Source organism: Tursiops truncatus, chromosome 16 (genome assembly GCF_011762595.2).
Source record: "Tursiops truncatus isolate mTurTru1 chromosome 16, mTurTru1.mat.Y, whole genome shotgun sequence".
NCBI lineage: Eukaryota > Metazoa > Chordata > Mammalia > Artiodactyla > Delphinidae > Tursiops > Tursiops truncatus.
This window is the reverse complement of record NC_047049.1, coordinates 19246870-19318665: the sequence shown is the minus strand read 5'-3', so window position 1 is coordinate 19318665 and position 71796 is coordinate 19246870. Positions and strand designations below refer to the sequence as shown.

At 48.5% G+C, this 71796-nt stretch overlaps 1 long non-coding RNA gene across 1 annotated transcript; it reads left to right on the top strand.

Annotated features, from left to right (window-relative positions):
• The first annotated feature begins 23570 nt into the window (after nt 1-23570).
• Nucleotides 23571-47400, top strand: LOC109550686 (uncharacterized). Its single transcript, XR_004522572.2, has 8 exons — nt 23571-23879; nt 26560-26643; nt 27316-28707; nt 30506-30670; nt 31139-31255; nt 31636-31711; nt 31866-32641; nt 46215-47400. It is a non-coding gene; the product is annotated as an uncharacterized lncRNA (long non-coding RNA).
• The last annotated feature ends 24396 nt before the right edge of the window (nt 47401-71796 follow it).

Sequence of the window (71796 nt, the reverse complement as noted above, 5' to 3'; positions counted from 1 at the left end):
CCCACCCCATCCTCACTGTGTGGTGAGGGGCTGAACGGTCTGAGGCTAAGTCCATGGTTCAGGAATGGGTGTGTGACCCAATTCTGGCCATTGAGAAGCAAGAGGAATGCTGAAGACTTTGGGAAGGGTCTTCCTCTTTACTCTTTCTTCCGCTATTACCTTAGTTGTTACTGGCAGCCACCCTATGGTCTTTCTCTCTCCCTCCCCTCTCTCTTTTCCAGAGGGGAGAAAAAAGTTTAGGATGAAACTGTGAAAAATCCTGGATCCTTAATGGTGGGACAAGAAACCTGAGTTGATCGAAATTTGTACTTCCACTTACGTGAAACAATAGATACCTAATCGTTTAAAATGGTTCTGTTACTTGTAGCTGAGATATCCTCCCAGGTATACTTGTTTTCATTCCTTCGATCCCAAGTATCACCTGGAGCAATGCCCTCTTTAGTAAATGCTCAATAAGCATTTGTTGAATGAATGAATGAATAAGCACATACGAGTGCCTATATATGCCAAATACTGGAGATATAGTAACTAAACAAAGTCCCTGTCATCATGGATCATTTTGTATTCTGGTGGGAATAAAACTGCATTTGTGGGTCAGGTTAGCAGCTTCTCTACAGAAACAAGCTGTATGTTTCCACTTTGTAAGGAGATGGGTTCAACCATCTTAGTTAGAAGAGGAACACTTGTGCCAAAGGGTCACTGCTCAGGAATTCACCTGACCACAAGAGTGACTTTCTTTTCTTTTTTAATTAATTAATTTATTATTTATTTTTGGTTGCATTGGGTCTTTGTTGCTGTGTGCAGGCTTTCTCTAGTTGCGGCGAGCGGGGGCTATTCTTTATTGTGGTGCACGGGCTTCTCATTGCGGTGTCTTCTCTTGTTGTGGAGCACGGGCTCTAGGTGCGCAGGCTCAGTAGTTGTGGCTCACAGACTCCAGAGCGCAGGCTCAGTAGTTGTGGTACATGGGCTTAGTTGCTCTGCGGCATGTAGGATCTTCCTGGACCAGGGCTCGAACCCGTGTCCTCTGAATTGGCAGGTGGGTTCTTAACCACTGCGCCACCAGGGAAGCCCCAGAGTGACTTTCTGAAGTTAAAGAAAAAGGAAATGACAAGTGACATCATGAAGAATACTTTGTTCCCAAGTTTATGATTTAGAGGAAAAACTACAGTGCTCTTATCACTATACCTCAGCCTCAGAGCAAAAGACAGGTAATTGCGGAGGACCAAATGGGGAGTAACAATCTGAAAGGGTTAGGAAAATGTAATTTTAATAAATGAATGGAATTTGGAGAAGGGAAACCAATGACCTACCTCAGTAGGTAGGTCATGAGCGATCAGCTCATCTCCGAATCTTCCCTCTGTGTGAATGCAAGCCAAGGGAGGATGTCTTCCCCTTAGAGATTGTCCAGCCAGTTTAAACCGGGGATTGGCCTTCCTTAGAGATATTTTGGTATAGGATAGACTCTCGTTTAAGACCACCTTAGATGTATTCTTTGTGTATGTTACAGGATGACCTCATTCATTTTCTGGGGTAGTGAACGCTGGTGGGGGTGAAGGCAGCCATCACTGAAGATTAAGGAAGGAACCACCTGGTGAGGGAAATGACTGATGTGAAAGCAGACTTTGGGCAGCAACAGGCCTAATGATTCAGCTAGCTGGTCAGAAAACAAATTCAGAGGGATCACGTAGGAAGGAGCAGTCCGGCAAAATGAGTTAAGGGGCAAAATCAGAAATATTAATAATGATGCAAAGCAAAGGTAAACACTCTAGACCTATGGAGATGAGGGCTTCAGGGAGCAGGTGTCGTTGAAGCCTGACACCAGGGAGATAAGTGTCAAGGACATTGACGCTAACGTTCTGAGGTCAGGTCTTAGTAATTAAACTCAGCACCAGCTCACAGACAGGAGACTGACAAAGCATAACCCCTGCCGGGATAGAAAGTGTCACATAGACCTTGTGAGATAAGCTGTGGTCAGTGCTGTGTAAACGTTCAGTGGGTGAATGAGCTCACCAGGCTGTCATGTAAGATGGTGGCGATCAGACAGTTCTTCATCCTTACGCTCTAAAATTGTAGGTTCTTCTGGAACTGGCAAAAATTTCAGTTCTCTGAAACAAGAAGACCATTGTAATGGACATCTTTTTTCACCCCCCCAGCTTGCATCTCTTCCCCTGGTGATAGCATTGCAGTTTCCTTTGGGAGACCACTCCTCCTTGGCTCTCAGGTGATGTCAACTCCCAATCACACTCTCCCATCTAGGAATGGGTGAGTGACTTGGTTTGACTAATTAGCATATTCCATCCCTCTAGACACAGTGATTGGTTCAGGGAAGGCACGTGACCCAAGTTGGTTCAATGAAAGTCAATTCTGAGATTTTTGCTGGGACTCCTGGGGAGAGGCAGTTCTCTTTCTGCTGGGGCTCCTGAGCTGTACAATGTAGAATGTAAGCACAGAGCTGGCAGGAGCCACTTCATGGAGAGGACTTGCCTGCAAATGGAACCAACCCAGAGGCAAAGAGAGCTAAGAGGGGAAGAGGGAGGGAGAGATTGAAAGACAATTATTCGGACGATATAATTTGAGTCTCTGAAACCAGCTGTGCCTGAAGACAGACCTAGCCTTTTCTGTTACAATTAAGACATCCTGAATTGGGTTTCTGTTACTTGTGACTTATTATTTATCATTGAAATGATAAATAATGGAGACCATATTATGATAAATAACTTTGCTTCCCCATCTTTTCAGATGAGTTGATGAGATCCAGCCAGTCAACTTATGTTGTGCTTTCTATTGCCAAATACTGTTCTGAGCACTAGGGATACAGCCTTGAATAAAATAGAGTCCTTGCCCTCAAGAAATTTGCCTTCTAGCAGGAGGAGACGGCCATTAAACAAGTCAACAATAAATAAGAAAAGTTTAGGTATAGATAAGAGCTGTCAAGAAGATTAGATAGGATCGTGAGTAGGAGAGGCCATTTTTAGTGAGGGTAACCAGGGAAGGTCTCTTGGAGGAGAAGGTGACATTTGAGCTAAAGTCATAATGTTAAGAAGAGACAGCTGTTCAAAGATTGGGGAATAATGCTCCCAGCAGAAAGAAGAGCAAATATAAAGGCCCTCAGACAGGAGCAAGACTGACCTGTTCAGGGGATGGAAAGAAGGTGAAGGTGGCTGGAGTGTCCCGAGTGATGGGACAAGTGGAGGGAAGTGAGACTAAAAAGGGACTAGTTTGGGACAGACTCCTTGACCTTGTGAGAGTTTGGGTTTTATTCTGGATGCAATGGGCATTCACTGGAGTGCTATCAGGACCTGACTTACCTTTTAAAAACATTATTCTTATTGTCGGGTGAAGTTTGGACTAAAGGAAGACAAAAGGGAAGTAAGAAAGACCCATTAGGAGATAATGCAATGGTCCAGGCAAAAGATGATGGAGGGGCTGTGAACTAGGGTTGGAGCAGCAGAGATGGAAATGGAGAAAGGTAATTGTATTTAGGATACATTTTGGAGGCAAAGCCAATAGGGTGTATGAATGGATTAGAAGTGAGTTATGAGGGAAGGAGATGATTCAATATGATGACTAAGTTTTAGCCTGAGTAGCTAGGTGGATTATGGTGCCATGTACAAAACTGAGAAAGCCACGTTGGGGAGATTTGGGGTAGGAAAGGAACCATAGTTCTGTCTCAGCTGTGTGAGACATCCAAGTAGAGATGCCAAGTGAGCAGTTGGCTAGCCATATCTGGAGTTCAGGGGAGATGTTTAGTCTGGAGATGTTTATGTGCAAGTCATAGACATATAGATAGACTAGATGAGTTCACCCAACTAAAGAAGAGAAGAGAGATGGTCAAAAACAGAGCCCTGGGCTCTGCACCATTCAGAGGAGGAGATAAGGAACAAAGGAGAATGAAGAAAGGCCAGTGAGGTAAGAAGAAAACCAGACAAACACGATGTTACAGAAGCCTAGATAAATGTTTCAAGAACAAGACAGATGTCATCTAAGTTGAATGCTGCCCAGAGGTTGACTAAAATGAGGACAGAGCACCGACTGTTGGCTTTGGCAAGATGACCCTGTTAAGGGACCTTTCAGTGGAGGGATAAGGGTGAAAGCAAAGAGAAGAAAGCCAGAGGAAAACACCCAGGTGGTGCTTTAAGCCTTGCTGGCCAGTTCTAGACATGTGGAATGTACTGACAAGCCTTTGTTAGGGATAGACTGTCTTCTTTTTTTTTCCAAGAGTCAAATATTTTTAAAGTTTATTTTTAGTTTACATACAATGAAATGCACATAGCTTAAGTGATGACTTTCTTTTATTGAGGTAAAATTCACGTAACATAAAGTTAACCATTTTAGAGTGAACAATTCAGTAGCATTTAGTACACCACCATGTTGTGCAACCATCACCTCTATCTGGTTCCCTAACATTTCCCTCACTCCCAAGGGAGACCCCATACTCCTTAACGGGTATGGGGGTGTCCTTTGGGGATATGCTCTTTTTTTGGCTAACCCACATGTGGAATCTTAGTTCCCTAACCAGGGGTCAAACCCGTGCCCCCTGCAGTGGAAGCGCAGAGTCTTAACCACTGGACTGCTGGGGAAGTCCCGGGATATGCACCATTTAATGCACTCCAAGAAAGCAGATTTGTTTTTTAGCTCTGAATAGCTAAAATCCACATAAAACAGTTCTTTATTGAAAGGACATTGGCCAAGCCAAAGTAAACTATTGTGTAAGAAGTCAGGATTGTGGTTACCCTTGAGAAGGAGAGAGTTTGTAGTGAATGGAGGGAGAGCATCAGGGGGGTTTCTGGGGTGCTAGAGATAGTCTGTTTCTTGACCTGGGTGCTGGTTGTGGAACCAAGCATGACCCTGTGGGACTCCTGGGCCTGGAAGCCTTTCTGTTTCCCCCGTTCCTTGTTTGTAGGGAACAGACCCCAGCCTCCCTGACCTTCCCTGAGTTCCAAAAGGAAGATTCCAACAGTTGCTAATCAGGGAAGGGACGGGATGCAGAGACAAGGGAGGAACAGCCCAGAAACAATAGTGCAGTCTTGGGGCAGGGTCCTGGTTCCTCCTCAAGTGATACACATATCTTTAAGCTCTTTATAGAATGAAACCCGAACAAATGGAATATGTCAGCATTCTTCAGAAGACCACCAGAGACCAGATTAAAGGAACCAGAGAAACTCATCAAAATATTACCTGAGACCAGATTAGAGTGCAAGCCCTGCACACACCCTAACCTTATCAGCAACCCCACCCTTGAACTATTGCTATAAAACTCCTCACCAAATCCTCCCGGGTTGGGACACACAGTTTTCGAGGGCACCAGTGCACAAAGGCCAAGTTTTCGGCATCAGCTGCGTGGATATATTCACTTAACAATAATTATTCAAGCTGTACAGTTATAATATGTACACTTTTCTGTATGTATGCTTCAAGTTAATTTTTAAAAATAGATAAGGAATCAGGATGACTGGGCTTTAGCTCCAGCCTGGAGGTGACTAGCTGTGTGATACTAGGCAAGCCACTTAACCTCTTTGGAACTCAGGTCCCCTCACCTGTAAATGAAGAGGATTGAGCCAGATGCCCTCCAAGGTGCCTTCTACCCAACATGGTTCCACATGTGGTTTCCTCTGTTTGAAGTAGGGCACTTGTGCTGCTGAAGTCAGCCTGGAACCTTGCTGAACTTGGCAGAGAGGGAGCTGGGCCTTTTTTACGTTCCTCCTTAGTAATTAGGCGGCCGGATGTTCAAGCATTATTGTTATTTTAAAAAATCAATTAGCTGAATAAGAAAATGCCATTGAGACAAACGTTGATTTTTCTCCCTAGCATGATTCCAGCTGGGTAGGAAGATAATGTGGTCAAATCCAGAAGGGGAAAATATGTTTCTGATATATTGGAACTAATCCATATATTTAAAACTGCATATGGGACTTCCCTGGCGGTCCAGCAGTTAAAACTTCACCTTCCAATGCAGGGGGTGCAGGTTCGATCCCTGGTCAGGGAGCTAAGATCCCACATGCCTCACGGCCAGAAAACCAAAACATAAAACAGAAGCAATATTGTACCAAATTCAATAAAGACTTTAAAAATGGTCCACATCAAAAAAAATCTTTAAAAAAAAAAAAGCTGCATAGGAGAAGATGGAGGCTTTTAATTTTTTTTTTTTTAAGTTTTTTAGGGGAAGAAGCTTCACACACTTACTTGTGATTTGTACCCACTGCTGCATTATTAGCAAGCCACTGGCTCTGGCAATGACCACATCTCTATTTCCTCCTTTTAGAAAAAGTTTAGTTTAAAAAAAAATGCTTCTAGGACATCTGGAATGTTGTCAATCAGTATTCCTATCTCTGGGATTAAACCTGGAGAGTCTACGAAACAAATTAAATGAAACAAACATTTTTTCCTATACTCCTCTTGTTCATTATTCCAATAACTGCATTTAGCTAGCCAAGCAGAAAATATAATATTGTTGTGTTTGTTTAAAGCTTTTTTCTGAAGATTACCTGGTCTGTGTCCTGCATTAACCAGGTAACTCTGGGCCAGTTTTTGCTTGTTTGTTTGTTTTGGCTGTGTTGGGTCTTCGTTGCTGCATGCGGGCTTTCTGTAGTTGCGACGAGCGGGGGCTACTCTTCGTCGCGGTGCATAGGCTTCTCATTGTGGTGACTTCTCTTGTTGTGGAGCACAGGCTCTAGGCGCACAGGCTTCAGTAGTTGTGGCATGTGGGCTCAGTAGTTGTGGCACATGGACTTAGTTGCTCCTTGGCATGTGGGATCTTCCCAGACCAGGGCTCAAACCCGTGACTCCTGCATTGGCAGGCGGATTCTTAACCACTGTGCCACCAGGGAAGTCCTGGGCCAGTTACTGAAATTTCCTGAGCCTTAGTTTTCCTTTCTGTGAAAGAAGATACTGTTAGTACCCACCTCAGCGTGTGTGTGTGTGTACATGTGTGTGTATGTATACGTGTGTGTGCATATGCACACAGGCAAATTCGTTTACATAACCCATGGAAAATGCTTTGCTCAGTGCCCGACATATAACAGGCACTCATTAAATATTAGGTGTTTCTACTCTGGGGAAGAAGAGGCGTTCTTATGTCTGTGGGGAAGGAGCAGGGCAGGGTCAGGCAGCAGAAAGTGGATCTGACCATTTTCCTTTTGTGTGGCCTTGGGGACTCCTGCCCCCAAGGGCTCTTGGCCACTGTGGCTCTCACAAGACCTCAGCAAGGCCTTTAGACTTCTCTGTGCTTGTCAGTTTTTAGTCCCTGCTTGTTGCACTTTAGAACCACAAATAGCCCTGGAGAGAGGGAGTCAGAAGTTCTGGAAGTAATGTATGGTGACCACACCCATGCCACCACAGCTGGTGACAACAGGCCTTTAGCATAATGGAAGGCATTTGGGGATCTATTTTTCTCTCACTGCGCAGAGCATTACTCACCTCACTCCTCTGTGTCACAAGGAAGGAGGAAGGAGGGGGACACGATAAATTGTCAAGGATGAGTCAAGTTTCGACAGAGCATCTTTGCTCAGGAGGCAGTGACTGCTGTTTCTTTTGCATTCCTGAGATTCAAATTGCAAAGCAAGTCCCAAACTCCTGTTTCTTTCTTCTTCTTCTTCTTTTTTCGTCCCCAGGGAAGGACAGCAACTGGAACTGTATTTTGATTGTGTTCTTTCTAGGTTAGAGATTGAAGGAAAATGATACTTTCAGAGCAGGCTTCTTTAGGGCCTCTGTGATTGTGTGGTTTTTTTAAAAATATATTTCTATTATACTTTGTTTTCTTCGTTTTTCGGCCGTGCCACACAGCATATAGGATCTTAGTCCCCTGACCAGGGGTTGAACCCATGCCCCCTGCAGTGGAAGAGCAGAGTCCTAACCACTGGACCACTGGGGAAGTCCAGGGCCTCTGTGATTCTTGATCACAAACGCAGGCTGGTTCTTTGCCGCCTCAGCCTCTCACCTTCTGTTAAGACATCAACTCCCATCTTAGCTCTTCTGCCCTTCCTTCCCTTCTAGCAGTGGCCACGATCATGCAATGGTTTCTCAACTGGCTCTAGATTAGAGATGAGCCTGGAGAACTTTCTCTTTCCCGCAGGTGTACCACCTAATCGCTGCTGTGTTCATTTCGGGTAAGAGGCTGGTTGATTCCTACATAGGCATAAGTGCCTCTTCCTATGGCTCTGATGTCCCTATAAAGCGCTCTCTTCTCAGGGTAGCATGAGGTCTTTCCCCAGAAGGTATCAAGAGAGAGGAATACTAAAGGGAAGGAAGAGATGTGATCAGTTTTATGATCATTTGGTGTTTAAGCTAAAGGATTTTTCTTATAACACGTTGTATTTGCATATATTTTCTTATTTCCATGGTACAAAGCAATGGAAAGATCGGAAGGAAGATAAGGGATAGGGTCAAGTTCAGGGTGTAGGGCAGGAAAGGGAGCATATGACATTGTTGAATTAACCAGCCTTCTGTCTGGCATGAGACATATTTTGAGCATCTCCAAAGACCACAGGAAACAACATTGCAGAAAACATTGATTTTAACTGAACTGGTGTACTTGAGGCCTGCGGTTCCCAATTGGCTGAGCGTTAAGAGGTATGGGGAGCTTGCTGATGATGTAAGCTCTGGGCCCTGGGCCAGGGAATTCTGAGTCCCTGGTGTTGGGTGGGAATCTTTATTTTAGAAGTTCCCCCAGGTGGTTCTGATGACAGGTCAGGTTTGGGAACTAACTGAGGCCACATTTTCAGGAGAGATGGTCACATATCATGTACCATCAATAAGGCAGTTCTGTTTTATTCCTAAACCTTTTGTTGTGACGTGTAACACACATTCAGAAAAACACACAGATCAGAAACGTTGTTCAGAACAAACACCCGAGTGTTTACCTCTCAGTTGAGAAACAGAACATTGCTAACAGATGCATTTTGGGGCAACTACACAAAATCTAGAACATTTTTCTATTTATAAATCATTGGAGCTCTTCCATTCTGTAGCACCTGAATGTGAGCCTTGGGTTTTAGGTGTATCTCTGCTACTCTCAGGCCTTTCTCTGATTTAAGGAGCTGACTTTTCATCCTTCAGAATCTTGCACTTGGATCCTGTAATTAATCAGGAGTCGGAATTTTGCTTCAAACCCCAACTCCTCTGCTTGCCGGCAGTGTGGTCTTGGGCAAGTTACTTTCCACTTCTGGCCCTTAGATTCCTCCTCTATAAAATAAGAAGAATAACAATATCTACCTCATAGGATTTTGCGAGCCTTAAATTTACTGAGCAAACTCAATATTGCCCAGCAATCAACAATTTTTCTTTCACTTTGCTCCTCTCCAAAACGTCTCTTCCCAGAAATTATCCTCTCTCTCCCCTGTATCTGGGCCCTGTGCCAGAGACCTGTGTCATGTCCATCCGTATAGAGACATGCTCTCTTCTATCTTGACTTAAAAGGAAACAGGCAGGGCTTCCCTGGTGGCGGAGTGGTTGAGAGTCCGCCTGCCAATGCAGGGGAGACGGGTTCGTGCCCCGGTCCAGGAAGATCCCACATGCCGTGGAGCGGCTGGGCCCGTGAGCCATGGCCACTGAGCCTGCGCGTCCGGAGCCTGTGCTCCACAACGGGAGAGGCCACAACGGTGAGAGGCCCACGTACCGCAAAAAAAAAAAAAAAAAAAGGAAACAAGCAAACAAACAAAAACCCCTCCTTGACCCCATATCTCTCTCCTGACATCACCTTATTTTTCTGCTTCCCTTCATGGCAAAGTTTTTGTAATTACCGTCTCTGCTTATTCAGTCTATGCTTGAATCTGGGCTTCTGTAAGCCACCCCTAAGCCACAGAGAGCCACACCTGTCAAGATGACCAGTGTTGTCTGCATTGCCCCAGTCCAGTGATAACTGCTCTCTTCTGAACTTACTTAGCCTTTCAGCAGCATCTGACAGAGTTGACCCTGCTGAGAGTTAGAGGCAAAGGCTTTTAGGTGTGGGAAACTGCAAGTGCAAAGGCCCTGAGACGGGGACAAGCTTAATGGGTTCAAGAAACAGAAAAAAAGGCTGGTATGGCTGGAGCACAGAGAGGGTAGGCTGGGAGCTGAGAAGGCAGAGGTCCAATCACGTGTCAACTGGAGTGAAGCTTCAGCAGTGGGCCTTGTGCAGAGCAGGTGCCCCGTGTTTATCACTGTTATAATTAAGAGCTTAATAGTTCCAAGTGGGAGAGGTAGGAAGGGAGCTGGGCAGGGAAATGAAGAGAAAATTCCAGGTTTTGAAGAGCTTTCCCCCTAGTTGAGGGTCTAGATTATACCTGTCACATAGGTAACAGGACAAGCAAGCCCGTGAGGTGATTTCTTGATGGTCAATCTGTTGTCATCACCTTCCCTCCAACACTAACCCTGCACACACTCTCTTGGTGAATTGTGTCCCATCCAGTGATTCTCTCTGGATAATTAAGGTTTAGTTTTTCACTTGAAAGGGAAGAAAAGTGGGCTATGAGTCTCAGTGAAGAAAGAGATGACTAAGAAGATACCAACCATGAGATCACAGTGTGGGCTGGGGACAGAGACCAACCTCTGCTTTTCCAGACTACCCAAAGTCATCTCCTCCAAATAAATAGTAGCTGGTCTCTGCTGTTGTTTCATTTGGGCCAAGCTGCAAATCACACAAAAGAAATGAGGCTCTGGAAGCAGCCCTTTGGATTCCTGATGCAACACATGTGACCTAAGGCGAGTGTGTTTTTATCCTCCTGGTGTCCTTGCCACGCACATCCCTATCACAGGCACACCTGCAGACACACACACGCAATCACACATACACACACTTACACACACAATCTATGCACATATACCCTCAACACCCAGATATTTAATGCACATAGACACTCAACACACACCCTCAACACACACAACATACAAGCACAACACACATACTCAATATATACAAGTACATACACTTGATACACATACATACTCAACTGATACACAGAGCAATACACACACACACACACACACACTCAGCACCGACACATTCAAACACTCATGCAAACGTTCATGCACAATCTGAACATGCATGATCCTAGTGGACTATGAAATTCTTCCCATCTCTATACCTTTATTGCCCAGCAACTGAACGTGGGCCAGTGTGGAAAACTGAAGTGAGTCAGGAAAGACTCACCACCTTCAATTATAATTTGATGCCGCTTATCTGCCAGTTGAGAGTCTGGTGGAAAGGAGATGGGGAAAAATGAGCAAGTGATTCTTGTACATGAAGGCACAACCGACAGAGTGCACTCTCTTTTTCTATCTCTGTCTCTCTGGCTGTCTTTTTCTCTATCTCTGATCATGGAAAAGTTGGCCCGGAAGGGTGACCCATTTAGAAATTATCTCAACAAAAAGTTAATGGGTACGATGATGTTTAAAGGGATGTGTTTGAAATAGGCCACCCTGAGTTTACTCCCACAAAGCTTGAAAGTTTAGAGAATATTCCAGATACCATCTAGGCAAATTAATTGACGTTGGATGATGTGAAACCAAAACTTTAGTGAAGAATTCTGTGAACAAGTGGAATAGAAGATTTCGCCTTATCTAAAATTAATTTACTTTCATTTCCAAACTTGGACACTAGCAGACTTCTTCCGCAAAATGATAACCCCATAGAGCCTCCTGGGTGATGGCATGTAAACAAGTAAGATCACTGTGTTCCCTGTTTTTGATTCTGGTAGACCACTCATGTGGCAAGAAATATGCTAGGGAAGAACAGACTCTGTTCTTAATCCGGTTGTTTGCAGACTTTTCTGCCTGAGGACATTTTGTCTTTACACTAGTTTTCTAGTGTTCCTCTTTTTCATGTCTGGTAGCTCAATTTTTTTTTTTCTGTCATGCTCGGTTTTCAGCACTCCAGGACAGTGTGATATATTTACCCTCTCCATTTTAGACTCTAAGGCGTCTGTCAAGTGTCTCAATGTGTCTGGCTCAGGACAGGTGCTTCGTTGAAGAAAATCTAGCAGAGTATTAAAAGTCAAAGTGACAGAGAAGGACAATTGTTTTAGTACTTTTAATGTTTCTAAAACATTTTAAAATTTATATCAATCTTATTTTATTTTAGAGCATACCTATTTGCCACTGACAGAAAACAAAACAAAACTGGTTCATCACCATTAGATAGTCTGAGAAGCAATGAAATAGACAATGTTGAAACCGAGGCATTCAGTTCATGAAAAGACACACATGGAGAAACTAGCCCCAGAATGGAGAAAAAAAATGTTTGCAGCACAGTAATTGTTAAAGGAGTTATAAGACTCAATTCAAATAAAAATGGGCCCAAGGGCTTCCCTGGTGGCGCAGTGGTTGAGAGTCTGCCTGCCGATGCAGGGGACGCGGGTTCGTGCCCCAGTCTGGGAAGATCCCACATGCCGCGGAGCGGCTGGGCCCGCGAGCCAAGGCCGCTGAGCCTGCGTGTCCGGAGCCTGTGCTCCGCCACGGGAAAGGCCACAGCAGTGAGAGGCCCGCATACCGCAAAAAAAAAAAAAAAAAAAAAAAGGGCCCAAAACGTGAACAGATATTTACATGAGAAATCCTTATGCCTGGTGAGCACGTGCGGAGTGGTCAACCTCACTATCACCAGGGGAAAGAATATTAAAGCCACAATGAAAGCCACAGAGCCACCAGATCAACAGAAACAAAGCCTCATAATTCCAAATGTTGATGAGGGCGCTCAGCAGTGGGAGCTCTCTGGCGGGAGCGTAAACCAGCCAAAGCCTTTGGAACAGTCTTTGGCAGCATTCACTAAAGCTGAGCCTAAAAAGCTGGATTCGTGAGCCACAATTCCACTCCAAGTCCTAGTCCTAGGAAGTAACGACAACTTGTGCACAAACCCGATGACGAAAGCAGCATGATTTGTGATGGTTGCAAAGTGGAAACAAGCCATATGACGACCAACAGTGGACTGGAAAAGTAGATGCTGTGCTCGTTACACTATGAAACAGTAAACAGCAGCAGAGCCCATCAAGCCACAGCTTTAGACAATGACGTCGGATGCACCCTCTGTCGGGACATCTCAGGACATTTGTGCAGGACCTCTCAGGACATTTCAGGGTCAGACTCTCCTACAAATTCAGTAACATTTCGTGCTGCAGTCATTTCTGTCTTCAGAGCCCCTGCTTGGCGCCCAGATGCTGTGGGAGTGAGAGAGGGTCCTTGAAAGGGTCTTGGGCCAGGGGAGTCCAATGCTGTGGTGTTGTGTCACTCTTGTTGAGAGCATTCGACCCGCTGGTTCTTGAACCACAGGGGCTGGTTCAGATTGAGTTGTTAGGCCTCCTGTTGCTTGTAGGCTGTCTGCCCTTGTCAGTGTTTCCCCAGCTGCTGTTGCTGTTCCCTGGTGTGGACCCTGCATTCCTGATGCCACCTCCTCTGGGGCCTGGTGATGGTATGGGGCCCATGAGATTCTTAAGTTCTTACATCCTTCATTCCTCTGTTCACTCCCCTTGAGCTTGGTACATTTTTTAATGGTTTTTCTCTCAATTGTATTTCAAGCCATATACTCGTCCAGAATAGGGTCCCCCAGAAGCATTAGAGAATGAAGCAGTCATGGTTCTAACCCCTGTGGACATAGCCCAGATTGACTGGGTAGAGACACACAAGGAAATGTTAAGACATTGAATGAGGACCGAGGACCTAGCTTTTCCTCCAGGGAATAACCAGCCTCCTCTTTTCCTTCCCAGCTGCAGGCCCCCCTAGTTCTACTCCTTAACCATGTCTTTCAATCCCACCCCAAAGATCTCATTTTAATTTTGCCTAATTGCTCTAACAGGTCTTGTGGTTTTTTTCCTTCTGAGATCTCTCAAAATTGACTCCCAATCTGCCCACCATCCCTAATCAGCATCCTAGTAGAACAAGCCCCAGCCTCAGCTTTTGGAAGAAGCCAAGTTACAAATCAGCTCAGAACTCTGTGGTGGCTTCACACTGAAATGGGTATGTGTTTATAGCTTTTAATTGTTATATTGCTTTTTTTTTCAAGTTAGTCTAATTAAAAAATATAAAATAGGTAAAACATGTGCATTATACAAAATTCAAAAGGTAAAAAGGGGGGTAAAGGGAAAAAAAGTCTCATGCTCTCATTCCTGTCTCCAGCCTCCCCAGCCCACTCTCCAGAGGCAACAATGTCACTAGTTTCTGCCAAAGACAGTCTGCACATGCAACATTACATGTATAGATAGCCTTGGTCTTTTTAAAAACCTAAACAATGGCATACTGCATACAATGTTTGCCTTTTTACTTGAGAGTTCTTGGCTATTGGACATTTAGCTCTGCCTTGTTAAAGGCGTCATACTACTCCACTGTATAGAGATTCCAACTGGGGGACACCTGGGATTTTTCCTGATTTTTGTCTGTTACAAGGCTGCAGTGAAATAAGGACCTCTCCGTTTCAACTGACCTTCTCCGGACTGAGTTTCCCTGGATAGTTATTAAAATGCTTAACTTTCCTTTCAAGAAAAGAGGATGTGGGAAGGGAGGGGTCTTCTGCAGGCCTGCTGGGAAAACAGGGCTCTTCTGTCTACTACCCCGCCCCCTTGAGAGAGCTGCTTGTCATGTGGAGGTGATGTGGGAAAACTCCCAGAAGAATGGTTTGCACGCAATGCAGTAACACATTGGTCAAGGTACTTTAAGAAGCTAAAAACATTTTTTAAATTTAAAAACAAAGTTTTAATTTAAATTTTTCTAAAAATAAATTTTAGGGACTTCCCTGGTGGTCCGGTGGTAAAGAATCCACCTTCCAATGCAGGGGGCGCAAGTTCGATCCCTGGTGGGGAGACTAATATCCCACGTGCCGCAGGGCAACTAAGCTCGTGGGCCACACTTACTGAGCTCGTGCCTCAACTAGAGACCGCATGCCTCAAACTACAGAGCCCACGCGCCCTGGAGCCCTTGCACTGCAACTAGAGAGAGAAAACCCTCATGCCACAACTAGAGAGAAACCCACGTGCCACAACGAGAAGCCCGGGCCACAGTGAAAGATGCCATGTGCTGCAACTAAGACCTGATAGAGCCAAATAAATAAAATAAAATAAAATAAATATTTTAAAAAATTTTTTAAAAGAAGAAGTCAAAAACATTATACAGGTATAAGGTGTGACTATAAAGTAATGGGGCAGATTCTACTGGAATCATATCCTGGAACCAGCCACTTTGCTTTATGCTTGGATAGGTGATACCCAGAAGATTGAGAACACCTAATTCAGAATAACTCAGGGGAAAACTGGAAATATATTGTCTCGCGTACAAGTCCATAGTGTAGGGCTGGCTTTAGGAACCACTGGATTCGAATGCTCAGATGATGTCACAGGACTCAGTTCCTCGATCTTGGCTTCACCTTCTGGTGTATTAGCTCTGTTCTCAGAGGTCTACCCCTTGCGGGGACAAGATGCCATAGCAGCCCAAGCTTCAGCTCCCCTTCAGCTTTCACACAACAAGAAAGAATCCTCTTTCCTAGTAGCTGTAATTGAGTCTCCTTGACCCTGATTGGCCAGTCAGGTGGCTGTCCCTGAACCAGCCAGAGAATGCGATTCCCTGGTTGCCCCAGTCCTGATGTCCCAGTCCTGAGACTCAGGTCAACATCAACTCCACTGGAACCCCTTGGACTGAGAGGAAAAGAGTGGATATCTGAACATAAACCCCATGCTATTCTGGCATTAAGTGACACGCACACTGGGCCAGCAAGAAACTACACATTCTCATCACACTCAGGACTTACTGTTCACGAGCCTGTCATTTCAAACTTCTGGCTCAGAGAGCTGAGTTCCCTTTAAGGGATTTCTCCGCGTTCTGTTTTACGGGGTGGTAGAAACAAGCAATGAGATGCATGTGTGTGGCAAGAAGCGTGTTTATGTATTGAAATGAACTTTTAAAATGTTTCTTCCCTTATGAGACCCAAGAAAATGCTTCTCCCTGTCAAGTAAAGAGGTTTGCCCTATGAAGAATGAATGTAGTTCTTAATCAGAGTTACAGGGAAAGCAGACACAAAAAGGCTGAACGTCTTTCCTCTGCACGACTGAGATCAGGTGTAGAAAACCCTGCAATAAGTGGAAGGACATTTAACTCAAAGAGGGAAAAAAAGCAATTTTTGTTTTCTGATCAAACATGATTGCATTTAAGAAAAGCTCAGCCATGCCTTTACTGTCACAAAGGGAAAGTGAAGGAGGGCCCCAATAAACTCCCCTACCCTCAAGCTTTGAAAGAGCCATAACGGGCTGCAGACGATCCAAAATCGTGCCAGGTAGTTCACGCTGAAATAATCAATGAGTGTGTCAGTTCTGCAATCTTATTTTCTCAGCTTACACACCTATTTTAACTCCTTTCTACATCTTCCTTCTGTTTATTTTCCCAGCTCCATCCTATCCTCACATCTTGACTTGCCAGCCTCACTGAGCACGGGGGAACCCAGCAGTGTTTGCAACCCCTGGACAGGCCCTCCTGAGCTAAGACTGGCTGCTCAGGGTCCTTTTTCCATCTCACCTTTCATGCAAATCAGCAGTCACCATCCTGCCCTCCATTCTGCTTTTAGGGAGAGTGGGGTAACTCTGGGGGCAGGTGAGCCCCACTAGGCAAGCTGGCGGGGGCCACAAGGGGCGTGGGTGTAGAGCAGACAATCTGACAGCCACAGGGAGGAACCAGGGCCCGGGGGCGCCCTTGGCTCTTTTTCTGGCTCTGCGGCCAAGCAGTTCCCAGCTCCCTCCTGCACATTCATTGTTCCCCCACAATAGTGCCCAAAACTGTGTTGACTCTCAGATTTTGCTTTGTCTGGTCAGTAACAGGCTTTAACATTTTAAATGTAAATGCCTTTGGGTAGAATATATATCTCCTTTAGTTCTCCGAGCTCCGCGCCCCCTTACTCCCTATGCCTTTCATGGTCCTTCTCCATTACACCTTATCTGACTCTGACCTTCAGCTCCTGTGTGACATATTAACTTTTCATTTTTAGCACCTTAATTCTCTCCTTCCTTTCTCTCTCTCTGAAGTAAACAGCCTCAAGAAATGACTCTCAATCTTGAGTGGATACCCACTCGCATGCCTCCACTGCTTCACTGGGCCCCAGTGGGCCCCGCTCTCCACATCTTCCTTTCATGTCCTCAAACAAGCCATGCCCCTCAGATCTGCACACATTCTGGCCCCTCTTCCTGCCATGACGTCTGCCTCCTCTTAATTAATTCACACTCAGCCTCCAGAGCTCCACCCAAATGTCACTTCCCCAAGAAAGCCCTTCTTGACTGCCCCAGACTGGGCTGGATCCCATCACATGCTTGGAATGCCCTGTACTTCTTCTGCTTCCTTGCACTTACCTCGACTGTCTTGTAATAATTACCTGTACAATTAACTATTAACTGATACGTGCCTTCTCCCCTCTCCTCACCTCCTGATCTCCACCATTTCCCAAACAGGAGCTCGGAGAGGGCAGTTACTCTGTCTTATTCACAGCTGTATCTCCAGCTGCTGGCACAATTTGAGTGCTCACTACATATTGATCGGTGAGGGAGGGAGTGAATGAATGAAAGGATGGATAGGATGTCATCAGGCTGAGATGGCAGGGAGAAGCATGTCAGGAGAAAGACAGCATGAATAGAGGGCCCAAGGTATTACAGCATGGGGCATATGACGGTACCATGTGGCATCTAGTTTATTCATAATTTCCAGTCTCTGTGAATGAGTTGGACTTCCAGAGGTCACCTCAGGGATCAGGCGCTTTTGTACCATCATTCTTTCCTTCACCACTGTATTCCAAGTGCCCACCATGTGTAGGCAAAGGAGGACTTCCCAGCTTCTGTGGGCCCATTTACTTGTCCACAGTAAGTCCCCTTTTGCACTCCCTCTGGTAAGCTTTCCTCACCTCCCCACTCTGTTTAAACTCCTGACTCCATTCCCTCTTGAGATAAAGGCCGTTTGGTGAGATTGTCCTTGGTTTCTCTATTTTGCATCTCAACTCTGACCCTTGACAGTATTAATAGTTAGTTGTGTAGGGAGAACAGTCTTCCCAGGACAAGTTTTTCTAAATGTTTGTAGTCTTACCTGAATTGTTTTTGTTTGAGGTTTAAATGGATCCATCGATTTTTCTCACCCATTCAGGAACTTTGCTATTTTTAAATAAAACAGAGATGTGCTAAGTAATAGCAAGCTGAAACCACCTCCACTGGTGAAAATCACCTTCCAGAAGGACAGACCACCTCTTGGAGGCCTGGCAAAGTAGTCAAGGAGCTCCAGTCCAGGTGCAGGAGATCTGGAGCTGAGCCTGCTCTGACCCCAGCCCCTGGTGTGTGGTCCTGCATATCACAGGCCCTCTCTGCACTATGAGGAGATTGGTCTGGGGATGGATCTCAAGCCCCCCTCTCATTCTGGTGACTCACCTGGGTCCCTATGCTCAGGGTCGGTGGATGTCACTCTTTCCCACTGCACTGAAAGCCCAGGAAAGCCCCAGAGCATGGGTCACCACGTGGCAGTCTCAGTGGCCTTGCCTTTGTCCTTGGACAATCATCTTGCCCGTCGGGGTAGGGGCTACATTGTGAGGTCCGATTTACAGGAAAGGAAGGAGATTTAAAAAGTCTCTTTCTGTGTTCTGTGAAGACTCTAAATAAGCCAGCCTCTCACTTCCACCCAGTGGGCCTGTGACTCAGAAGTGGACCTCATCGTTGGTGTTATGGATTGCAATGGATTGAATGTTTGTGTACATGTGTTGAAATCCCAACCCCTAATGTGATGGTTTTGGGAGGTGGGGCTTTAGGGAAGTAATTTGGTCATGGGCGTAGACCTCTCCTGAATGGGATTAGTGCCCTTATAAGAGACCCCAGAGAGCTTACTCTCTGTCCACCATGTATGGACATAATGAGAAGTTGGCACTCTGCAGCCTGGACGAGGGTCCTCACCACAACCCCACCATGCCGGCACCCTGATCTGGAGCTGCTGGCCTCCAGAACTGTGAGAAATAAATGTGTGTTGTTTAAGCCTCCCAGTCTACAGTAACCTTCTATAGCAGCCTGAGCTAAGCTGGGTTGGAAGAGGGATTCTCTGCATACAAGGGGTCTCCCCATAATCCCTTCAGGGTTCCCCACATCTTTTCCCTCCTCCAGCTCTGGTCAGACAGGGAATGGAAGGAGGCCTCCTCCGCTGCACCCCTATTCTAACCAGAGAGGCATATTAATAGCCAAAAAGGACACAGACCTGGTCAATCACTAGGTGTTCACCCTCCCCTGGGGAACACATTGTAGTGGAACAGAAGAAATTCCCAGAAAACTGGCTCAGGAACACATGGCCTGGACAATTAATAATAAAGCATGAAGTTAATGCATCTCAGGACCAGAGCGACTCATTCACCCCAGGGCCCCAGGAAGCAATGGCAACGTCTCAGAAAAGCTTGGAGCTTACTGAAGGGTCAGTGCTGGGCATCAGGAAGAGACGGTAGATGGAGGAGGGCATGGGACAGGGGTTCAGGACACCAGGTGCCAGATAGCGTAAGGCCTGCCACCAAGTCAAGCTGCCATGCCTTGTCTGTGAAGCGGGACGAGATTTACAACACTGAGCATGGCTGGCCTCTGGCCCCAGGCTTGACCCATCCAGAGCCTTCTGCTCTTCCTAAGTGATTTGCGTTGGCCTTTCCTTGCTCGTAAAATTTTATGAGTCTCTAGTTTTCTAAAGCAAAACAAATATGACCTCCCCCGCCAGGCCAGTGCTCAAGGCTGCCCTGGTCTTTCATGATGGAGCCTCCCCAGCCCTTTTCACTTCTGCCTCCATAAGACAGCTGGAGGCAATGAGGCACAAGCCTCCATGCCCACCCACCCCTTTCCCTCTAGTCCTCACTCCTTTTTCAAGGTCCATTTCTGGGTCATCTTCCTTCTTGAAGACCCCTATCCACCTGGTCTCGGTGGGTCTCTTCTCTCTCTGAACTTCACGATAGGAATGAAGTGCTGCATCCCAGTCCGGACCCTCCAGATTATAAGTTGTGTGAAGGCAAGGACTGTTCCTGTGTTGTTCACCAATGTATAATTTCCATCATCTAGGGCACTAGCTGGCACATAATAGGTGCTCAATAAATGTTTGCCGATTTACTGGATTCCATTTTTTATTGTTTGTTTTGTTTCTTGGATACAATTTGGTTGCCCCAAGTATACTGCAGGCTCTTCAAAGCTTAACCCTGGTTCCATAACAGATACCTGTAATATTCTTGTCCATTGATGAAGGTGGCCATCAGAGCCCAGAAAGAGTAGTTACTATATAAGATTGGGTAAGGTCGAATGTCTTTGCTGATGCTTTTTCTGGAATGCAATTTGAAATATGAATCAAGAGGGCTTCCCCGGTGGCGCAGTGGTTGAGAGTCCGCCTGCCAATGCAGGGGACATAGGTTCCTGCCCCGGTCCGGGAAGATCCCACGTGCCACAGAGCGGCTAGGCCCTTGAGCCATGGCCGCTGAGCCTGCGCGTCCGGAGCCTGTGCTCCGCAACGGGAGAGGCCACGGCGGTGAGAGGCCCGCGTACTGAAAAAAAAAAAAAAAAAAAAGATACTGTGGTGGGTTGAATAGTGACCCCTAGAAGATAAGTCCACATCTAAATCCTTGGAGCCTATGATTTTGACCCTATTTGGGAAAAGGGTCTTTGCAGATGTAATTAAGTTAAGGATCTTGAGATAAGATTCATCCTGGGTTACCCAAGCAGGTCCTAAATCAAAAGACAAGCAACCAGACTTCCCTGGTGGCACAGTGGTTAAGAATCCACCTGCCAATGCAGGGGACACGGGTTCGAGCCCTGGTGTGGGAAGATCCCACATGCCACAGAGCAACTAAGCCTGTGTGCCACAACTACTGAGCCTGTGCTCTAGAGCCCGTGAGCCACAACTGCTGAAGCCTGCGGGCCTAGAGCCCATGCTCTGCCACAAGAGAAGCCACCACAATGAGAAGCCCGCACACCGCAATGAAGAGTAGCCCCCGCTCGCTGCAACTAGAGAAAGCCTGCGTGCAGCAACGAGGACCCAACGCAGCCATAAATAAATAAATAAATAAATAAATAAATAAATAAATAAATAAATAAATAAAAAGACGAGCATCCTTATAAAAGACAGAAGAAGAAAAGAGACAAAGAAGTGTAGAATGTGATGTGAAGGTGGAGGCAAAGATTGGAGTGATGTGGCTACAAGCCAAGGAATGCCAGCAATCATGAGAAAGTAGAAGGGGCAAGAAACAAATTCTTCCCTACAACCTTTGTAAGGGATGCGGCCCTGCTGACACCTTGATTTCAGACTTCTTGCCTTCAGGACTGAGAGAATAAATTTCTGTTGCTTTAAGCCACCAAATTTGTGGTGAATTTTTGCATCAGCCCCAGGAAACTAACACAGATTTCAAACCATATGAGCCTTTAGAAGCCTTACTCTCTGTCATGACAATCCATGACTCTGTGACTCCAACCTATACCTCAAGTCAACAAGAACTCTGATGATTCTGCCCCAGGAAATGCTGTCCTTTCTCTACTGGGCTTGTGTCCCTTGAGTGCTGCATCTGGAGATTAGTACACGTATAGACATGTGCCAATATATCTGATATAAAAATCTATATTGAATACCACCATGGGGATTTGGTGCAGTCAACACTGAACAAGCACTGAGCACTGGGCTGGGCACCAGGGATACCATGAAGATCCCTTTCCACTGTGTAATGCTTTCAAGTTTGCAAGTCACATCCCTGTGCATCGGTCTATTTGATCTTCACATCACCCTAAGGCAAAACATTTTATACCTGTTTTGCAGATGAGTAAACTGAGGCTCCAGAGATATTAAGTGCCTTGCTCAAAGTTATGAAGCAGGGCAGAGCTTAAACCCAGATTTCCTGCCTATCCCTTCCAGGATACTAATCTCCCTCCAAACTCAGTGTTTTGGAAGTCCAAGGAGAGAAAATTGAAATATCACGTCAGGGAGCCGGCAGCATTCTTAGAAGAGGCACAATTAGAGGAGAGTCTTGTAAGATGGTAGAATCCCAGTAGATCGGGGCAGGCAAATTATGGTCTGCAGGCTAAATATGACCAGCCTCCTGATTTTATAAATAAAGTTTTATTAGAACGGAGCTTCATTCATTTGTTTACGTAATTGTCTATGCTACAACTGTAGAGTTGAGTAGTTGTAACAAAAACTGTGTGACCTGCAGTCACTAAAGTATTTACTACTTGTCCCTTTACAGAAAAATCATGCCAACCTCTGCAATAGATGGCTCCATGTGTGTGGGAGGACCTTTGGGGATGGAGGTGAATGCCTCCAAGATAAGGAAACCCACAGCTTCTGGTTAAAAGTAATTTTCAATTCCTTGGAGTAACTATCTTTCTAGTCGTAATTATAGCAAACACTTATGTGGTGCCTGTTATGTGCCAGGCAGTATTTTAACTGCTTTACACATAGCAACTCTTCATTATTATTTTTTTCTTTATAAATTTATTTATTTATTTATTTATTTATGGCTGCATTGGGTCTTCGTTGCTGTGCGCAGGCTTTCTCTAGTTGCGGCGAGTGGGGGCTACTCTTCGCTGAGGTGCGCAGGCTTCTGCTTGTGGTGGCTTCTCTTGTTGCAGAGCACGGGCTCTAGGTGCGTGGGCTTCAGTAGTTGTGGCTCGCGGGCTCAGTAATTTAGTTGCGGGCTCTAGAGCTTCGTTGCTCATGGGCTCTAGAGCTTAGTTGCTCTGCGGCATGTGGGATCTTCCCAGACCAGGGCTCGAACCCGTGTCCCCTGCATTGGCAGGCGGATTCTTAACCACTGCACCACCAGGGAAGTCCTATTATTATTATTATTATTCCCATTTTATAGATGAGGAAACAGGGACAGAGAGATCAAGTAGCATGCCCAAGCTTGCATAACTAGCAAGTGGTAGAGCCTGTGTTCAAAGCTGGGCAGTACCGGCCAGAGGCTGTATGTGGAACCACCTGCTATGATGCAGGCCCAGTGCTCGATGCTATAAGAAGAGCCAGCTGTTTCTCTCTGCTCAGACATTTCCTACAATTTTCCTGACAGCCCCACACACCCTGCCAGTCATCTGGGAGCAGAAGAACACCATTCACAAGATGGTGACTCTCTTTTGATGCACTGGCCTTGGGAGGTCAGGGAAGCTATGACACAGTAAGTGTAAATGCTTTTCTGGAACAGAGACAAAGTCCTAAAGCCATGATGCTGTGATCAAAGACAGCATCACCAGCTGAGTAAGAAAGGGAGAGAAGCTGTTGGGATCCTGTCATGACGCCCAGAGCCTAGTCACCCAGCCCTGAGGATGTCTTCTATCCACTAAGGCTGCAGGACTGCTGAAAGCCACACCGTGACTGACTGGAGAGGATCAGAATGATGGGCAAGCCAGTAGCTGCAGCATTGAACCCCACCCTATCAGCACCAATCAGCTTTGTTCAGCTGCCTAAATATCCTATCGTGGCTTGTTTCTCATCCCTTTGCAAATGTGATTGGTGCAAGAAAATTATCTGGCATCTTATCTGGAGACACAGAACTTCATACTGATTATTTCATCTGAGGGTGGGGGAGGGAGGGGGGAAGGAAGGAGGCCCCTGTGTGGGTGTATGTTTAAGAGCACACTGGAGCAGGCACCCACCTGCGGAGGCGAATTCACCTGTCCCCGGCCTCCTGCCACCCCACCCCCAGCTGCTGGGGAGATGGGAGGGGGAAGAGAAACTACCTGCTGACGGAAGTTTGTCTGCAATCGGTACCAGCCCTCTCCACTCACAACCCCTGCTCTCCAGGCAGAGAGCCTGGCAGGAGAGAAACAGGCTGTACTTCAGTGCTTCTCTGTCACATAAATCCTTCCCCTACCCACCTCACTGGCCCAATATGGAGAAGAAGAAAGAAGAACTGATCGAGGCTCCCCAGCCCTTGGGAGGTATCACATACAGCATCAGTCACGAAGTCGTGGGTGGTAAGTGGAAAAAAAGAGTATGCTTCTCCCCAGATTAAATGGAATGAAAGCAAAAAATACTTGGGTATGAATAACAGGCTGCCCTCTCAAGATAGCTCCACGATCTGGAGGTGAGCCCAGAAGGCAGGAGAGGGAACTGTTTCTGAGTTTCTTAATCATTCTCAGAGTGCGACAGCCCCCTCAGGGGGCGTCCGCCTCCGCCATCTGCCCGTGACCTCAGCACGCAGCCCCTGGCACAATTGCTGGTGAGCTGGTCGGCTGGGGGCTTGGGGACCTTCACAGCTCAAAACTCCTGAGAAGAGGATGGAGCACCAGAACGTACTTCAAAGACACATGCAGGCTTCCCTGGTGGCGCAGTGGTTGGGAGTCCACCTGCCGATGCGGGGGACGCAGGTTCGTGCCCTGGTCCGGGAGGATCCCATGTGGACGGGAGAGGCCACAGCGGTGGGGGGCCCGTGTACCGCAAAAAAACCAAAAAAAAAAAAAAAAAAAAAAGACACACGCAGCCTGCCTTGTACCACGGCACCACTGTGCCTGCTTGGCTGGTCTGCCCTGAGGGTCTGGGCACCATTCACCGTTCCAACCACCGGCCCGCATCCCTTTGTGCCTGGAGGGAGAGGCTTAAGCAAGCTCCCAGGTGCAGGCAGGCCTGGCCAGGCTCCCAAAAATGAACTAACAAATAGGTGCTTGTTCTAGGTGCCCCAGTCCAAACCAGCAGATGCCACCATTCATTTAAATGAGCAAGTGCTTATGGAGAATCTCTATATGCCAGGCCAAGGCCCCAGAGACACCAAGGGCCCAGACGCTGCTCACACGGAGCTTAATGTCAAGTGGGGGGACCTGGAGCTGAAACAAATACAGAGCCCTAAGTGACACTGTGTGCTCTGAAAGAGAAGAGCCAGGGGCCGAGAGCGGGCAGCTACCAGGAGACCTAAGTTAGCTGGGTGCTCAGAGGAAGTGTTGAGGCAGCTGTGCGGCTTTGCCGTGGGTGGGCTGCTGAGGCTGGAGGGCGGAGGTGAGAGGCGGGCCATTGCAGGCAGAAGAAACCACACCTGCAAAGCACACGGCTTAGGCCAGCAACGACCAATTGGGTATAAGGGGAGAGAGTGGGATGAGAAAGAAACAGGGGCTCAGGCAGGCCCGGATCAGGTGTGACTTTTCCTGGAATTTCCCCGGGACTCCAGGTACCAAACAGAGCAGCCCCTAGTTCTTTCTCAGGAGACTTGCATGTTGTTTGCTTGCTGTTCTTCAACTTTATATTTTTCACTGCTTTTTTTTTTTAAATCAAGCTTTTAATGAAAAGATCATAAAATAACAGTTTCTCATCACGGTACATTAAGACTGCACGCTTCTGAATGGAGAGATCAGTGAACTGCTTTACTATGACACTTGAGGGTTGCATACCTGCAGCTCTGACCTGAATTTATCCAGATTCTCGAGGGAAGTGAACTCAGTGTGATGACTGACAGTGGCGGTTAACCCAGACCCTACAGCCTTTTTTCCCCCTGTGTTCATGTTTCAATGCCATCATTTCTGCTCTCTCTGAGTTATACTAGGCAAAAATATATGTCTAGGAAGGAAGCCAGGAGACATGAGAAAGACCCTCGGAAGGGCCCTAACTTGGGGTCTCCTTCCTTGGAGACCCCACTCTCTGTCCAGTGCCAAAGAGCACATTCCTGACGCTGCTCCCAGCTGACTGTGGGGTCTTGAACAAGTCACTCACCCCTCTGGGTATTTGCTGTCTCATCTGTGAAACGAATGGATCACATTAGGTCACGGGTGCCCTGCCTGGGATGCACCGGTAGGCTTTAAGGGGATGCAAGAATCCCTGGAATTGTATGTAAAGTTTAGTGGTCATGAGTGTTGTGCATTTTTCTGCAGAGGGTCCACAGCTCTCATTCGATTCTCAGATAGGACCAGGGCTCCAAAAGGATTAAGAACACCTGTGCTGGGTGAGGTCTCTGAACCCACAGTTTTCACGATTGTTGGGTTGTCAACTCTGAGGTCTCATTAGAGGTGCACTTACTGTAAAGCCCATAAGACGTGAACTTCCGGGGCCCTGTGAGAGCAGAGAGATGCTGGGAGTGTTCTAGGCAGGGAGAGAAGCCGGTTATAAACAGGAAACATTTCTGCATGAACACTTCTGATAAACTTCCTAAAGAGATCACTGAAGTAACAGACCCGAATCTGCAGGGCGTCAGCAATGTGCTGTGATCCCTGCCCCTACCCTCAAGCTAAAGAAATATTCACTTGGTACTGAACTTTGTTTTCATAGTTTTGTATTCTTTTTATTAAGGAGCGCTCCTATATTGTAAGTCTTTGGACATCATACAACCTGGATTCACTCCTGGATCTGGAATGGAACCAAGGCTGAGATGACCCAGTGGGCTTGTGCACAGGCCATGTCGGTGGCACTCAGACACCAGGTGCTGCTCGGACTGGCCAGCTCTCCTCTTACTTGGAAGCTTAGCCATCCTGATTTCTGCTTCTTTTCCTTTCCTTTCCTTTCTCTTTTCCTTTAATGTGGTTTCCAGGGAGTTGGCTGGAAATGACCTGAATGAGGGACCAAGCTCCCTGAGACAATGGCCCAGTATTTTTGACGTGGGAGCAGCGTCTGCTGTGACTCAACCCTATACCAGCCCAACATCTCCTTCAGAGTAGCCACTGCGTTTTGTTTCAGGCAGCCCAGCTGTGTTCTGCATGACCGAATTGGACACCTCTCACTTCCTCTGAAAACGGAACTTGGTGTTTGGATGACGTGCAGGCAAGTCGGTTGTGCAAAATAGCACATATCTACCGTTGGTCTCCCACCCCTACCCCCAGGCCTAAAAAAAGCCAAGAAACAGAAAAAAAAGCAACACCTGAAAGGAACTGAGCTTCCAACGAGTACAGATTTTGTAAGAGACCCAAACGCTGCTTGCAGGACTGGAGAGTGACGTGGTCGCTCCTGAGACCTGCTTGAATCTCAGTTCAACACCTTCCTGACTGTGTGACTCAGGCCAGAAGGTCACTGAAATAGCACTGTGCTCAACTGGCCCAGCAAGGAGCGCTTGCTCTGAGCCCTTTGATCTTCATCTTCTCGGGGACAACGACTTAAGTCTTTGCGAGGCATAACTGGGTGGCACAGGTAGTGTGCAGCACCCAGCAGGGCACCTCCTCCAGGGTGGCGAGAAGAGCTGGCCCTGCCAGAGGGTGGAGCAGCTAAAGCTCATCCCCGCCTTGGAAGTCCCTCCTGCCCACCTCTTCTCCCACCCACAATGCAGGGTGGGTCCCATGGTCCAGGCTTCAGGCCATCTGAGGGGTGGCCAAACCCTCCAAGTAGGAGGGAAGCCCCATCTCCACGTGGCTCACAGAAGTCCCAGCTCCCCAGCTTGACCAGACGCACCCAGGACAGATGTTTGATCTCTGAACCTGCCCATTTCCTTCCTGCTCACAGGCTCGGTGGCTAGACCGTGACACACATCGATGAGCAAATCCTCCAGGAATGATGCTCCTTGGAAGTTCTTGGCTGAGTGAAAATAAGCAAATAGCTGAAAAGATCTACAAGCCACGTGAGGCAGCGTTGTCTGCAGCAGCTGACGGCAGAATTTCTGTGAGGTCAGAGAAGGCACAGGCTCTCCTCACACAGGTCTGGTTTGCCTGAAGGTGGTGGAAGATAAACAAGCAGTGGGCACAGTGTGAAAAGTCAGAGGCCTGCAGCCTGAGAACTGGGACATCACTGACGCTCTCCGGGCCTCCCTTTCCTGTCTGGGGGCGACTTTAACGCCCACCTCAGAGAGGTGTTTGGAGGATTAAAGGAACACGACTTAGCATAGTACCTGGCATATAGTAGGTGCTTAGTGCATATTCATGCCCCCCCCCTTCCTTCTGAGCCCCTTCCCCTACCTCTGGCTGCACTGTCTCTGGGATGACAGTACTCACCTCTGGGACCCGCCAGCACTCCAGGCTTCAGTCTCCCTGCCCATCTTGTTCAGCAGCCACAGAGGCCTGTGGATGTTCCTGCCTTTGCATCTTGCTTCCCTGCTTCTTCCCCAAATGTGCTGCAGTGCCAGGTCCCTTATCTCTGGTCTGCATTCCAGCAGCCACTTCTCACCTGCCTTAGGGTGGTTCCGTGCTCTGAGGCAGGATGCTATTCTGCCAATCCATGGACTTTGTCTACTTTGGTTACATGCCTGCCGTCCCTCTCCTTCCACTGGGACCTCCCCTAGGGTCCTTCTCAGCTCCCTTCTGCAGACCTTGCATGCGGTCAGGTCCACGACAAGGACCACCGAGAGTGTCCCCAGCTGAAGGATCCAGCCTCTCCCCACCTGCCCATCAGACACGGAGGGTCCAGGAATTGCCATCCTCCCAGGAAAGGCCAAGAGTCAGAAAGATCAGCTAAGCCCCAGCCCCACCCCAGGCCACCTCCTCATAAGGCGGAAGTCACAGCTTTCGGAGTTCCGCTCCTAGGACATCCTGTGGAAAGAACCAGAGCTCTGTCTTCCAGGGCTTCGTGTGAGACCTGGGGTGGAGTGGGGTCACCACCAGCCTCCATCCTTGGCCCCGGCCTCTCCCCCACACCCCCTCTGCTTCGAGATTGGCCAGGAACCCAGTCAGTACATCTTGTGGCACTCCAGGCTATCATCAGGTTGGGTTTGCAGCGGAAGCCTCAGGTTTGCCATCCTGGAGTGCCTTCCGAATCTGCCTGAGCGATACCTTCTTCTGGTTTTGAAGTTTCTGCCAAGGAGGAATGTTGCTGGAATGCAGCCTCTACTGACACCTGGGCTGCTGGTCCTCAGCTGTGAGGCTGATCCAGCTGGCTCACCCATCGGATGCTGTGGCTTGCCAGGTACGGACCAGGGGCCCTCTGGTGAACCAGCCACACTCTCCCAATGAGCATGTCTCCAAGACAGGCAGCCCAGTTAAGGACACAGTCTGTGGCTGGAATGATTACAACAACAACAAAAATGAACAATGGTAGCTAGTCTCTTAAAGCATGTCCCATAGACCAGGCTCTGAGCCAATCACAACCCATGCAGGGTCTAATCTCATCATCTCAGGCAGCCCAATCAGATATTAATATCCCCATTTTACAGATGAGAAAACTGAGGTCCTAAAATTGGGAAAACTTGGGAATTCCCTGTTGGTCCAGTGGTTAGGACTCCGCACTTTCACTGCCGTGGGCCCAGGTTCCATCCCTGGTCAGGGAACTAAGATCCCACAAGCCGTGTGGCACGGCCAAAAAAAAAAAAAAAAAAAATGGGGGGGAAACTTGCCCAAGGCCACACAGGGGTGGAGCCAGTGTGCCTGGCAGCCCAGAGCCTGCTCTAACCACTGTGCTTGGTTGCCTCATGGAAATGGAGTGAGACTGATTCTGAGCCCACACAGAGGTTTGGGACACAGGTTTAATCAGCACAAATGACTGAGTGTGTTTGAGCAATGCTGCCAGCGACCAGCAGAGGGATTCCCCTCCACCAGGGCCCCAGGTGGAAAAACAAACGGGAGGGAATGGACCACTCCTTGCCTCCCCCTCCCAGTCTCCCCATTCCAACCCATTTTCCTCTCCCACATGTTTTCCAACCACCCTCCCATCATCTCCCAAAATCTACCAGGAATGAGGAGAGAGATATTTGAGCACCTACAGCATGTCAGTTTCTCTTCAAAACACATCTATTCCTCATCCAGCCCTTTGAGGGTGGGTATCATTCTTCCCATTTTATAGATGGAGAAGCTGAGGCTCTGAGAAGGCAAGTGCCTTGCTCAAGATCACTTTGTTGTCCGAACTGGGCTTGAGACAAAGCTAATCTGATCTAGAGCCTGAGCTTGGTAGACCACACCAGGAAAAAAAGAGACTCCCTCAGAAGTAGCAGAAACAACTTCAGAAGTTTGGAGAGCAGGGCGAAGCCTGACTGAGAAGGAGGGGACGGCCAAGGAGAGATGTGACCTCCCCTGCTCATGTCAGCTCATCAGCTCCCTGCCGAAAAGGAGGACACCGGTCCTCCAGCACCAGGCGTCTGTTTGCAGGCTAAGCCACCCGTCGCCACCTCCCCCGTGATATACCTTGCCCAAGGCATAGGGAAGCAACAGACCAAGGGGCTAGACTTCTGAATGCTGCCTCCCATAGGCTGCTCATTAAGCCAGGGGACGCTCAACCTCCTAGGGCCTTGGATTGTACACAGCCGTCCACCAGGCTCCCTAGTGGCTCACCCAGCAGGCCAGAGGTTCCCAAGCCAAGGAGCTGGGTTGGGCTCTGTGACTTCCTTTTAGGAAGATGCCTTCCTTGGGGCCCCCCAGACCACAGGCACTGATGTATTGGCCTTGCCGCCTCTCACTGTAAAAACAGAGGTGGGCAGGGGCAGACCTACTGCACAGGGCTTGAGAAACTTCAAGGAAGCGCACGTAGCCATGGAGCCAGGTGGCCATGGGTGAAATCCCACACCTCCTCTCATCCATCGGGTGACCTGGGCAAGCTCCCAGGCCTCGCTAAGCCTCAGCGTTCACGTTGGAAAAAGGCATCAATAATACCCATCCATAGTTTTGGTTGAATCAGGAAATTTACATAAGCATCTATCCCAATGCCTGGCACAAAGTAGGGACCCTTTAAGTTAAAGCCTTTAATTTTTATTATAATACTAAATGTCTTCAAGGTTCATGCCATTGGAAAGAAGAGGACCTGAATAATCCCAAATGATAGAGCAACAAAAGCCACTGACTGAAATGTTCTCTGTGACTAAGAACCAAAGGATAGTTATTTAGTCTGGAAGTAAGAAGACGGTGATGTGAGGAGAGGAGCCACAACAGGCCCATCTCAGGTCCTGTTCTTGTGCCATAGTGTGTGTATGTGTTTGTGTGACTGAGACAGAAGGGGAGGGGACACACATTCAATAGACTAAAATTTAGCCCCCACCCTCAAGCCATTTGCACAGAACTGGAATACAAAGAAAAAAAAAATTGACATCCATGAGACAGAAGTGCTGTAGGGATACAGAGAAGGGAGAGTTCACGTCCCACTCAGGTGGGGTCCTGAGTGATTTGCCATGTGTGCTGGATGAGTTGCTCTTTGAAGAGACTTTGGAGATTGGATAGGGTTTCAACAGGTGGCAGTGGGGGTGGGGGGAGGGGCCAAAGAGGATTGCTGAGAAAACACGGAACAGGGGAAAACAGAGTGTGCTCAGTGAATCTCAGGTAATACAGGAAAAATACCTAATATCAAAATATTCTTACTAGTTACCTCTGTGTGGTGGAATTGATTTTTATTTATTTATTTTTGTACCTTTCAGAATACTCTAAAATCTCTATCGTAAGCATGGATGATTTTCATGTTCAAGAAAAAAATCGTTTTAAAATTCAGCATCAATAACAAAATCAGCAAAAAGACAGATCCTTTGAGGCTACAGGTAAGGAAGTGAGAATTTTTAAAATTCCAGGAAAGGTGGCAATGGAGAAGGGGGCTGGTGTCCTACTGGGACCCCAACTTCAGCACTACTGACATTTCGGGCTGGATCACTCTCTGTCCTGTGCTGGTGGCATCCTGGACTCTACCCGCTAGATGCTCCCTGCCTTTCCTCCTGCCCCAGATGTAACAACCAAAAATGTCTCCAGACATTTGCCAAATATCCCCAAGGGGCAAAATGGCCCTGGGTGAGAGCCCTCACTTTAAGCCCTGGAATCCTAAACGTGAAGGACAAGTCATCCTTCCATAGTTCCCCACAGGAACAGGGAGTGGGATCTCCTTCACTGTGTCTTTCTCTCCTGAAATGCTTCCTTCTTTCATCAGTCCCACCCCAGACCAGGAGGCAGAAAGCCTGAACTGAGGTCTCAAGTCTTAACACCACCTGGCTACACGACCTTGGGTGAGTTGAGTGGCCACTCTGTGCCTCAGTTTGCTTATCTGTGAAATGGGTACGCTAGATGAGCTCTAAGATTCTAGGAGCCCCTGTGTCAATGCCCCTCCCCCTTATTTTGTAAGTGAAGAAAATGACATTTGGAAATGTCGTTTTGCTCAAGGTCACACACCTAACCACTGGCAAGGCCGTTACTAAAACGCAGCTCCCCTGATTTCTGCATGTGCCCCCTTCCTCCTCATACTCTTCCTTCCGTGCCCTCCGTGGATTAGAAGCATTGCTTCCTTGCGCCAAAGATAAGAAAAATGGAGAGTGACTGGGCCAGCTCACGTACGTGTGCCGTTAAGTGAGCAAGGCCACAGAGAAACCTGCACTCCTCAGTGCCAGTGACGTGACTTTCCGAATGAGCCAATGCTGCTTGCAGAAACACAGGGCTAATTGGCTCTTTCGAGGCAGCGGAGAATCTCGGGGTGATGCATTGTGCGCTATTCAATGGCGGGTTGCTGTGACAGGGGGCTGCAAATGCCACTCTGGGGATGTGTTAATGAAGGCTCAGCATGCACAACACAAGAGGCAATTATTCTGCTCGCCCTGGCACTGGCTCCTCCTGGAAGGAGAGCTGCCGACAGGGTTGGAAGGAGCTCAGTGGAAAGTTCACCGAGAAAGCCAGATGGAGAAAGAACAGGACTTGCTGTCTGGACCAGCCATCGCCAAACAGATGGTGCACTTGTCCATCTGTGCTGCCCTTCTCCTGGAGGACATGAGGAGGAGGTGGCTCGGTGGGAGAAGAAAGGAGACTCAGCTGGTGGAGGGAAAGAGATCTGGGCTGCTTCCGGCCGCCTAGAAGCCTCCATCTCTGATAATAACCCTACAGCCTCTGGAGCTGCCTTCCCTCCTGGCCTGGAGATGCCATCCAGATGCCATCACATGGCCAAGCAGGTGAGTCAAGAAAGGAGGGAGCGAAGGCAGATCAGTCTGCAGACGGGTTGCATGGCGTTCACCTGCGGGGCAGACCCAGCTTCTTTCTCCCAGGCTCATGCAGGGGAAGGCTGTCCAGCAAAGAGGCTCTTCAAGGTGCTGGGAAGGGGAGTTTGTCACCTTCCTCTCCTGCTTGGGACCAGCCCTATTAGTGGAATTGTCCTGGCAAATGTGGTCCCCACCCCACACGGGTGGAGTCAGTTTAAAAATAACATTGAGGGCAGTCGTGAAGGCCAGTCGAGTTGTCAGGGCTCAGGGTAAGTGGGTCCCACACATTTCCCAGGGCGATTTTGGGGACAGGGGCAGGTTTTGGAGTCTGAGGAGGGGCAGATGAGTCCCAGGTCTTAGCAACATCCTCCCCCTACCCTACCTGCTGGCATTTCCAGGACGGGAGGGATCGTTCTGCTCCACCGTGTCCCAAAGACCACCTGCTGCTGCCTCAGTGAGTCAGGAAGCCCTGCCTGGCTTGTCGTGTGTCACTTGGCATCATTCACATGCCTCGCTTCTCTATTTCTAAGTGTGCTTCGGAAGATGGCTACAGCACGTAACACTGCCACCCAGGAAATTACCAGCCCAAACTCGAGGGAAGCATCATCCCAGGCTAGTGAGCTGGTTGGAAGAGCAGTGCAGAGAGTGCGGGCAGGTCAACATGAGGTTTGCAGAAAGGGTCAGAAAGGAGCCTTCTGGGGGCAGCAGCTTCTCAATGATGGAGGGATTAGGGAAGTTGGAAGCTGAGGTGTCCTCGGGATAAATGAGCCACCGTCCTGGCAAGAACTTGGGCTGAAATAATAGAAACACCAGCCCAGCCCTCCTGAGGACTCTCCTGTGGGCCTGGACAGCTCAGGCCTGGGGCTGGAAAGCTAACTGGTTAGGCTGTAACTAACAGGCAGAGGGAGAGGACAGCCAGCAGGGCCTGGGGGAGCCTCTGAAGGACGCCCTTGCTCACTGAAGCAACTCCAAACACCTTAGTGCCTCATGCACTGCCACTCGGGGCCCCCTTACCTCGGGGCCTCCACTAAGTGGGCAGGCAGCACAGTGCCAGGGGGTTCACACTGCGCGCATCAGAACCATCTGGAGAGATTGTCAAAATCACAGCTTCCGGGCCCCATTTATTCCCTGAGATTCTGATCCCACAAACCAGGACAGGACCCAAGACTCTGCCTTTTTATCAGGCAACCTGGGAAATCCCCAGGCAGGTGGTTTCTAGACTCCACTGTGAGAACTCTGGGTTCAGGGCTTAAGAGCTCAGGTTCTGAAGCCAGACCAGAGCTCAAATCCCAGCTCTGCCACTCACCAGCTATAAGACCTCTGAGCCTCAGTGTCACCACCTATAGAGAAGGAAGGCCTGGAATGATGACAACACCGTCCTCGTGCAGTGAGGATTAAATGAGGTGATTGGTGTAAAGGCCCAACAGACGCCTGGAAGGCAGCGAGCACGCGTTAGCTCCTATTGCAGGTGACTCCCAGCTCTTCTCTGCTTCTCTCCCCACCATACACACAGGTGCTCAAGACACAATGACAGATGTTTGTGACTCTGACTCAAAGCCGTCCTGTTCTTTAGGGGAAATGATGCCAGGGCTTTGGAGGGTGACCTCTCCCCTGTTTGGAAAGCTAAGCCTCTTTGCCATCCCTGAGGGTGGACCCCATTTTTCTACTCCAAAGATGAATTAAAATCTTAGGTTTGGCCATTTCCGTGTGGAGCAAAGAGATAAAAGACTCTCTCCTAGCGCCTCCACCCAGCCAGAGCTGTGCTGGAAAAGCCTCTCTGACAGCTTGATGTCTTTTTTGGCTTCAAAAAGAAAACAGAAGTCAGCTTGTGAATAGTACCACCACTGCACTTGGAACCCAAGGGAGTGGGCAGGGCCAGACTGAGCAGACGCTGGTGCAGGAGCCCTGGGAGGAGGCTGAGGCTCTCCACATGGAGACTGTTGGCAGCTGAGCCCTCTCCAAGCCCTGGCCTTTAGGGCTGGGCTGCCTTCAGATGGATGTGCCCGCACCCCAGGCCACAGCCCAGGCCTCCTCTGCTGGGCTCCCTCCTCTCTGGCTGCTCCTTGCCTCCTGCCTCAAGAGCCCATGTTCTGGGCTCTTCTTTCCCTCTTAGGCCACTCACTCTTTGATAACCATGAACCTGGATCCAGAGGCAGCAGCTTGTGCACACCCCAGGGCTCCTTGGTCTTCCCCAGGGGCCAGGCCTGGCAGAGCTCAGCAGACCGAGGGCTCCGAAGCTGGTAGCCCTAGAAGTGGACCATTCCCTCAAGGATCAAGACATCAGGAGAGGCCACTGGACAGGGCAGGGGTCAAAGCAACCCAGGAAGGGATATCTGCTTACGAAGCTGCTCAGAATTACTATTTGGAAGCCAGACCTGCCAAGTTTTCTCAAAAGCCTCCCTCACCTTTCTCCCAGGGGTTTATCCAGTCGAGTCTGAACTGTAAGACCTGGACATAGTTACAGAAGTTGACGAGCCTGCAGCTTGAAAGCAGCCATCCCATCTGATGCCTGAAATTGTACCGTTGGAGCTCTTCACCTCTCATAGGCTTTGGACACCAACTACCTCCACATGATAACACTGTAAACCCTTACTAGGGGGTGTGATGACACCTGTATGCCTTGCATACAATAAGCACTTTATAGCTGATAGATAATAGCAGAAGCAGTGAGTGGCAGTTATCATCGTTTTAACGCTTAATATCACCCAACTTCCAGTTCTTTGCAAAGGGTATTTTTGAAAAGAGGCAAAAGAAGAGAGCACTGGGCGTCTGCAAGAGAGAAGGAAAGGGCTCCTTAAAGTCTGCCGCAGAGCCTGCTAAACTGCGTGGCCTCAGACAAGCCAGCCAAACACTCTGTGCCTCAGTTTGAAGATAAAACAAGGTCAGAGCTTTCTACGGGGTTTGGAGCCATATTTACCCTATATATACAGAACGGCAAGGGGGTCTGATGCATAACAACTTCTGTTGGTTGTCAGCACCCCGATTCTGCCATTGTCTCCACAGCCTATGGACACCAAGGAATGCTGTGCATGAACACTAACTGATCTCCAGCTACACACGGCGGGCAGGGAGGCTCTGTCCAGATTCTATGTCCCGCTAGCTTACAAGTCCCACCTCCTGCCAATGGCTGACGTCACACTCCACCTGCTGAGCTGGAAGAGAAACCTCAGAGGGAGGCATCTCACGGGCAGTGAGGTGGGTGGTTAAGAGCACAGGCTCTGGGGTCAGGTTTCAACTCCACCACTTACCAGTGGTGCGACCTTGGGCAAGTTCCTTACCATCTCTGAACCTCAGTTTCCTCCTCTGTAAAATGGGGACCCAAGCTGGGCTGGGGTGGAATTCACCCAGAGCCTGCCTGGAAAGCGCTTAGCTCAGACCTGACATGGTGGGAGGAAAAACCTTAATGTTTGTTGCCGCCCCATCTGCCTCCTCTCTCCTGTCTCCAGTTTCACGTTTTATTTATTCCTTTATGGGAAGAGAGAGGAGACCACTTCTAAAAGACATTCAGGAAAAGAGACTCGATTTCTCAGCGTTTCATGGAGCACACTGAGAGGCTCCTGGGAGCAGGAAGCAATGAGGGTGTCTCTCCTTCAAAGGCTGTCCTTGGTGACCTCTTTTCTTGTCCCCGAGGGAGGACCCTAGGGTAGTGGCATGACGCCTGTGTCATCACTGGTCCTGCAGAGCTGAGTATTCTTCCCGACCCTGGGCTGACTCACATCCACAGGCAGGAGCTGTGCCCCGGAGACAGCTGCCCTTTCAGAGAAAAGCCCCTCCTGGTGTGGGGAAAGGGGAAATAGAAACTCACTGACCTTTACTTAGAAACTCCCTGTCTACTGTGCCGTTAGTTATTTCATGTCTCTCTCCCCTCTGGGCTCCTGAGGCCCCCCTTGCTCACCCTCTTAGTGCTCAGGACAGTGGCTACTCCAGTCAGTATATGTTGAAAAAAGTAAATGGACTGATGGATCAATAAATGAATGCGTGGAGGGAGAATTATGGTGCCACCCTTGCCCTGAGCAACTCACAGCCCAGCTGAGAGGTTGAGATACACCCAAAACAGTTTGCAAGTGCAGAAAACAATCTTTGCTTAAACATCACATTGAAGGTGCAATTTGTAGAGTCCAGTGCTCTGGGGAGGCCAGTGAGAATGAGCCTCACAGACCTCCAGCTATGGAAAGTGTACTTAGCTGGGGGCTCCAGCTGCTGTGTTCTGAAATGCATCACTGCTGAGGCCACGCTTCCTGCAGGCTGCACTCAGCCAGAGACAGGGCGGCAGGGGTGCAGTGCAGGCCGTTCCTGGGAGACGATGGACTCCTGTGACTGCTGGCTTTGGCCAAGGACCCCCAACAGCCTTGCCAGGTTTTCCTTAAATAGTCGGGGTTGCTTTCACCCAACCTCCCTTCCCTCTATCCTTCACTCGGAGTAAGACTTGCATTGAGGTTGGACTGACTTCTTACCAAACAAAAGAAAGAGCAGACTCCTCTCTCCTCCGCAGCACCAGAATGCCTTGTGCTGCCTGTGTTCTAGAAGCCATTACACTTTACTGCTACAGAAATAGTTACTCATTTATGTCTGCTGTTTGCTTCTTGGAGGAGGTCTTATTTTGGAGACCCCCAAAATCCGGTTAATAGTGTCCAAAGAAGAAATTAATGGAATGAACACACCCATGGCTGAGGGACAAGCTGGCCATGAGGCTATGGCTCAGTTAGTTACCACAACTGAGAGGTGGCTCCTGGTGAAGGGTGGGGATAAGCATGTGCAGTTTGTACAACACTCAGAGAAAGATCTGGCTGCATCCTGGCACCATGGTCAGCTCCTTTCCTTCCAGCTACGTTCTGTGGTCTCACAAGGAACTTCTATCTGAGGCTATCTCATAGGTTTCAAAGTCCTGGCACACACATGATTTTGTGGGAGCCACTCAACTCTGTGGCATGGAGAGCTTAGCTATTATTCCCAATTTTACAGCCTGTAGTTTTAGGCTGCCCTCATCCAGCACTTCTGCTGGTGACAGCGCCTTGATTTTGCTTTGAGGAATATCCCCTCTCCATTGGATTGTCTTGTGGGACTGTCCACCAAAGTGCCCCACCCTTTCCTGGCCAATGGATGTCCACATGATTTGATAAGGCCACTCAGACACTCTTCCTAAAATTTGACTCTTGCATGAAGAGATACCGTAATTAAAAACAGTTGGGGCTTATGCTATGATCCAGCAATTCCACTGCCCTCTTGTGTCTGATCCCTGGAGATCAGACAGGGGTCTTCCTGTCCCTTCAACCAGTAGAACCTAGTTTCTGAAGATTCTCTATGCTAAGAAGTAGGAAAGGGGTGGGCCCCAGGGAGGAAACCCCCCAGTCCCATAGAGGGACAGTCAGGAGACTATCGTTCTCAGCTAGAGACCCCAATCATGGCAGGGTCACCTAGGCTGTCTGTACCCCGATGTCTTGGTCATTCCACATTTACTAATCTCTTGCCAAGAACAGCAAGATGAGCAGAACATGGTTCCACCCTCCAGGAGTTCTGCAGGGATGTCCCTGGTGCCCGTCCCCCCCACCACCACCCCCCTGGGCTGCTTTCAGCCACAGGTGCATTGGACAGTACCTGGCAAGCCCAACAGCATCACACCTTGCCTCCCTACTGCCTGCCCCAGGGCTCTCTCCCACCTGCGGGCACCTGCTGGGTCTGCAAGACAGGGTAGGCTGGCAATGAGCAGAAGTTCACTCCCCCAGAGCAACTAACCACCAGTGGAGGATGGAGCCAGTGGGTAAATGCAGGGCCTCCTTCCCCGGGATGGACAGTTCTGGCTGGCCTTCTGAAGACATCTCAGGTGGTTCCAGGGAGCTGAGCCCCCAGTTCCCACAGAGGACCACCTTGATCACACACCCCCTCCTTCCCATGCCCCTTTCCCCATCCCTTACCCCCAGGATCACCTTCGGCTAAATTACCTGCACCCAAGTCCTTACTTAGGCTCGATTTGGGTGGAAACTAAGGTAGGCGCCTCATGTGTTATCCAGGTGATGGATCCTGAAATCAAGATGGAAGTAGGGAGCAGGGAAGCGCGAGGAGGAAGCCCCAGCCGCCTGGGGACAGGAAATGTCACCCAGTGGTGGTGACATTTGGTTTGAGGGTTGAAGGATGAGAAAGAGTTGGTCAGCAGACACTGGCTAGAACGCTTTATTCCAGACAGGGGGGCAGCCCACGCAGAGGCCCAGAAGCGAGAGGGAACATGAGACACCTTGGAAAATTTCAACCCGCTGGAGTCCAGGGTGCCAGTGGGGGGGGGGGGGGCGGAACCAGGGGGTGTCCAGCACAGAGTGGGGGGAGGGTCCACTGTGGTAATGGACGAGAAGCGCCCATGTAACGACCACAGGTACGTGAGGGCCTACAGCCAGGTCTTTCCAGTCCACTGGGGCCCCCAGAGCTGGCAGGAGAGGCCAGTGGACTGGGGCTGGCAGCTGGCTGTACGCTGGATCCTGTAGCCGGGACACAGGGCAGCCTCCCTGACTTCCAGCAGCGAAGAGGAGGGTGGAGAAGGGCACGACTTGAACGCCGGGGCAGCTTCACTCTGCAAAGCTCTTGTGGGCAATCACCCCGAGGCCCTTTCCCAGCAACGCCCTCCAGCAGCTCAGGCCTCTTCCTTCATCCCCTCCCCAGCCAGATGGGCCCAGATGGCCAGCCTCCCACCCCTGCCACCTGCCAACTCACCACTACAGAAGGCTCCTTGGAAGGTACCCCCTCCCTTAAAAGGAACAGCCTCCAGTGCTCTTCTTCCTCAAAGGATATCTGACCTGATGCCTGATGCTTAGCCCTGTTTCGTGACGTTTGTTTGGTTTTTAAGATAGCACAGAGGGGCCTAGTAGGGTTTTAGATTGCCTTTTTGTATTCTTATAAGAAACTGCTTAAAAGATGCTCAACATCTGATGACTATCAGGAAAATGCAAATTAAAACCACAATGAGGCATCACCTCACACCTGTCAGAATGGCCGTCATCAAAAAGAACACAAATAACAAATGATGGCGAGGATGTGGAGAAAAGGGAACCCTCCTACAATGTTGGCGGAAGTGTAAACTGGTGCGGCCACCGTAGAAAAAAAGTATGGAGGTTTCTCAGAAAACTAAAAATAGAACTACCATATGACCCAGCAATTCCACCCCTGGTTACCTATCTGAAAAAAACAAGAACACTAATTTGAAAAGATACATGCACTTCTGTGTTCATAGTAACCTTATTTACAATTGCCAAGATATGGAAGCAAACTGAATGGCCATCAACAGATGTGGCACGTATATACAATGGAATACTACTCAGCCATAAAAAGAACGAAATTTTGCCATTTGCAGAGACATGGACAGACTTGGAGGGCATTATGCTAAAAGAAATAAGTCAGACAGAGAAAGACAAATATTGTATGGTATCACTTACATGTGGAATCTAAAAAATACTACAAACTAGTGAATATAACAAAAAAAGAAGCAGACTCACGGATACAGAGAACAAACTAGTAGTTACTGGTGGGGGCGGGCAATACAAGGATAGAGCAGTAAGAAGTACAAACTATTAGGTATAAAATAATCTACAAGGAGGGAATTTCCTGGCAGTCCAGGGGTTAGGACTCTGAGCTTCCACTGCAGGGGGGATGGGTTCGATCCCTGGTCGGGGAACTAAGATCCTGCATGCTTCGAGGCATGGCCCAAAGAAAAAATCTGTAAGGATATATTGTAAACAGGGAATATAGCCAATACTTTGTAATAACTATAAATGGAGTACAACCTTTAAAAATTGTGAATCACTATATTGTATACCTGTAACTTATGTAATATTGTACAGCAACTATACTTCAATTTAAACAAACAAACAAACTGCTTTATGGGGGCTTGCTATCTGGAGACGTCACCTGGCTTGATCTTTCACGGACAGATAGGGATCAGCCACGGAGCTCAGGAAGGACGGAGGGAGCTGCAGGCCTCTGCTTCCCACCCACACCAACCCAGAGCTGGGACACAGGGTCTACCATTGTGGGGAGTCCTCATGTAGGTCCGCCCCCAGCTTCCGTGGGAGCTGGTGTTTCCTCTGCTCTAGACCCTACAGGCTGCCTGTGGCCCAAGGGCCCCAGCCTGACAGATCTGCACACGGACAGCCTCTCCCTGGAGCGAGAGCACAGACGATCGCCCCAGCACAGCAGCTATAACTTCCATTTAGCATTTAGTCTAGGCCAGGCCCTGTACTAAGCACTTTACGTGTGTTAGATCATTTCATCCTTATGCTACTTATTATCCTCCTTTTGCAAATCAGGAAATTGAGGCACAGAGAGGTTAAGTAGGGAGCTCAAGATCACACAGCTAGCAAGTGGTGGAAAGGAGTCCTTAGGTCCTGTGAACCCAGGACAGCAAGTTGGATGTTCCCATAACTGGTGGTTCTACAGCCTGTGTGGAGGGAAGGAGCGGGGGAGGGAAGGAGGAGACACACATGTGAGTGAAGGTGGGTGAGGGAAGAGGGATGTAAGCAAAGTAGTCAAACGATAATGCTAGGGGCATTCACTGAGCACTTAGTGGGTCCTGGGCCAGGTGCTTTACCTGTACTTTCTCACCAACACCTTGATGAGGTAGGTACCACTGATGCCATCATTAGGAAAGATCTCCCTCCCTCCCTCCCTTCTTTTCTTCCCTCAGTTCTCACAGGGAAGTTGCCCCCAAACTGTGGTCCAGATGCCCAACAAGAGTGGCCCTGCTCTGGTCTGAGTCCACTATAAAGAGACTTCCCGCTGGCTGTGCTCCTGGGAGGCCTCAGGTGCCCGAGGCCCAGGCACACGTGCCAAGCACCTCCCTCATCCATCTGTACTCTCTCCTTTCTCTGGACCAGCTGCCCTCCCAGCCCCACAGCTGCTGGTGACTTCCCCAGTTCCTCCCAGGCAAGCCCTCAAGCCTGTGCACTGCTCACCCAGCACCCCCATAAGCTCCTACCCCACCTGCCCGGCCTGCCCACCAGTCAGGGGAAGGCACACACCCCTCTCTTCATCAGACTGGCCGCACAGACTTGAGAGCGAGCGGGAGGTTAGTTACCGAGTTGCTGCTCAGCCTTGCATCTAGCACGTGTCCCTGGGGGGCATGCTCTGTTCAGGCTTCGTTCAAGGTCTTGGCCGATGGACTGGAGAGACCCTACTGCTCCAGCAACACCATGACCCCCACCCCTGCCCTCCTCCCCAGGGCTTAGCATCCAGTGTCCATCCAGGAAGTTTGTCCTTCCTTTCCAGGCAAACTGGCCTTGGCCAGGGAGCATCCCGGAGTGTGATTTCCGTCCAGCTTTGTCCCATGACTGCTGAGCCATGGAAACGCTACCCTCTGCTCTCCTCCAGCCCCCTTCTGTCCCTTCCTCCCTCTCTCCTCTGTCCCTCCCACTCTCTGGAAGGGAGGAGAAGGCCTGTCACCAGGTCCCACAGTTGATTAATAGCCCAGCTTTCACTGATAATTCCACCCCTGAGAGCTGCAGCTCAAAGCTTTGAGTAAACATAGTGATTTTCCTTAAATAAACATCCTCCCCACAAAGCAAAGTTGGTGACCAGGCCAGCCGACCCTGCAACTGTTTTCACCTCCTGGTTCCCTCAGCTCTCCCCCACTCGCCATCACTCACGAGTGGGAACGGTTTGGGGATTGATTCCCAATAGGCCCCCAGCTCTCACTCTGCTTCAGCTACAGCCTTCTAGATCCTCTTTTCCACCCAAGGAAGCGCCCCTTCCCCAAGACCACACCCCTACCTGCCACCTGCAATTCCTAGCTGTTAGTTCTATAGGCGGCTATCACCTGTCCCTGCTACCACTGACCCTTTAAATGGCTCCAGCCACCAAACCCGACAAGGGGCAAAGGAACACAGACCAGCCTGCTGCTCCATGTGCTTCCATTTCCATCCGCTCTTCCTGGCTGTCCTCTTAGATCTCTTGGATTTGGGAGGCCAAACATTCCTGCTTCTCGTCTCCCACCCTCCGTTCCATCCCCACCTTGTCTCTAGCATGTGTCTGGACCCACTTTCTCACAAACCTAGAAACACCAGGAAGGATGGGGATGACATTTTCTGTAGCCTGGAGGAATGGGGCTCAGAGTCAGAAATTAATTCTACTTCTAAAAAAAAGACTTCTGAGTTAGTGCACCGAGGTTTATACCCATAATGACTAGAAGACTTGAAGTTAGCAGAGTATTCCACTTTATTTACTGTCTTCTTGCTGGGCCTTTGCACGTGCTGTTCCCTCTGCCTAGAAACAGTCCTTAATTCCCACTCAGTCTGTTTGATGAATCCCATTGGTCCTTTAAAACCAGGCTCAGATGGTGCCTTCTCTCTTGGAAACCTCCCCACAGAGGTTTAACTACCCATACCCTGCTTCCCTTTCTGTGTGTTGCTTACATCCATACTGTTGTATATTTCTCTTTATTTCTTTTTATTGAGATATAATTCACACACAAGGACGGTCACTCTTTTGAAATGTACAATTCAGTGCTTTTAGCACATTTACAAAACTGTGCAACCATCACTGCTAAGTCCAGAATATTTTCATTACCCCACGATAAACCCCACACCCACTAGCAGTCACTTCCCTTTCTCTTCTCTCCCCAGTCCCTGGCAACCATTAATCTACTTTCTCTCCTATGCAGTTGCCTATTCTGGACATTTCATATACGTAAGTGGAATCATACAATATGTGGCCTTTTGTGTCTAGCTTATTTCACTTAGCATAATGTTTTCAAGGATCATCCATGTTGTAGCATATATCCAGTACTTTTTTTTTAAGATGACAATATATTTTATCATTTGACCAAGCTATTTTTCAAAATAAGATAGTTATTACACAATAGAAAAACAATAGCTTCTTATTCAAACTGAATTACTCTAGATTTATTTAGCAAGTCATAGGTATATACTAAACAAATTGAGGATCAAGTTTAAATAAATTTTATATCCGTCTCACACTTTTTAATCCATTCTTACTGAGATGATTCAATCAGTTTCTATATAGTTTTTTTCACTGTATGTAAAGATTGGCAGAATTACAAATAAGCATTACAGTTTTAATTCACAGAAAATATTTACAATCTGAAAAGACCAGAATCTGTTTTGAATATGTGCTCTTGTTTTTGTAAATATTAGTTCACCATCACATTTTCCCATGTGTTTCTGTACCCACCTTTTCTTGGAACTTAAGGGCAGGAAATGATAGAGGAAGGCAGGACAAGAACACTTCAAAGACTTTTTTTTAAAAGATTGCATTTCCTAGGACTAATAAAATGGATGACTTCCACTGTACCTCTTTGGTCATAAGAGGAATAGGAGGAATAATAAATTCTCAGCATACTTATCAACTTCACTTAACATCATCAGAATGAAGGGTTTATGTGAAAGATTCAGTTAAAAAAATAAAATGTCATCTTCCTAGATAATCCTCTAATATTCCTAGCGCTCTCACTTATTTATCTTTGTGGGTTATTGTTTCTTTTAAATCAACTGGAAGTATATAAAAAAGAATACAATGGAAAGATGATATGTGTTAAAAAAAAATAGAAATTGGATAAACAGGAATTCCCTGGTGGTTCTGTGGTTAGGACTCCATGCTTCCAGTACAGGGGGCACGAGTTCGATCCCTGGTCAGGGAACTAGGATCCCGCATGCCATGTGGCACAGCCAAAAAGAAACAAAAAGAGAAATTAGATAAACAGATATTGTAAGTATTAAACCCCATTTTTATGGAGAAAAAGAGAATACATTTTCAATTTAAAGTCTTAGGGTCTGTTTCTTTTCAGAAATTTCCCTTACTCATAATGTTCACTTCATGCTTTTATAATTTTCATTTTTAAGAAATGAATTGCTTTACATTCCCCCACACAGAAAAAAATGAAAACTTACTTCACTGAAATGCTTCACTATTACCAGTTGAACGCACTCCATTCATTTTTATGGCTAAATAATATTCCATTGTGTGGACATACCATATATTACTTATTCATTCATCATTTGATCAACATTTGGGTTGTTTTCACTTTGGGGTTATTCTGGATAATGCTGCTAAGAACATTTGTGTACAAGTTTTTGTGTGAACATATGTTTTCAGTTCTTTTGGGTATATACCTAGGAGTGGAATTGCTGGATCATATAGTAATTCTGTGTTTAACATTTTGAGGAACTGCCAAACTATTCCAAACTGGCCGCACCATTTTGCATTCCCACCAGCAGTGTATGAGGGTTCTAATTTCTCCACACCCTTCCAGCACTTGTTATTATCTGCCTTTTAGATTATAGTCATCCTACTAGGTATGAAGTAGTACTCCATTGTGGTTTTGATTTGCATTTCTCTAATGACTAATGGTGTTGAGCATCTTTTTCTGTGCTTATAGGCCATTTGCACATCTTCTTTGGAGAAATGTCTATTCAAGTCCTTTGCCCATTTTTTAGTTGAGTTATACGTCTTTTTATTTTTGAGCTGTATGTGTACACATTTCTACCAGTGCATTTACTATGCTGTTCTGTAATTTTATTTTTTACATGTCTGAGTTCCCTACTAGACTGTGGCCAAATGCGGGCAGGGCCTGGGTCTGATTCAAATGCATGCCCTCCTCATGGGCACAGTGCAGGGCGTATGTGATGAGCTCTCGGTAAGTGCTTCAGGACTGGTGACCCAAGCTCTTCAGGAAGTTGTCGTGGTCTCCACCAAGGTTCTTCCTTCTCAAAGTACTTACCCTTCTCGACGGAGGCCCGTGGTGGCTCTGGGGTCCTTTCTTGGAAAGTGAGGTGGAGCTCAGTGGTCTGAGTTCTGGGATACACTGCAACACTGCATAGGGAAGGGCCCCACCCAACACTTAGCCTTCTCTGCCCGCTCTCTTTGGTAGAGGTGATGGGGAGAAGAAATGGTTGCTTTTGAGACGGGGTTAATGCAGCTCAGGTCGAATTTTAAATAAAGGAAGGAAATCTCCACCTCTGTTTGTGACACATAGATCCCAAGATACATTGGTCTTGAGGGCACATCTCAAGTCCCTTCTTCATGGACTTGATGTGAGCAGGAAATGAAGCAATGGCTATTAGGACAGTACCCGGCACAGACGTAGGCCCCCAGCCATGGTAGATGCTGCTGTTAGGATGACTAGAGCTTTGGGTATTGTACAGGGAACTGATGTACTCCTTTTCCTTGCCTGCTTGGCTCCATTTTATTTGGGATCAACAGCTGAAGGACAAGTAACTGAAACAGGAGTAAAATAGATGCTTAATCAGCACCTTTACATGTCAGGGGCTAGTGGGAGGGCACAGGAGTCTAAGAGAAGATACGGCTCTCAGGGAGTTGACCACAGAGTGGAGAAGTCAAGACAGAGCCTCAGGGAACCAGGAGACGAGAGGGTCCACTGGACCTGAATGACTACAGTCTTGGCCACTCAGGCACTTGAGCCTCTTGCCACACGTCGGGGACTGGGATTGATTCCGTGTAGTTCTGGGGGCAGAGCTGGTATCAGGAAACGAATGTTTCTCCCAGCTCTAGATCCTGTGCGACTCCCATGTGATAACAAGTGAGCCTCTTTCAGGTTTATCTCAGAAGCTGCCGGAGTGTGACAGGAAGGGCATTGACCTTGGAGGCCGCTGGACCGGGGTGTGACTGCCATCTGCACTGCCTGCTGCCCAGGCCCCTGGGCGGGTCATGTGGCGTCTCGGCACCTCAGCTTCTTCATCTGTATTGAACACACAGAGGAGCCTTTTCAAAGTGGGTAATGGTCACTCTAACTTTAAAAAAGAAAGTATCTAAGACAGGAGGATAAGGGTTCTGGGAGTTCCCTGAGGGATCAGAGCAAGGCAGAGCCTGGGCTGGGCTGAGTGTTGAAGGCCCAGTGGGTCTGGTCGGGTGACCAGGGGTGGGGACTGTATCAGGGCAGGGGGTCCAGGGCGCCCTGTCGAGAAGTCATCCTCCAGTGGGTGGAGTTGAGTGATGTGCTGTGGCGCAGCTGAGAGTGAGATTGGAGAGACTGGTGGTGCCTGACCCCCGTTTCCTGATGGGGCCCAGGGCAGGGTTGTGGACAAATGCTGGCCACGGAGCGCCAACAACTGCAATAGAGTTCCACACAGCCATCCATCCCTTCATTTGCTCAGCAATACTCAAGGAGCATTTGTTAGTGCCCATGACATTCCAGACCAATGTCAGATGTGGGGACACAGCCGGAAAGAGATCCAAGTCCTGGTCTCCAGGAGAACACAGACTAAAAGGCCTCCTGTGGTTGGTCCAGGGCTCTCTTGTGAGCTCTGTGACCCGGAGAAAATGACTCACGTTTTCTGGACTTCTACCTCATCAGTGGGGACAGTGACTGGACTTCCCCGTGGGGTTGATTAGAGGAGTAACGACGTGTGAGATTATGATGGAAAATATTTAGCATGCCCTGAGCACTAATAAATGGCAACATTTTATTGACGTTCATTCATGTGTGCTTGTAACCTTAAAAAGTAAATAGACATTTTCCTAAAGAAACACTTCTGCATGTGCACAAAGAGGAATTTATGCTGAATTGTCTGTTACAGCCAAATACTGAAAACAGCCTAAGTGTCCAACAGTAGGGGAATGTTTAACGGTAGTGTGTGCATACTACGACCCATGGCGCAGCAGTTCAGAAGAGTGAGGTAGCGCCTATGAACTGGTGTGGAAAGAGCTCCAAGAAATAGTACCAAATGTAAAGGGCAGTTGCAAAGTAAGTACAGAATGGTTCTATTTCTGTACACCTACCAAAATAGATCTAAAAGAACCCACACAGAGTGATTTCATAATGGTTATCTCCTGGGGAGGAGATGTGGGTAAAGAGGGTGGCCCGAAGGGGGTTTCAACTTTATCTGTATTGTTTAAATTCAAGAATACCTGTTATACTTCAGGTATCAAAAATGATTTTAAAGGAATGACTCTTTTTTTCAACCTCTCTGAGCCTCAATTTATTTCTCTATGGAATGAAGGAGCTATTCTCTACACTCAGAGATATTTAATGGTCCTTCCATTAAATTTTTCTTATTGTGGTAAAATATTCATAACATAAAACTTACCAGTTTAACCATTTTTTACGGTTCAGTGACATTAGTGCATTCACACTGTTGTGCAACTATCACTACTATACATCTTCAGAGCTTTCTCATCACCCCAAACTGAAACTTCATACCATTAAAAAAATAACTCCCCATTTCCCTTCTCCCCCAGCCCCTGGTAACCACATTCTACTTTCTGTCTCTATGAATTTGTCTATTTCAGGTATCCCTTATAAATGGAATCACATTTGTCCTTTTTTTTTTTTTGGCCACACCGCGTGGCATGTGGGATCTTAATTCCAAGACCAGGGATCGAACCTGCGCCCGCTGCAGTGCAAGTGTGGAGTCTTAACCACTGGGCCGGCAGGAAAGTCCCTATTTGTCCTTTTTTTTTTGTCTGGCTTATTTCACTTAGCATAACATCTTCAAGGTTTATTTATCTTGTAGCTTGTATGAGAATTTCATTGCTTCTTAAGATAGAATACTATTTCATTGTATATATACAGCACCTTTGTTTATCCACCTGTCAGTGGACATTTGAGTCACTTCCACTCTGGCTATTGTGCATAATGCTGCTATGAACATCGGTGCACAGATATCTGAGTCCCTGCTTTCAATTCTTTTGTGTATATACCCAGAAGTGGAATTTCTGGATCATATGATAATTCTATGTTTAATTTTTTGAGGAACCTCCATACTGTTTTCCATAGAGGCTTTACCATTTCCCATTCCCATCAGTGAAGAACAGGGTTCCAATTTCTCCACATCCCTGCCAACACTTGTTTTCTGCTTTTTTAATAATAGCTACCATAATGGGTGTGAAGTGATATTATGGTTTTGATTTGCATTTCCCTAATGATTAGTGATATTGAGCATCTTTTCGTGGGCTTCATTGGCCATTTCTTTATCGGCTTAGGAGAAAAGTCCTTCAAGTTCTTTGCTCAGTTTTGAATCGGGTTGTTTGTTTTATTGTTGTTAAGTTTTAGGAATTCTTTACATATTCTGGATATCAATCCCTTCTCAGATATATGATTTGTAAATATTTTATCCCATTCCGTGGGTTGCCTTTTTACTCTGTCAATCGTGTCCTATGACACATAAAGTTTTAAATTTTGATGAAGCCCAATTTATCTAAAGGAATGACTTTAAAATATTTATAATAAAAAAGAAGAAAAGAAACAAAGAACAGAAAGATGAGGCAAAGACATGTGGAACAAAACACAGATTCTGGGGTCCTTGGCCTTTGTTCCTTACCCGATGACATCACTGCATGTCAGAGGCCCAGCCCAGGGCCACAGCGGGAGAGCTGCAGGTGGAGCGCGAGGTGGAGTGGGCTCCACTAAGCCCCAACCAGGTCCCTGTCAGCCTGCTTGCCAGGAGTGGGCGTGTTTGTGGAAGGGCTTGCTACCCTGGGGTTTCCCTGACATCTGTACACTGGGGACCGGTGGGTGGGCTCAAAGGCAGGAAATTCTCAGTAAGGAAGCCTGTGGGCTCACCCACCTGCCTCTCTCAGCCTCGTTAACTGCAGGTTAAATTCCAGGCCCAGAGTCATGGTTTCTAAAGAGCATCTGTCTCTCTGCCCTTTGCTCCCTGCATATCACTCGTCACGTATCACTCCTCACCTTTCCTTTGTTTCATGAGGCTTTTTCTTTTTTTTCTGATTCTAAAAATAATACGCCTATAGCAAACTGACCGGAATATAAAAAGAAAAAGCTAACCAGAAAGTCACCATCCTGCGGTGATAACGGTCACCAGTCATTGAGTGCGAACCTTGTGCCGGGACCCCTGCTTCAGACTCTCCCGCAACTGCCTGATGCTCCCGCCATGCCCCCCACAGGCCCTTCACATGGATCTGAACCCCATCTTAGGACCAAGGACACTGAGCCATAAGTGAAGGGCTGGTGTGAGTAGAGAGGGGCTCAGCTCAGGTCTGTCTGGTTCTAAAGCCCATTTCTATTTTAGCCTCTATCCTGCTACTGTTAATATTTGGACTTATTTTTCCTAGCCTTAAAAATAATTGCTTTATGTTTCAAAACTCTTCTTAGAAATGTAGAATTCTTTGGTTATTCTAGGAATAATAAGATATGCTATTTATAACATCCGTTACTCGTGGAATGATCATACTGGGTGTTGTTTAAACTTGTTTTGAAAAGAACCAGTCTCATCATTGTCGTGCTGCTGTCTGTTCCCACCCCAATCCCCGGCCTGCTGGGCCCTGCCCCACCAGCAGTCTTTATTCTCCCCATAGCACATCTCAAGGGGGCAACTCAGCCAGGTTTGAAGTCTTACATAGTCTCTGGATGCCAATCATTGAGTAAAGCATCCTATCCCCACCACCTTCTGGAAAGAGTCAAAAGGTATGGGTTTCCCATAGGCTGCTGGGAAGGTGCCCCACTGGTCTCTGGTGGGGTCTCTTCCAACCTCCACTCGCTGTTGGTGAGTGGGAGGGGATAAATCAGTCAACAGCTATGGACCGTCAATTGGCAACATGTCATAAAATTATAAAGACTTGTACTGTTTGATTTGTTAATTCTGCTTCCAGGAATTTATCCTACAGATAGACCCACAGGTGTTTATCATGGCGGACAACCTAAATGTCCACTAGGATAGGATTGGCTAATAAATTATGGGATGGCCACACACCAGAATACGATGCAGCTGTGGAAATCACCAGCAGGCTCTCCGTGCACTAACGAGACAGAATCTCAGGACACCGTTAAGTGCAAAACGGTGTTGGGATCTTTCCCACCATCACCCATGGAGCTGGCCAGCTCTTCCTCCAGAGACAGGTCCTGGAGATCACAGCCTGCCTGAGGTCCCCCATCCCCAATGAGCTCTCCAGCCCAGCACAGACTCCGAAACTGGTTAGAACACTGGGTTTGCCTACAGAGCCAGGGACACCTGGAGCATGAGAAACAGAGGCCGGAGGCTGCTCCAGGGCACTTACTCGACTGCCAGCCCCGGGCCCTGAACCCTCACTGCTAAGGCCTACTGGTCCTTCCTTGCTCTTCTGTCCTGTCTTGTGTCCACAGGCCAAGCCAAACCTTCACTCCTTCCCTCCAGGAGTCACCCCGCTGTGTCCGGCTTGACTCGGGCTGGACCATCTCAGGGAGCCCACTCTGGGGCTGAGCTCGTTCCCAGAAACACTTGCCCTGCAGCTCAGCTTCCCTGAGATGAGTCACCCAGGCCCCCAGGACGCTCCTCTGTCCCCTCCTCCCCCTCCCCCTCCTCCCAGGCTGCATTTCACAAACGCACCTTCTCTTAAGAATCAGCATGTAGCCTGGCGCTTACATACAAGGGCCCTGATGGTCAGCTCCTGGGCCCCAGTCTTGGCCCTGGGATTTGCTGTATACGTGAGCTTGGCAGGTCACCCGCTCTCTCTCTTCTGAGGCATAGAACTGCTCATAGCTTCTCTCTTTAAGATCTGCTTAATAGCACTTGGCACAAAATACCCAATACATGTTACGATTATTTTACGTGCCACTGGGAAGTTCCCTGGAGTCAATCCACAACGTATCGGGAGGAAATTTACTTTTTCCTCACAGTTTCCCTCACGGGAACTCAGGAGGAGAAAGTCATTTGGCAACTCTCTGCCCAGCAGCCCAGCAGCTGGGCTGGGGGAGGAAGTCCCGTCTGCCAAGTGGGGCTTTGCTTGTGTTTTAAGAGGCGTGGCTGGACTCCAGATAAGGCCCGGGCTACACACCCTCCCCCCCCCACCCCGCCCCGTGTCAGCTGACCCTCCCCTCTCTGCTGGGGTCCACCTCTGGCTAAGGATGCAGCAATCAGGAGTGGGTGGGGCTGCAGGGTGGAAGCAGCTTAGGTCACCCAGTGGGGCTTTCTTTTTTTTTTTAACAAGTAAGGAATGAATTTATAACCGTGAAGTCTTTGGAGGAGATGGGTTAGGTGATGTGAGAGAATTAGGGGGAGGGAAGGAATGTCCTCCTTGTGAAGCCACTGAGATTACAGCTGGTGGGCCTTTTAATTCCAGCCTTAACAACTGCACACAGGTGAGAGGACCTGGAGAGGAGAAAGGGATGACGAAAGGGATGTGCATGTGAGAGGAAGCCCCCTCCCCAGTCCTCTCCAGCTGTGGCTTCCTAGATGAGCTTAGAGACCCCCCTCCCCCTCCTCCCCCAGGTGCTACTGTCAGACCCGCCCTGGGGCCTCAAAGACTGACCTAGTCACCCTGTTTCTGGGCAGGAAGCCCCTCTCAGCCTGCCCCTCCCGTTCTCCAGCCTCCTGCTGCCTCACTTCCTCTTGGCCTCACACAAAGGCACTGACGTTTTCCTCCCCCTTTCACAATGGGGCCGTATGGCTCTATTATTCTCATATTCCCCAGATTCCTGACATCAGTGCCCAGGGAGGAATCAGGTGCTCGGAGGCGCAGGCCTTGGTGTGAAGACACATCTACGCTGAAAGCCGCTCTCTGGAAGCAGGGGATGGAAGTGTCACCAGCAATTTTCCTTAAAAAATGCGACCCAGGGGCTTTGTGCCGTCAAGTGGTTTGTAGCTTTCTCGGCTCTGAGAAGGCCGATGGGATGGGGGAGAGACCCACAGGGGAACATGCAACTCCCCCAGGCGGGGGTAGTACCAGGTATTAACTGGGAATTCATTGAGGGCGATTTGAGCTCTGGGATGGGAACTCCAGCTCTTGGGGCAGTAATGGGCGCTGACTAAATACACGGACACACTTCCCATCCACTCAGTGGGCTCACACTGGACACCCTCCTCTCACATCGCCATGCGGACTCCCCCGGCCAGCCCCCGGGACATCGGCACACACGTGGACTCACACATCCAGCAGATGACTCATCCTCACGCCCAGCCACTACACACAAAGCAGACTCACCAAGACAGCCTTGTTCCCCGCTGGCAACCCCCAGCCACTGACAGAGCCGCACGAAATCTACACACAAGACGGCTCCCACAGGCAAGAGCTAATTCTCTACTCACACCTCCCACCTCTTTCACTTCCACTCGCAATGTGCCCACACGGCAGATTCACAGACGCAGAGCTAACTCCCAGCCCTCGCCCTCCCCACACAAACACCGGCCACTTTTGGACCAGCCCTGACCCACGTAGACCACAGACCGTCCTCACAGCTCTCACTCGTCCCCCAGCAGCCCAGAGTCTCACCTTCCCCTCCCTCTCAGTGCGTCGGGGTGCATGTTCTACGGGGTGAGGGTGCTCTGGGCTCCTAGGAAAGCAGCCCTGGGGAGCGGCCCCTCCTTGGAGGCAGGGGGCTTCTGGTCAAGGTCTGGCCCCGCACTACCCCCCATCACCCCTGCCAGCCCAGTGTGAGCTCTGGAAACTCAGGGGATAGGGTGACGTACTCAGCCTGAACCCCTTCAGTCCTGAACAAACCCCCATGTTGATCACCACCTCAGGGGACGCAGCTGAGGCCTGGCTGGGTAAAAGCAACCCCTGCTTCAGCCTGGAGGCAACTCATTTCCCCTGAGTTTCTCCCTCCATTTACAGGTCTACTAAATGGAGCGTAGCTTTTCCTCAACAAGAGCTCTTGGGCCCCAACTGCTGTCCTCTACCCCTGGCCCCCGTCCCCTCTGTCCCGAGGCCTCCAGCCTGCAGGCAGGGACGAGCTCAGGCAACCTGATGCACGAGCCAAGCCCGAAAGGGGCCTGGTTTATGGCCCCAGAGTTCCAGCAGGAAGCCTGGGGGCAGGGCAGGGAAAGCTGGACAGGCAGGCCCGGCTCCGAGAGTAGAGGCTTTGGACGGACGGTTCAGGTTGGACCCCCTACGCGAAGTGTCACCCACCACCCATTATTCCACCATGAAAGCCCCAGACCTTAGGGCTCTGAGGAATTGTCTGTCACCTGCCTGGTCAGACCTCCCCTGACCTACCTCCTGCAGAGGTCATCCACTCTGCAGGCTGCCTCTGTCCTGTCCTTCAGGCCCAGGGAGTGTGAAATGGGGGGACAGGAGGGGCAGGGGGAGCCAGAAAGTCAACCCTTCCTCTGCTGGGTTTTGCTGAGATGATAGAGCATTTCCATGGGCTGCCCTGTGGCTTGGAGGACAGAGCCAGGCTTTCAAGGAGACCCGCCCAGCTCTGGACCTTGTCTTGTCACTTGGTTGCTGTGGGACCCCAGGCAAGTGTCTTTACCTCTCTGAGCCATTCTTCACCCTTAAAATAGGGATGCTATAGGATGGAGAATGAATTGGGGGAGTATATCAGTTGGTGTGTGTCATTGTTCAGTCTAGTAACTGGCCCACACAGGAAGTGCTCCGTAGGTGGCGTCTGTGGTTCGAAACATCTTCAGGCCCCAGGGTGGGAAGCCCCTGCCCTTTTCTTTTTCCAGAACCTCAGGGATGCTGCATTTCTGCCCAGAGCCCAGGCTGGGAGCACCTGTGGATGGCAGTATCTCAGAAGCCCAGGTCTGAGGGCAGTGCCATTGGAATTAGCCAAGTAGGGCCAGGTGGAGGCTTGGAACTAGGCCCTGGAATTGCCCCTTTGATGGAGACCAGATTCCGTGAGCAAAGGGTGGGAAGGCATGGAATTCAGGGGGTCAGCAGAGAGGGGCTTTCCTATACAACCCCCTCAAGGACCTTGACCTACAGGGTCCTCCTTCGTCACTTCTAGGCTGGAGGTTGGCTTGCTTCGTGGATTTAAAATGATTTTTCCTTAATTGATAAATCAGTCTCACCCAATTCTCACTCTTGCCCTTCAGAGGTAGGAATTTTGAATTTCCATTTTTACAGATGAGAACCAGAAAAGTGAAGGGACTCACTGAGATCACGCAACTATTAGTGGCAGAACTGAAATTTCAAGCTGGATCTTCTGGCTGTGATGCCAACTCCCTGCCCATCACACCAGGGTGTCCCTCGGGTTTCCGAGGGCAGGTGTGATTTGTCTCTCAGGAATGGCAGCCTTGGGCATCAACTTTATTCAGTATAAGACCCTCCTCCTCCTGACGCCCCCTCCCCTGTCCCATCACCATCAGTTCCTTTGGACACACCCTGGGAGGTGACAGCAGACAGAGCTCGTATCACTGCAGCCCACAAAGTCCTTCCCCGTCTTTCAGACCCGGCCTCTCCCTGTCCCCTGGGCCACCCTGAGCCCCTCGTGCGGCCTTCTGCCTTGGCTCACACACTTCCCTCTGCCTGGAATGCTCTCACCTGCATTGCCCACCTGGCTATAACTCCATGTGTCTTTACAGCCAGCTCAGGTGCCATCTTCCCCAGGAAGTCTTCCTGACCCCTCTCCCTGAGAAGCTCGGCCACCTGCCTCACCCTTGTGTTGCCCTCTATCTGGGCACTACCCATGCACCATCATAATGGCCCTTTTCTTATCTTCCCCTGGAGTAGTCGGTGGTAAGCTCCACAGGGCCACAAACCTTGTCTTACTCTCTCAGTCAGCAACACGGTGGACAGGAGGGCTCTTTCTCTGCAAGAGTCAGAAACCCATCACACACTGGCTTAGCTAAAGGGAACTGGTTGGCTTATATGGACTGAAATGCCAAGAAAGTCAGTTTGGCTTTAGACAAAGGGGGAAGTTCAAAAGATGTGATCAGAAATCTTCATCTCTCTGTCTCTTACACACACACACACACACACACACACACACACACACACACACACACACACACTTCTGCTCCTCTCTATGGGAACTCCATTCCTAGATTATGCACAGTGCTGACCAAGATGGTGCCACGCAGCTCCAGGCTTCCATCCTACAGCTGCATAACAGCTGCATAAAGAGAGCTCTTGCCCAACTCTTCCAGCCAAAGTTCCAGGGTTGCCCCTGATTGGCCAGGACCATCTTTCATGCCCCCTTGGGGATCTAGAGAGTAGATAAACCCCACTGAAGCACATAGAGCTAGAGTGGGATGGGGCAGGGGGCGGGGGCATGATTCTTCCAAAGAAAGAAGATCCCTTTAAGCAGAAGAAGGGGGAACGGACCCCTTAAAGCCCATTAAAGTGGTGCTTTTCAAATTTCAGTAGCTCACAGATCTCTTGGGGATCTTGTTAAGATGCAGATTCTGGTTCAGCAGGTTTGGGGTGGGGCCTGAGAGTCTGCATTTCTGACAAACTTCCAGAGGATGTTGCTGCTGCCCCACTGGGAACCACACTTTGAGTGGTGAGGGGCCTGATGCACCTAACGCCTGGCCCCGAATGGACTTCATGTGCGACGAGTGAGGGGAATCAAGATGCTGCTGGGACTTGGTGCCCACCTTAGTCCTCCCTGCTTCCCCAGGCCCAGCCGTGCCTCTTAGATTGCTCCTTGCCATAACTGGTGAGGCAGGCAGGGCGAGCCTTCTTATTCCTATTTTGCAGGTGAGAAAACAGAGGCTCAAATACTTTGCCAAGTCATACCTATCCCAAGGGGCTGAGCTGGTCCTGGGTACCTGCCTGCACTGAGGGACCGCAGAGCTCTCCGAAGGCAACCCCTCCTCTTACAGGAACAGAGCCCTCACCAGAACCCCTCCCACTCATAGGAAGGGGCTGAAGGGCTGCCGGGACAAACAGAAGGAGAAGTGGTCCACCGTGCTATGGTCATATTTCCCCAGGATTGGAAATTCCCAGGCCACTGAACAGAAAGCTGTGTCAGCTGGTGAGGTGACGAGGTTTTTATAGCCCAGGTGACCTCTCTGCTGTGCTGTTTGTAAATCAAAGTTGCAAAGGGCTAAGGTCATCCCGGCAGCCCCCGCTCCCTAGGTTATTTTTAACCTTCTTTATCGTATCAGTTCTCTCCTTCCTGCTCTTCATTTGTTATCTTTAACAAAGGTAGTCTCACCAAGGGTAGGGCCAGTCACACCTGGGCTTCTAGGAAAGAAACGTGGGTGTCTCTGGCCCCTGACCTCACCTCGCAGGGGTGCTCTGAGCACCTGCAAGTAATTTGAAGGAAGAATCCTTAGTGGATCTATGGGCTGGCACAAGAGGAAGACTGTTAGGGTGATCCAAAGATGGAATGAGCTAGTGGAGAGGGAGGGAGTTCTCTGTCTGTTATGAGCTGAATTGTGCACCCCCAAAATTCCTATGCTGAAGTCCTAATCCCCAGTACTTCAGAATGTGACCCTTGGAAATAGGGTCTTCGCAGATGTAATAAGTTAAAATGAGGTCATCCTGGAGTAGGGTGAGCCCCTAATCCAATATGACTAGTGTCCTTATAAAGAGGGTAAATTTGGACACCAAGACACACACAGGGAGGACAGACGTCATGTGAAGATGAACTCAGGGATTGGGGTGATTCAGCGGAAGCCAAAGAGCAGAAGAGATTGACAGCAAATCTCCTGGGCAAGAGGCATGGAACAGAGTCTCCCTCAGTCTCATACGGAACCAGCCCTGCTGACACCTTGATTTCAAACTTCCAGCCTCCAGAACTTCGAGACAAGGAATTTCTCTTGTTGAAGCCACCGAGTTTGTGGCATTTTGTTATGGCAGCCCTAGGAAACAAATACACCATCTCTGGAGGTGTTCAGGCTGAGACTGACAGCCACTTGGTAGGATATCATCCAGTGGAAATATTATGTAAGCCGTCCATGTCATCTGTAATTTGCTAGCAGCCATGTGAAAAAACTTAAAAGAAACAGATGAAATTAATTTTAATAATATATTTTATTTCACCCAATAAATCCAAAATATCATTGCAACATGTAATAAGTACTAAAAAGAGCTTTTAATGAAATGTTTTATATTCTTTTGTTTGTTTCATAGTAAGTCTTTGAAACCTAGTGTGTTATTTTCCACTAATGGCACAGCTCAATTGGGATTAGCCGCATTTCAAGAGCTCAATAGTCACACAGAGCTAGTGGCCACTGTATTGGACAAGGTAGGTCGAATTCGTTCTCCCCTCTGTATCCGTGGGGCTTTAGGCAGTTTACTGAAACTGATAGGGCCTCAGTTTGTTCACCTGCAAAATGGGGACAATAATAATACCTCCACCACAGAGTTGGTGTGGGGAGTAAGTAAGAAGGATGTGCCTGGCTGAGAGTGTTCTTGGCACCGGGTAAAGCTCTGTAACCCAGGACTGTTACTACCGTAAGGCCTGTGGACAGCAGACCAGCTATTTAAGGACCTTCCCATTCCAAAGGCTTGTAGATCACCACATTTCTCACTAGGCTCATCTTGACCCTCCTCCACACTCAGAGCCACCTCCAGGATCCCCACTCAGACCAACTTGAGTACATCTCCTCCAGGAAGCCTGCCTAAGGGTCCCAGCCCCCATTTTAAATTCTCAGAGCACCCTGAGAGAGCCTTACAATTTAACACTTAATTGTTCTGTTAATTGTGTCATTACCTGTGAGTGAGGTTTTAAATCCCTTGAGGGCTGGGATATGCCTCTTCTGGTTTCTCCTCTAGCCTGAGTTCTGAGCCTGTTCAATCACTCAGTGGGGCAATAAACCTTCATTGAGCGCCTAGCCCGAGTCATCCATTGGGCCCTGCCAGACTTAGAGTAGGATCAGTTAAAGACGTGCAGGTCAACTCACACATGCACACCGCTCAGAAGCCCCCAAACAGGTGATCTCTGGGCACCAAGGCCTATGGCTCATGCTAGAAGAGCCATACCCCGGACCAGCCCGGGGCAGTGGAGGTCCTGGAACCTTCCAGGAAAAAGAGGTCAGAGGTGCCGACAGTGATGTTTTCCAGTGCGCTTCACCCCAAGCAGGGAAAGGTTTCCTGCCGTGGGCTGGTGGGCCTCACGCAGGAGCCCCGAATGCCTGGCCCCGGATGAGACTTGGGTCTGGCAGGGGCCCTCTGAGCCACCCTCTGCTCCCCATCTCCCCCTTGCCTGGATGGCATCTGGGGGCTTGTTTACTACAGGTTGCGCCCTGATAGAGTCCCAGCTGGCCGCGAGCGGTAACCGCAGCACCTCCGCGAGAGACTGATGTGGAGAGAGTCACAGTCAAGCCCACCCAGCCCAGCCCCCCTCCTCCCCCAACACGACAGTCGCATGCGCTGGGTGTTGACCCTAGGACTGAGCCTGGCACGGGACAGGGAAAGGCCAGCTGAAAAGGCACGTCCTGTGGGCACACAAGGCCCCGCCCACTCCTGCTTCTGTGAGCGGCATGTATCTCTCCCCGACAGCGCTCCATACAGATTACAGAGGGCGCATTTGCCCCATGAGCCAGGCCTGTGGACCCATCCCACCCCAGTCTTCCTGCCCCCTCCTCTCTTATTCCCTGGAGGCAAAACACCTGGCTTTGAATCACACTATGCCCTCCTCTAGCTGTGTGGCCTTAATCAAATTATTTAACCTCTCTGAGCCCCGGATTCCTCGACCATAAAATGAGGAGAGCAATAATATCTACCTTGTTGGGTTGCTGTGAAGTTTAAATGAGACGCTTTCCATCACGTGCTTGCTGTAGTGAGCGGCACCTTAACAAGTGTCCACACTAACTGCTCTTTATGATCGCGGTGGTGATTATCATTTGCTTGTAAAGCCTGACAGGAGGCTTATTCTGCTACCCAAATGCACATTCCAATCGTGCAAAGCTAGGAAACGTGACGTCAATTTTACCTGCCTTTTTTGGGATTTTGTAGCCTATGACTTTTTTGTTGAGGAATTTGTACTGACACAAGACAACTCTTTCATTCTACAAATATGTACTGAGCACCTGCTAAGGAGGTGATGTATTCTTGGCGGTCCCAAGAGCAGAACTGGGTGATGCAGACAAGCAGCGTTCCTGGCAGCTGCCCCGACCACATCGTGAAAGTTCCTTTCATGCTTCGCTGAGGGGATGGCAGGTTCTTTGTCTGTGTCCCTGTATCAGGCCTAGCATGGCCTGGAGGTGATGTCCAAGGAGGTGAGCAGAAGGGGCCTGTGCAGGAATTTAGACCAGCTTTGGGGTTTGGGTTCCTGCTTCTAACTCTGTGACTCTGGGAAAGTCAGTTAGTCTTACAAAGCCTCGGTTTCCTTCTCTGTTAAATGGGCATAATAACACCTAGCCTGTGACCTCACAGGTTTGCCGTCAGCACATGTGTGGGTCTTTTAATAACTGTATTTTTTTCCTTCCTTCCTTCATTCTCTCCCTCTCTCCCCCCCTCATCCATCCACTCAACCATTCAACATTTTTTTGATTACCTACACTCTTTCAGCTACTGGGGAAGGAGCTAGAAGTAGAAGGAACCCAGACAGCCCCAGGGCAGCGCTGTCCACAGGGATTCTCAGCCCTTCTCCCCATCTCTGGGTGTCCGTATTGCAGCAGGAGGACAGGAGCCATCAGACAACTTCTTGGGAGGGGCTGACCCTTCCTCAGTCCAGCCCAGGTGACTGGTGGCCCCTCTGGGCCCAACCTGGTCTGGGTGAGAAGCAGCCCAGGCTCCCAGGCAGATGCCCAGGGTGGAGCTCCCCGCTTCTTGGACCCCAGCCAACCCAGCCAGCTCTCCCAGCTGGACTCTTGACCCTGTGTTTTCCCGTTCCTCGGCAGGAAATGAGCTCTGAAGGAAAAGGGCTGAGTGGGCTCCAGACATACCCACGCTTAAGGCAGGAAGTAGGAAGCAGGGGAGGTCCCAGCCATATCTGTCCCCTTCTCTCAGAAAAGCAATGCTTTTTAGACAGCTCTCCCCAGCAGACTTCTGCTCAGTTCTCTCTTTGGAAAGCACTGGAACCCGTGGCCACTCCCAGCTGCAAGAAAGACTGGGGGAAAGGGAGCGGGAAAATCATGATTGGCTTAGACCAAGCATCGGCAAAGTTCCATGAAGGGCTAGGTGGTAAATATTTTAGGCTTGGTGGGCTGAGCAGTCTCTTTTGCAACCACTCAACTCAGCCTCTGTGGCGTGAAATCGGCCCGAGATGCTACATAAACAGAGGGGTGTGGCTGTGCGCCAACACAACTTTATTTACGGACGCAAACTCGGATTTTGTATAATTTTCATGGGTCACAAAATATTACTTTTCTTTTGATTTTTTTCAACCATTTTGAAAATGTTAAAAACCGTTTGAGCTTGTGGGACGTACAAAAACAGGGAGCCGTCCGATTTGGCCTCAGGCCAGAGTTTACCAATCCTTGACTTAGAACAATCATAAGCCATTCCTTGGGGCTGGGTACTCCAAGGAAGGGTGTGTGTGTGTGTGTGTGTGTGTTTACTAAGAGGCACACTGGGGGACAGGGGTGATGCAGGGGGTGCATTCTATGAGCAACTAACGGTGTTCACCACAGGCCATATTGCCACTTCACAGGAAGAACAGCGGAGTCGAACCAAACCGTCCAAACTCCAGAGCCCGCCCTCTAAGCCTCCATGCTAATATTCTCTGCTCAGCTGTGAAGGCTGGGGCATGAGCGGGTGGGCAGGCATGTCAGCATTGGTCCCAAGATGGCTCACACAGGGACACAGGCCTAGGTACTGTTGACACCCTCCAGCAGCCTCTCCTCTCGCAGGACCTGGAGGGAAGATCACAGGAGAAGGGTGTGGAGTGCGGAGAGCGGGGGGTGGCGAAGGAGCTCCCACCTCCTTCCCTCCGCAGGCCAGTGCACATCCCTGGTGTGGGTGATGGGGTGGAGGCTTCCCTCCAGCCCTAGAGCAGGATTTCCTTTTCCCTTCACATTAATAGATGGGAAATTGGGTTTTATTCTCATGGGAAGCGGAGAAGCCCTCCCCCCTCCCCTGATTCCCCTCTTTCCCCTGCTCTTCCTTTCCTGCCCACCCCCAGCACAAAGGAGATTCAGGGAAGGATTTAACAGCTGAGGGAGCCCGAGAGACTTTGAAAACTCAGACATGTCACCCTTTCAGCCACTAAAATATCTTTTCTTTATCTCCTACAGTATGATTTATTCTTTTAAAGTTCATTCAGTTCCCCCTGAGCACAAGCTAGGCACTCTTGCAGGGAATTTTACATGCTTTGATTCATGTAATCCTCCCCGACACCCTGTGAGGTAGGTGTCATTAGACCCATTTCATGAAGGTGGAAACTGAGACCCAGAGAGTTTACAAAATCAACGGCAGCACCGATTTAACCCAGGTCCGACTGACTCCCGTCTGCTGCTGAGGCTGCCTCTGCCCAATGGGACGACCTGGGAAGAAGGGGTCAGTGAAGGATCTGAGTTCACAACTCAGGCACTGGAGTCAAAGAGACTTGAGTTCAAATTCTGGTTAAAGATGTATACTAGCTGCTTCCTTGGGCAAGTGATTTAATATCTCTGAAGCTCAGTTTTCCCTCCTATTAAAAAAAAAAAATCTATTCTCTCTTCCTCCAGCCCATGATTTCTCCTTGGGAAACCACTGTTCCCCAATTCTCCATTCCTATGGTTCACCTGGCAATGACCCCATGTGCCGGCATTAGTGTAGCACATGCCCTACACCCAGCCAATCAGAGCATCTTGTTCTCTCAGACTAAGTGATGCATTCAGGGATAAGTACATGTGACTAAATCCAGCCAATGAGAGTTAGGTTTGGGATTTTTGCTGGACCCATTAAAAAAGGAAGGCTCTCTTTTGGCTTACTGGGATGTAAGCCTAGAGCTTCGAGTGGCTATATTGTCACTGCACAGGAAGAGCCTGCCTGAGAGTAAAGCCAAGGAAGAAAAAAAAAAAAAAAAGAGGCTGAACTAAGAAACCATGAGAGGGAGAAGAGTCCCTGTGAGATGATTTCACCTGAGCTCCTGGCTCCCAGCTTGCCTAAGATGTATCCTCTGTTGCCTTCGTTATATAAGGCTAACGTGTCCTTCTCTGTCTATGCCAGTCTGAGATGTTTCTCTGACACTTGCAATCAATGAATAGAATGAAAGCCCCACGTGGGCAAGGATTTTTGTCTGTTAATGTATCAGCTCCAGTGCCTGGAACAGTGTCTGGCACATAGAAGGTCCTCAATCAATATTTGTTAAACAAATATAACATCTCATCTCATAGGATGTTGTGAAGATAAAGTGGAGAGATGAATATCCAAGGTTGTCCCCAATGCATGGCCTGGTGATCCTCAACCACCATGGCTCTAAGCCAGAAGCCCTGCCCTCCAGCAGCTTCTAGTCTGGTGGACTGTCCTCCCAACAGGCCTCAGGCAGGTCAAGGCAGGAGTGGTTTAAGTAATGAGCAGTGATCAAAGACCACGAGTGGAGGGAAGTCCCTGACGGCCCAGTGGTTAGGACTCAGTGTTTTTACTGCCGAGGGCCCGGGGTTCAATCTCTGGTAAGGGAACTAAGATCCTGCAAGCCGCACGGGGCAGCCAAAAAAAATTCAATCAATCAATCAATCAGTCAAGGACCATGAGTGGAAAATGCATTACTCAAAGCTGTAGGGAACACAAATGATGCTGCAGACCTGGTCCCTGCCCTCCAGGACTCTACTTGGCACCCTCCAGTCTCTGTGGCCCCCCTCACAACTCATTGGGTGGGATGACATCAATCTCTGGTAAGGGAAATGGGCATGTGGCATTTCCATGTGGCAGAGGGAAGAGTACCCACACCCAGTCAGGAAGGGCGAATGTCATGGGGGGCAACCATGTCTGCTCCCAGCTGACATCTAGAAAATGCAAAAAAGAGTAACTACTGGCTTTTGGATTTGAACAGACACGATGGTGTAGCAAAAAGAGCACTGTGCTGAGTGAATTGAAGAGCAGACTTCACCATTAAGGACCTGAGGCCAGAAGGTCTTGTATTGGGTCCTACTTCTGTTTTTTGTGCATGGGGGAGACTCTCTCCAACCCAAGCTTGGGTTTCTCCAGGGACCACATTTTCTACTCCCTCTCACCCCAACCCTGCCTAGTGCAGAGCTGGGGGCACTGTGGGCTCACAAACACACAGACAGCTCTACCTGGAGAGCCAAGACATTTTTCCTCTCCCCCCCACCTTCAGCCTTCCGGAAATAAACCTGTTCCTGTTTCCAAGAAGCACCTCAAAAAGTTACCCTCTAAATCCTGTTCTCGTAGTCACTCTCAATCTGGGTAATTAAACTCAACACTTCCGGGGTGATTAAAAATTCATTCAGCATTCAACAGGCCCGGAAATGAAATGCAGTGGGAAACACACTTGGTGCGCCTGGTTAGATGTAATTAGAAAATCGTCCTGCTGGGGCAAGTATTATAACTAAGGCGATGTGGCAGCCACAGAAGTGTTGGTAGGGAAGGCGACTGCCCTGCTTACACGGTCACAGGCCTCTTCTCGGGCCTTTAATTACTTTCCGTTACTCAGCTGTTGCTGACGGTTGCATTGCACGAGCAGCTGGCTTACAATAAGGGTTTTCACTTCTAAATCGGCGAGGGTTCATAGGCACTTCTGCCCAAGCCTGTTTAAGCCTCCACTCCTCTGTCTGCGCATCCGTCCCTCACCTCCCCCTGCTGACAGCCGCTGACATCCCTTCCCTCCCCACTCAACCGTACCACCTGCAGGGCTCCATCCTGGCCCTTCTGCATCCTGGCACCATTCCAGCATCTCCACACCTTCCGCCCCTGATGCCCTATCCCTGCACAATTTGGTTCTCTCCTTCCTCTTCCCTTTGCTTCCAGCTACTGTCCTCCAGGAGTGGTCCCTGCTGGAGGCCAGCTGCCCCCTGGGAGGTCTTCAAGGTTCCTTGTCTGCCAGACAATTGCCCCATTGCTTGGGATGCCTGCCTGGAGGCTGGTACTCTTGGATGCTGCAGAGAGTCATTTCCTTTCCCCATCTCAGAAGCCACCAGGGGCCTTCATACCTCCCAAACCATCCAACTTTCCCATCTGGTACCTCTGAACACCATGGGCAGCAGGGAATGTCTTGTTAACCCTTGAGGGCTAGAACATCTTAGAAGTTTTGAGTTGCTTCAGGGGCCTGTAGCAGAAACTGTGTTTTGCTCAAGATGATCCTTGTTCCTTACTGTGAACCACTTAACTGTGACAAGGCATGAGAGGAAGTTCTGGGTATTTCCTGGGCCTTATGGAAAAACTAAGACAGTGCTGTCCAGTACAGTCGTCATTAGCCACACACGGCCATTAAATTTAAATTAATTAAAATTGAATAAAATTAAAAATTCAGTTCCTCAGCTGTTCATGTGTCCAGTAGCTACCATACTGGACAGTGCAGATGTAACATTCCATCATCACAGAAAGTTCTATTGGATGGCACAGCCCTAGAACATAAGCTCTAATAGCACAGGTCCAAAGTTGGGCAGACCCTCTACTATTTACTCTATGACCCACTTAACTACCTGAAGTATCCCTCCATTTCTTCATCTATAATAGCGGCTATCTTGGAGAGTCATGAGGTCCAGTGACAGAATCCAAGTAGACAGTGTTTGATAACAGGAAGAGCTGATAAATGGAAGCTATTGGCTCTTGGAGTAGAGGGTGCAGCTTGGTGAAGTAGAAGGTCTTAGGCGAAGGAGACTGAGTTCTAGCCCCAGCTCCATCACTGTCTCTAAGCCAACTGTGAAGTGTGACCCACACAGCCCAGATTAAAAAGGTGAATAGAAAAAAATCAAAATGAAATGGAAAACTCCAGCACAGATTTTTCTCTGAAGGCTGGGACCCAACATCCACTGCCTGCTGAGCAGCTCCTGTTAGATGGCTTCCAGGGTCCTTAGAGTCAAGAGTCGCAAACAGGCAGGAGCATCTTCCACCTCAAACCCACCTGCCCCTCTTGCATCTCCTCCCTCACAAGTAGCACCTGCTTTCCAGAAAGCTAGAAACCGTACCTGCTCTGCCTCCTTACTTTATAATCGTATGATGTAGTTAGAGTTATCACCATTTTACAGACAAGGAAACTGAGGCGTGGAGAGATTACGTACCTTGCTAGTTAGCAGTAGAGTCAGGCTCCAGAGTCTCTGCTCTTAAGCAGTGCGTGATGCTGCCTTGATCCATCAGCAAAATCCCTTGACTTTACTTCCTCAAATCTGTCCACTTATCTCCAGCTGCATGGACAGCGCCCTATCCTAGCCATCACGGCCTCTTGCCTGGCAACAGTCCTCTCCTTGGTCCCCAGGTGTCCTGACTGGCTCCCTTTCCTCACGCTTCCCCCACCCGCCGGCTTCAGTCCTCTGTATAAGATGAATACTTGGTGCTATCACTTTCCTGCTGGGAATCCCATATCATCTTGTTCACCATTGTGTCCCTGGAGCCTGGCATGTAGCAAGTGACCCCCAAATATTTGGTTGAGTGAATGTATGAATCTTTTGAAAAAAATCCAATCCAAGAGACTATTGGGAATATATGGTCAAAATAGTTTGGGAGCATTCAGACTCGAGGAAAGGTGATCTGTATGAAACCTCAGAGAGGGGTGACGGATGAGTTATTATAACCAAGAAAATGTAGACTAACAAATCATATGGTGTCCCTTCTGAGAGAATGGGTCAAAGAGGACAGGGGAGAGGAACTGGTCTGCAGGGCGTCCAGGAAAGGAATGCAAAGAACAAAACGGTGGCACTGTGCCTCCAGGGCTACGTGAAGGAGAGTGTGCTGAACAGCATCCAGGGTGCAATGAAATTGATTGGCTGGCCTGTCCCATCGCCATTAGGACAAAGGATTCAGGTTTAGACTCTTGTCTCCAGTGTTTGGTTAATGTCAACCAGGTCCAAAACGGCAGTCACCTCTGGGTGCCCTCAACAAACCTAGTTTCTGCTTCTGGCAAACTGGGGAGCAGACCCTGATAACGTGGGATAATTTCAGAGTGCTGTGTCCATTCCCCTCCCAGGAGCCCCCATGAGACCTTCCTAGGCAGACAACCTGACTCTCTCTGGGAGACAACTCGAGCTCATGAGCCCTTAGACAAGTCATTTCATTACTCTGGGCCTCAGTTTCCTCCTTGGAAGGTTGGGGTTGAACTAGATGACTTCTAAAGGTCGCTTCGCCCCTCTGTTAAGGACTGGTGTCTGGAGCATAGCTGTGGCCCCTCATTGGCCCCTCTCTTGGTGCTCCATGCCTATCCCTAGGCAGAAACAGACTCTCAGACTAAAAATGTGCAAGGAAGTATAGACCTTCTTCCAAGGAAGTCTCAAGAATTAGACCCTTCTGAGCATTTGATCAGATATGGTCAGAGGCAGGGAGTGGGCTGGGCCCTGAGCTGGGCTCAGTCCAGCCTCAGTCCTGTCACTGACTTTGTGGGTATTTTGGGTATTTCTCTGCACCTTAATTTCTTCATCCAGAAAATGGAGGTAGAAACTTGTATACTAGGTCAGGGATTCCCAACCTAGGGCTCCCAGAGAATTCCAAAGGGGAATAGATATTTAAAATGGAGAAATCTGGTGGAGACCGCCAAGTATGCAAACTTAACAGCAACAATATTGGAAAAGACTGGCATTATGAGCTTCCTGATATGATGCAATGAGAATATCGTCTATGTAGTATTCTTGCCCCCAAAACTGTCTCATCTAAATCTAACCATGAGGAGACAGTCAGACAGATTTAAATTATATGATATTCTGTAAAACATCTGGCAGTGACTCCTTAAAAACGTCCCAGCCATGAAAGAAAGAGAAGGCAGAGGATAACTAATCACCTGTTGCATGACCCTTGTTAAGATCCTAGATTAAAAAGGACATTATTGGGACACTTGGAGAGAATTTAATATGGAATATATGCCAGATGATATTATTGCACCGATTTAAATTTATTGAATGTGATAATACTTACAGAGAATGTCCTTGTTCTCTGGGAGATAATAGCTGATGTATCCAGACATAAATGGCCTTCATGCTTGCAACTTACCTCCTAAAGGAGAGAGAAAGAAAGCAAATGTGGCAAAATGTTAATTACTCATGAATTCAGGTGAAAAGTATAGAGATGCTCATTGTATTAATCTTTCAACTTTTCTGTAGGTTGAAATTTTCCAAAATAAAAAGTCAGGAGGGAAAAAGGCTTAACAGAAATTGTTATCTGTGATAAGGCTGCTTTGAGTTAATCAGTAAGAATCAGAGCAAACATTCATTGAGTTTTTACCACATACCAGACACTGTCAAGAGCTTTAGCTGAATAATTTCTCTTAATTCTTACATCAATCTTATGAGGTAGGACTATTAATACAAAAGATCCTCAGGCACAGAGGGGTGAAGTAACTTGCTCAAGCTCACACAGCTTGGAAGCAGCTGAGCCCAGATACCGTGGATCCAGGCCTGTTCCCTTAACTACTTTAGCTTAGATTAAGTCTTTCAAAACATGGATTCTCTGGGGTAAAAATAATAAAAAGAATTCTGAGAGGAGAAGAAAAGATCAGTGGTTGCCAAAGGTTAGGGGGGAGAGAGGGATGAATAGGCAGAGCACAAAGGATTTTTAGGGCAGTGAAATTATTCCACATGATACTATTATGGTAAATATATATCATTATACATTTGTCAAAACTCATAGAATGTGTGGGACTTCCCTGGTGGTCCAGTAGTTAAGAATCCGCCTTCCAATGCAGGGGATGCAGGTTCAATCCCTTTTCGGGGAACTAAGATCCCACATGCCGTGGGGCAATTAAGCCCAGGTGCCACAACTAGAGAGACGACCACAGGCCGCAACTGAGACCTGATACAAAAACAAATACCGTATGCTAACACATGTATATGGAATCTAAAAAAAAAAAAAAAAAGGTTCTGAAAAACCTAGGGGCAGGACAGGAATAAAGATGCAGATGTAGAGAATGGACTTAAGGACACAGGGAGGGGGAAGGGTAAGCTGGGACTAAGTGAGAGTGTGGCATGGACATATACACACTACCAAATGTAAAATAGATAGCTAGTGCGAAGCAGCCACATAGCACAGGGAGATCAGCTCGATGCTTTGTGACCACCTAGAGGGGTAGGATAGGGAGGGTGGGAGGGAGGGAGACGTAAGAGGGAGGAGATATGGGGATATATGTATATGTATAGCTGATTCGCTTTGTTATAAAGCAGAAACTAACACACCATTGTAAAGCAATTATACTCCAATAAAGATGTTAAAAAAATAAATAAATAATTGGTACCTAAACCAATTCTGAGTGCTTGATTTAAAAAAATAAATAAATAAAAATAAATGCACTTTGATTACATGCCAGTAGAGCAAATATATTTAAGGCTATGTCGTTGGCCCTGACTAAATATACCTAAAAGAAAAAAAAAAAAAACAGCCATAAATAAATAAATAAATAGCAAACTCATAGAACGTGCAACACCAAGAGTGAACTCTAATGTAAACTATGGACTTCTGGTGATTATGATATGTCAAAGTAGGTTCATCAATTGTAACAAATATATACCTCTCTGGGCTGTTGATAGTGGGAGAGATTGTGCATCTGTGAGTCCAGGGAGTATATGGGAACTCCATACTTTCTGCTCAATTTTTCTGTGACCCTAAAACTGCTCTAAAAAATAAAGTCTATTTAAAAAACACAGCTACATTTCTCAGGCCTCCTAGATTCCAGATATAATTCACATTTGACCACATGATTCACATATTTGAAAGTGGAAGTAGGCTGAACTTCCAACTACTTCTCTTTTCGCTGGCAAGCCTGGTTTTACCTCGAAAGTGTCAGCAAAACTCAAGAGTCTAGTTGCTGGCTTGGTGGATGTGAGAGGCAGGACATGGGCACCCAGCCTGCCTGGATCATGTCAGGCACATGGTGGTTCTGGAGCTGCTGGAAAGTGGCTCCATGATCATGGTGTCTTCTGAATGTGTCGTTGGTGGTCCTTTTCCATTGCAGAAGAGGCAGCAGCTCTCTTGGTTGTCCAGTTCTACAGTGTGACTTAGGGGTCATTCCTGAATGCTCAGTCTAGAGTTTGTTTCTTCAACCTTCCCAGCGATTCCGCAAGCCATGTAATACCCAGTCATAATCTCCTCCTCTTTGAAATAGTTAGACTGTTTCTATTCTCAGTTGAATCCCAACTGATACAACTGTCACAGGTTGGATGCACTGAGTTCAGAATAATTACTTTAGTTGATTGAAAAGCATGTCATTGGCACCCATTCTTTTTCAGGTGCTCTACAAAGAGCTCAGGGTCACACAAAGGGTCCTTACCTTCAAGGAGTTTAATGCCTAGCAGAGATGGCCACCAGAAGAGCCGAAATGCAGCAATTCCGAAAAGGGGGAAAGTATCAATATCAATAGCTTAGACATCTGTTGTTTTACTATCTACAACCACTCGCCTGTCTCCTGATAAGCTACCTCAGTTTCCCTCTAGAGGGTAGTGAAGCCTAGCCCTCTGCAACTCTGGAGGTGCAGGTGATTCAGGTCTAAGCTAGTCTATGGATTCCAGCCGCCTGGGCTTATTGAGTGATTCAGGAATGGGCACTTGACCCATGTCAAACCAATTAGAAATGACATGTCTCAATTCCAAGACTAAGTCTGAGCTATAGAAAAATTGACTCACTCTTTCCACTATGCCTGAAACTTGTAAGAACGTAAAAGCTGGACCGCTGTGCCCTTTTGCTACCATGCAGAGCCTGAAACTTCAGCCTTCAGAGAAGAAGGCAGAACCAAGACTTAGAGAGAAGGAAAATACTGATAACATTATTTGAGCTCTAAATCCAACCTTACTTAAAATAAGATCACCTGGGCTTTTGGGTTACTTGCACCCCAAACTTCCATTTCTTCTCTTAAGCCTGTTTGGGATGGAATTTTCTATCACTTGCAACAAAAAGTGTCTTCAATGATTCAGAAGGTGTCCTGGAAGAGATGGAAAGAATGAGACCCTGAATGACTAATGGAATCCAGAAGGGAGAAGAGGTGGAAGGACATTCCAGGCAGAGAAACAGTCCATAGAAACCAGTGGACCAGGGTTCCCATAGTTCTTGAAGACTTGGTATCAAATCCTGGCTCTACCTCCTGGTAGCCCTTTAACTCTTAACCCCTCTCTGAGCCACAATGGCCTCTTGAATCAAACATGCTTAATGGCATCACCTCCCAGGGCTGTGGAAACGAAGATCATGGTGGCACATTCATGCTCCCTGAGCAAACAAGTCGATCATTTTAACTGGAGAAGAGAACGGAATAGGAAAGTGATAAGATGTGGAAGGATGGGAAGGTTCATCTACTGAACCTACTACAAGCTTTGTACCAATTATCTCCGGTCCTTACAACAACCCTGTAGGGCATTGCCATCCTGTTTCCAGATAAGAAGAAAATGGAGGCTCAGAGAAGTGAAGCAACCAAAGTCCCACAGCTGACAAGCACAGGAGCTATGATCCAAACCATATCCAATTGACTCCACACCCGTGCCTTTCCCACCATAGTGACTGTTCCCTGTGGGCAGGGGCTGAGACCCCTGGGGGCCTCCAGTGCTGGCCAAACAGAATGACCTTTCCCTTGTAAGTAAGAGCAAGCCACCCTGCCTGGGGAAAATATTGAATGTTTCCATCCAAGACTACTTGGTTAATAGGTGGACTAGGTCAAGCATGGCGGAGAGAAGACATTTCAAACAGCCAGCTCTCTGGGCCAGACCCCAGAAGTGGGAGAGGATGGTGTGGGAAGAGTGCAGAGAAAACCCAGCATTTGGGAAGTGGCTGGTCTGAGCTCCTCAAGCTGGAGGAGGCTGGGTCCCTGTGACCAGCTTCATTCTGGGAAACATGCAGCCCCCACCGAGAGGCCCCTGCTGTTTGGGCTCTGGGGAGAGGCCAGGAGGAAGGGCAGGCGGGGCCTGGGAACACTCCCCCAGTGCTGAGGAGGAAGATTTATATGTGGGGTATAGGAGGAGGTTGTTTGTGGAGGGATGGGTGTGTTGGTTGTTTGTGTCTGCTGTGCCTTCTGCCAGTAGCCCTCTTCTTCCCCTGTCAATAACTGGTAGAACCCGCAGGGCTGATGCCCAGGCTGGGTCCTTTCCTCTGACTCAGCGGGAGGGAAGGGGAGTGTCCCAGAGAGCTGCCCACATCCCTGGCTGACAGCCGTCCTCCAGGGCCTCTGTGTCCACCAGCTCCCACTGGGTACAAGTGGGGCTTGTTCCTCTTTCCGCTTTTCCTTACAGGTGAAGGCCTCCGGGTACAGATGTGCAGCTCCCTCGGGCCTCCAGAGATCAGGTTAAGGAAGGTTAACAGGGCCTGACCCTCAGGCAGCACTTTAGCCTGTCCCCAGTTCATCTGCTGCCTGCCTCACCTGATTCCTACATCACCTCTTGAGGTGAAAGTCATCAGTCCCATTCTACAGAGGAATAAACTGAGGCCAAGAATGGGAAAGGGACTTGCCCATATGGCTAAGGAGGTGTCTGGCAAAGGCCAGATCCAAAACTTAGACCCCCAGTCTGAAGTTCTTTCCATCATAGCCAGCAAAGGCACCCATGCCAGGAGTGCTATCCTTCTCTCCAATA